The 72,089-nt window shown below is 42.6% G+C and overlaps 1 long non-coding RNA gene across 2 annotated transcripts; it reads left to right on the top strand.

Annotated features, from left to right (window-relative positions):
• The first annotated feature begins 40,319 nt into the window (after window positions 1–40,319).
• LOC140685568 (uncharacterized) lies at window positions 40,320–43,778 on the top strand. 2 transcript variants are annotated; one of them, XR_012058831.1, is made up of 4 exons: window positions 40,320–40,856; window positions 40,949–41,157; window positions 42,306–42,930; window positions 43,697–43,778. It is a non-coding gene; the product is annotated as an uncharacterized lncRNA (long non-coding RNA). The 2 variants fall into 2 exon arrangements; XR_012058832.1 differs by lacking the exon at window positions 43,697–43,778 and having other exon boundaries at window positions 41,064–41,157; window positions 42,306–42,827.
• The last annotated feature ends 28,311 nt before the right edge of the window (window positions 43,779–72,089 follow it).

The raw sequence follows: 72,089 nt of genomic DNA, 5'->3' as shown, positions 1-72,089 counted from the left end.
TCATCACTCTGGGCTGACATTCAAGATCAAAGCTGAGAAGCACCACTGGTAGTGTGAAGATGGAAGACCCTTGATGTTTACTTTGCCCAGGGTCTTTGTAGACAATACACAGAACCACACTATCACGAAATAAAGGGAGAGTAGGGATGTGTGTATATGTGCATGTATGTACAAGGAAGGAACTTGTAAAAGGGTATCTCTGGCAGCAATGAAATCCCATAAGGTGGAGAAGGTAAAAGAGGAAAAGACTGGAATGAAAGCTTATAAGATCGGTACATGTCATTTAGAGAGTGCTTGCAACATGATGCCGATACACGATGAAGCTGATCAAAGTAAATTTAATAAGTAAAAATGATATAATGAAAGGATGAATAAGCTAGCTTTGAAAATTGTACGTAAGACTCTATTAACTTATTCCACAAATATATTGAATAGCTAGACACACCTAGAAGGGAAAAGAGCCACAGACAGGTCGGTAGCAGTGCTACGATCCCCCGGAAGTCCTCTGCCCGCTCTTCACCCCGGCATGTCCTCGGCACATACACACGAGGACACGTGCACAGAAATCGCTGGCCTGTAAGCACCGCAGGAGACTGCCACCTCGGAACAATCAAAATGGCTTTGTGAGAAGCAGATGAGACACGGCGGTGCATTCTCCTGCTCTGACAGAGTGGCAGGGCGCACCAGCAGAGGGAAAACAGCAGACAGGGACAGTCGGCACGGACAAGGCTTTGGAGTCTGACCTTGTCGTGCTGTCATGATCGATAGCACTTGCTGGTTGATGGGAGTGTATGGTCTGGTTTCTATGTACTGAGATAACGTAGTTAAGCACTTTCCTGCAGGGTCCCTTTCTAAAGATAGTCAGCGAGTAGCGCAGTGTGAATTTGGATTGTAATGTAAAAATGGCTTAGAACCCATGCAATCAGACTTCTATAGTAATGGGCTACATGGGGCAACAGAGAATCTGGGCATCACACGTTGAGATCTATTTAGAAGCTCCTGCTAGATTAGTTGACTGCTAGGAAGGGTAATTTCTTACATGCTACATGAGGCAGAATTCCTAAAACTTATTCTCTAAATAGGGATATAAAGTGAAAGATCACCACATCAGTTGGAAATGTGATTTTATAAAACAATGTGAGTAAATTAAACACTGAATGACAAAGGGAAATCAGAAGTAGTATAAGTGAAATGTAAATTTTAAATCAGTTAAACATCAAGGAAATCCAATATCTTGCAGAAGGATCCAGTAATGGTTATGATTGACCTCAAGCTAAATTGGTCATCAGTGAAGTCAGTATTAAAACAAAATCAGAAGTGACACATTCGAGATGGCAGTGCGAAGAGCTCAGTCAACAATTTTCCTAGTAAAACACCAATAACTAGGGGGAATTACTAAGCACACACACATACACATATAATCAGACACTTGGAAAGTGTCCTAAGGACCTGCAGCAAAAAAAAAAAAAAAAGAAACACTTATTCAAGAATATCTACTAAATCAGAGCACCAGGAGTCTGTGGTATGTGAGCCAAGACCCACTGCCTCCCCAAACTTCTGCTCATCTTGATGGAAATGCCACTCCAGGTGGGTATGAAATGCAGACCTCCCTCTGCCCCATGCCCCACCGTAGGGCCATGCACTTTCCTAGAAGGGGCAGGCTGCAAAGATGTATGAACGGCCAATAAACCCATGAAGAGATTTTCAACGTCAATAGCCATTATGGACACACAAATCAAAACCACAAGGAAGTGCCACTTCACACACACCAGATGAGCATAATGAAAATGACAGACAATGGCGCATCCAAGGGCGTGGAGAAAATGGTGAAGCATTCCAGAAGCAGTTTAGTGCTCATCAAAATGTTAAGCTTGGAATTATGTAGTAATAAGCACTCCCACTCCCAGGTATCTATCCAAGAGAAATGAAGACATATCCATGCAAAAATGTGTACGCATGTTCATAGCAGTGTTATTCATAACAGTCAGAAAGTGGAAACAATGTCTGTCAGTTGATGGATGATTCAGTAAATGTGGTAAATCTATTCAGTATAGCATTCTTAGACAATAAAAAGGAATAAAGTACTGATACACGGTACACTGTGGATGAACTGTGAAAACATTATGCTAAATAAAAGAACAAATCATAAAAGACCATCTACTACATGACTAATTTATGTGAAATATTCAGAATTGGAAAATTTCAATAAATTTTTTTTAAAAAGCATGGAAGTGGCATTTATTCGTGGGAGTCAACATAAAGGAGCCCATGAACTACACCACTGAGTGGTTAAGAGGACGGGCTTTATAATCAGAGAGACCTGGGTTCAAGCCTCGTTTCCGTCGTGATTTGCTGAGTGATCTTACCTAAGTGTGTGTGTTTGTTTCATCTATAAATTGGGAATCCAGATGACTGCATGTCAAGACGGCCATAAGGATTATATGTAATAATGGCTATGAAGTGGAAAGCAAGGACGAAATACTATTTCATAAATAGTAGCTGTTAAGGACATTGATTTTCAAATTAGTCAGTGGTTATGGTTTAATATCCCGTAATTTAAAACCTTTCTTCCATTTTTCATTAAAAATAAACAACAACAACATTTTCCCAGACTGCATAAGCTAAGCCTTCTAACGACCCTAACTTAGGGAAAAGCCAGGTATTCTAAATCTCGCTGTGCTGTCCGGGCTCCAGGCACAGCCAGTCCTGTACTGACTGCTTCCCACATCCTCCTCAGCCCCCAGGATCCCCCAGTGTTGTTCCCCATTTCCTTTCTCCTCAACCACCCCAGCAGCAGCTCCTTTCTATGCAGACACAAGGATACCTCTGCAAAACTATCGTTACGTCTAGATCGACATAAGTGTTAGCTGCATCGATAGGCATTCTGTTTTTGTATATTTAGTCTGTCTCCCGCAGCAAAGCACTGGATCCTTGAGAACAGGGCGGATGTTTTCTGACACGGTGAAACTTCTTACAGTCATAGCACAGCCCTTTGTGGGGGAAGGCTTATTGCTGCCCAGCTAGCTGGTCTGGGGGACAAGGCAAGGTCCCCAGTGCTGTTGGGGGACTCTGGCCAGGCTGGTGTTGATGGACAGCTCTGGCCAAAACAAGAGAGTCTCCTGGGATCCACTCCAGAGCAGTGCAATGCCATGTTCCACCCATGTCAGTGTATCTGCATGTTTTCAATTTTTGCCTTTTATCTCATATGATTTTTTACCAAAAAAGCCCTATTGTTTTTTTGTTTGTTTGTTTGTTTGGTTTGGTTTTACCCTTTCCTTATTCCTAAGAGCATGTTAACTTACAAAGATGTGTACAATATAACAACATGAAGTTAATTAAGATGGTAATAAAAATAATCTAAAGGTAACTCAGAAGGTTGAAAAGCAAAATGGGATCAAAAGTGGAGTTAGGTTGCAAAGGGAGGCCCCAAATTCCTCCACACCTTGCTGAAGCCAGATCACAAACCTAGACTGAAGTGTTGCAGGACTCAGAAAGATGGCAGGGAATGACCAGATGCAGGAGCTACCGTGGTCCTCAGTTATAAACAAAGTGGTTGCTAAAAACAAAAAACCAAAAAAACCCCCACAACTCTCCTAATACTAAACATAGAAGACATTTCTCCTGTGGCTTTTATATGATGAACGTAATTCCATGAGTAACGATACATTTAAGGACAGCGCCCTTTGAAAACCGGTCCTCATAACTCATTTGAGAAATACGCCAGCACGTTACAATAAAGGTGATGGTCTAAGAGAGAAAACAGCATTCATATTTATAGTCTTCTGCTTTTCTGGAATATAATAAGTCGTTCATCTCTTCGACAAGGCACGTTACACTCTGTGATATATGAATGAACGGCATCTTAATGTGCAGAAATAAATGCAGTTGACTTATATGTTCCACATGCTACACCCTTGCATTGTCCTTTTCATTATACCAAAAACAGTGATTTTTAAAGCACTCAATCTTAATTTTGGTTTCCCTTAAAAACATCTTATCCACCAATAGATATGATTTTAAAAATATCTTCCCCTGAAAGAAAGACTGCATTGATTTTTGGGGTCTTCTAACATACAGAGATATTTATAATAGACACCAGCAAGTTGACCTTGCGCTTGCCTTTCTGGACCCACGGCAGTACAATAACAAAGGAATCCAGGGAGCAGATTCTAAATTAATTGGCCGTCTGAACTTTGAATGATCATTGCTTTGTGCCTGTTTGGGAAACATGATTGCTGGATTTAGAGATGGATAACAACAAAGACTCCACTCTGACAAACCATTCTTCTGAGAAAATTGAACTGTTCTTTTTCCAACGGCATAATGATACCTAATCCATCGAGATGTAAAAACTCCATAAAAAGGCCTCTTTACCGAGCACTCCGGTCAGCCGGTTAAAGAAAGTGAGCAGTGTTCCTAGTGGAAGATAAACGGTTGCCCTATATGGTTTTATCTGTCATACTAATCTCAGAAGGCATCCCAGATGAGACTGGAGTTACAAAGACCGGCAAGCCGTCAGCGGGTACCTGGAGCTGAGTGTCCGAGCTCCGCGCATGCGAAATTCAAACTACTTGGAAGAAAGCTTTCCCCTCCACATCAGTCCAGGCATACGCAGTGAACCTGACGTGAGATAATCCAAAACAATTCAGGTTCAGCAAAGGTTGGGAAAATATTGCAGGAGACGTAAAGCTTTGATGGAGAGCTTCTTTGATCTAAAGATTATAAAATACACAGTTTCTAATCTGACAAATTTTAAGCTGCAAAGCACAGTATCTAAACATTCCTCTTTTGTCATAACAGTTTAATCCCTTAAGAATGTGATTTAAACCACTGGGGAGCAAAGGTTACTGTGAGATTTGTATGAAAGGGGGAAAATGCCTCAGACACCTTGATAGAAGTATGTGAGGGTCATTAAATTATGTAACAAAATGCTGCATCCGACGCACTCTGCTAGGTCACCGTCAGTTCAGGGCATGCCAGCCACCCATTGCCTTCCTTGCAATTAGGTGCAAAACGAAAGAAGTCTCTCTTTCTCCCTCTTCTTCTCGCCCACCCCACCCTGAACCCTGCCCGCTTTCCCCTTTATCTCTTCCTTTTCCTTTAGTTCAAGATTTAAGTTCCCTTGATGTTACAAAAGTAGTACCTGCAGATTCCCCAGCAGCCACAACTAAACCCTAACAAAAACACTGCCCATTGTCGCGACATGCTTTCCATACGTACAGGTTTAACCAAAAATGTGTATATAGTATTTTCCCAGTAATGCCCAAAGTTAAACACAGCAGGAGCCATCAATACGGACAAAGTGAACACTTTGGTTTTTCACGTGGAGCCAAATGTACCTCCTGGTTCCCTCGATGGACGCTTTCCGCCAGTGAACACACAGAGACAAAAGCACCTGAACCACGGTTGTGCCAGCTTTCCCAAACCACCGAGCAGAGCTGTGGTCCGAGGAGGCCAACTGTCTGACTGTCCAACAGGCTCCTGGGAGAGGGTGGTTTTCTGTCTTTATCCTGCTAGTGATGCCATTTTCCTGCGTCCTCCTGCTTAAAAAACACTTCAAAAGGATAGACTTGTCCACATGCAGAGGACTAACAGCTTACTATGTCAGAGGACTTGGCTGAAATATTCATGGGGCCATCACTTGTACGATCTCACGGGGGACACTGGTGAGGCACTAGGAGGACCTGAAGGGGCAAACTCAGTGTCTGTGCTTAACAATGGGATGAACAACGACCCTGGAACCGCAGGCGTCAGCTTATTTCCCTTACCTGGAAAAACCGGAACAAATCATCCAAAAATCAATTTGCAAGCACGGAGGAGAGCCCGTAGTGCTAGATAATAATTCACAGACCGTCGTGAAGCCAAAGGCTGTTCAAGTTTTATAATTTCTTCCTACGACTGTGATAGCCCGGCAAATCAGAGGGCAGGAATGGCATCGTATTTCTTCACTAATAAAGTTTATTGTCCCTTGTAACATCCCCATATAATCTGAGTCAATACGAACTAGGACTGGAGGTCATGATAAAGTCACATGGGCACACGCGTAACTGCGGTGTTTCACTGAAATCTTAATCAATGAATAATTACATTTCAATTTTACAGCTTAATAAAGTGGATTTTGTAAGAGGTCCATGGGGATCTGGGACTATTGGATATTTTCAACTTTATCACATAGAAAAATAGATGATACGCTTATTAAATGAAACGGCGGTAATCTAAGAAGTGTAATGATCACCTTCAGCAACAGAATTAGAAGTCAGACTAACCCTGAAATAATAAACAGAGTGAAGTTCAGCAGCATAGAGAAAGATACTGGAGTATTTCTCTTGTTGAACAACAAGAAAGGAAATCTATAAAGGAAAGACCATGAAGGAATTCCCAAGTATAAATTATAATGAAAAATAAATCTAGGATTTGAATTGAAATATATGTGGATAATTATTTAATAACAAAAAATTCATTGCAGAAACAGATTTTGAGGGAAAAGTCATTTTAAAATGATCAAATTCATCACTGTACATTTGAAAAGAATGATTTAACAAAAGAGGCTTCCAATAAAATTATGTGGGGCTGAATTAGCTAGTGCCTGATTTACCAGAAATTTAGCATCAGACTGTGAGCCCTTTAGGGATGGGAAGTGGGACTTAACTCTTAAAAACCCCGCCGGAACAGCGTGTTGTTTTATCCCAGCAGGTACTGGGTGGGTGTGACTGGGTTGGACCAAAGGCCTCCTTGCTCAGAGAGTTTATACAGGTACGCATGCTTCTCAGTGTAACAGTGTTGGTCCAAAGCTGCTACCTGTCCTGCTAGACAGGAAGTGAAATACAATAATCATTTAGAAACATCTACAACATTTTGACGTGATTTTATGTCTGTTCAATCCAGTAATAAAAAACAAAATCGAGGCTTGTATTTTTCATACCTTTTCATTTTCCCAGCATTTCATGTCTTTTGTATTTTACAAATATATGGTTTTGCAGTGAGTTGGAAATTTAAAAATCTGGCTTCTTACCACAGACAGTTTGAGAAAAAATGATACAGAGCACATAGAAAAAGGGGAAAAATTTAATTCTCTTATTATCTTAATACTGGTTTGGTTTATTTAAGACCATTTCCAGAAAACAGACTGCAATATTTGGAAAAATGTCAAAAAAAGATTCGAAGTTATGAATATGGTTCAAATGTAAGAAATAGGAACAATTGGTGAGCCACAAATCAATGACCTTAAGATTGTCTCTCTAAGTATCTTTCTGCTTTGTAATACAAGCTTTCTAACTCTTCAGGGTCATTTTAAAGTGACTTCTCTTCCAGAACACATAAAGCAAGCATATCTATTTTCATGTCAGCAGTCATGCTAATAATGCTTTTCAAATTCTCCACTTTAATAGATTATTTATTAAACTACCAGGCAGTTCTTGTCCTGGAATGTTTACTTCTAAGATCAGCGCAGAATCAGTTGCTAGGTGCTATCCGTGATCAAAAGCCCTAAGTCCACACAGACTGTCTCTTTATTCTGCCTTATCTTCATCCTCATCCCTCCATCACAGGACACAGCTATAACAGTCTGACAGAGGAACAGGGGTGACCCTTCACACCTTATTTCTCTAGGATTAGGGCTGATTGGCATCCTCTTTTATCTATTAAGGGAGCACTTTTCATCAAAACCTACATCTACATGGCACTTTACAACGATGCATAATGGAGGATGTTCTACATGCTAATGACAATAAAAAGAATTATGGGGAAAAAAAGAAAGAAAGAAACCCAAAGGTTAATAGCCTGATGGGCAGAAGTTCATCTCATTTCTCCCATCTACCATTTTCATTACACTCTGTCATTTGATGTGCTCAGGGAGTGACAAGGGGCTGCATTAACAATAGGAGTTAACGCGAAAAGTATACTGGTGATGCTGATTGAAATGTACCTATGCTGACAGACCTAAACGAACCACGTGGGTGGCGGGGCATTTGTCAGTCAGACCCTGTTTATAGCACTGTTTTAGATTCTGTGGAGGTGGGTACCTCCTCCTCTGTTAGGACCAGTCTTGAAGAGTTTCTTGGTGACCACCTATAGAGTGGTCATGTAGGTCTGATTATACAAAGAACAGAGCCCTAAGCAAGAAACTAGGACCTCATTAGGTCTTGACTCTTGCCCAATTATTTCATAGGGGATTACTCAGTTCCTCCTCAAAGGTTCAAGAACAGAAGACTGACCCAACTCTGCAGCCAGCATTCAAGGACCCTGCAGCTGTACAATCGTAGCATTCAAGCCACTCCCTCCAGCCCACCCAGAAGGCTGACATCTGCTGTCCCCTCCAACCTCCTGAAATGCCCTGGCTCTTACGTCACCACCAGTCTGCCTCCAGCTGCATCAAACTCCTCTGTCCAGGCTCACCAGCCACACATCTTCTATGAAGCCTTCCCGGTCATGGCCAGGAAAAGTCAAGGTCCCTTCAACACACTCTTCCGTATCCATATGGAGTTTCCACGTGGTCACTTACAATGACCTTCCTGTCCATTATGGTTCATTCATCATCTCATCACCTAGAACTCATTTGCTACATCTCATCACCCAGAACTTCTACTCTCCATCATATTCTCAGTTGTTTCAGTCTCTGACCAACAGGTGTCAGTTTTCACCCCTTGGTAACTGCTCTGTCTTCTCCTAAAACTCCATGTGCTCCACTCCTGCGGTTCCCCTCATCATTTTGATCTTTATGGCTCCACCTCCTCTCCATCTGGTTTAGTCTCTATGTATGATGACCTGAACTACCTTTTACCAGAACCCTCAGTTTCCTTGCACCCTCACTTCTATCCACAGCCTCATCCAACAAAATCCCAACCCTCATTCATTCCAGATTCCTCAAGCAAGGAGCCTAGAGCCAAGCGATCCGTGCATTGACAAACAGAAGCAAGAAGGAGGAGGGTCCTACCAAGATGGCATCAGACGCCCACCAAGTACAGTCCAGCTTTCTTCCTTACAGAATGCTGGGCAGAGCCAGATACACTGCTTCCCACTCACTGGTTAATGCTCTTTTCTAGACCTTTATTTCCTCAGCATTAAAATGAGAGGGTTGAAATAGATGAATCCTTTCTAATCTATTCTTTCCACCTTTCTCTACCTTCCCTTTTTGCAGTAAAACTCTTACTTTCAAATGTAATCTTATTAAGGAGCCCCCAAATAGAAAAAAAAATAGACAAAAGTAATAAAAAGGGCCCTCAGGCAGCATAAATTCTAATTGTTTGGCAAAAATAAATGTTTAACTTTCATTGCCCCAGAAACACCTGTGTGTAGCCCAGGGCTGTATACAGCTCATTTTGAAAACTAGTCCATTATGCCTTTGGGCTACAAGCTTTATTATAAATTAAAAAAGGTAAATTGCACAGGAGTATATTTAGTATAACTCCATTTATACATATAGATACGTGTATATATAATATATATTCTTGAATACACAGAATATTTCAGAAAGAACAAATATAAAAATTAACATTGATCTCTTCCAAAGACCAGAGATCGTGTATGAGAAAAAATTTCCAGTCTTTAATACAGTTGGATATATACTTTTTACCACAAACGTGGTATTTTTTATTATTTTAAATAAAAGGAAATCACCAAAGTTTTCTTAGGTACCCTTCATCTCTAAGGTTCTGTGATTTTGTTTCCCGTAACCCATGAGTTAATCTTTCTTCCTTCCCAGTATTTGCACCTATCAAAAATTGCTTGTGAAAAGTGCTGCTCTAAAAATCAGGAGTTGTCTCTAGAAAGGAATTTTCCATCAAAAGTTCTTATGAGATAAAAAAAGAAAGTTCTTATGAGTTGAAGTTCGTCCCCCTAAAAAGACATGTTGAAGTCCTGCCCCCAGTATCTCAGGGTGTGACCTGATTTGGAAATTGGGTCCTTGCAGATGTAATTAGTTAGGTTAAAACAAGGTCCTCGTGCAGCAAGCAGGGTGGGTCCCTAATCCAGTAGAACCAGCGTCCTTACAAGAGGAGAGACAAGGAGAAGTGTCCACGTGAAGACAGAGACACGCAGGGAGGAGGCCACGTGAGGACGGAGCGGGGACTGGAGAGCTGCGACTACACGTTAAGGAACTCCAGGGACTGACAGCCACCACCAGAAGCTAGGAAGAGGCACGAAAGGAATCTGCTTGGAGTCCCCAGAAGACGCCAACTCTGCCAGCCCTGATTCAGACTGCGAGCCTCTAGAGCTGTAAGAAAATCAGTTCCTGTTGTTTTAATCCACCCAGTGTGTGTTACAGCAGCCCAGGAAACTGACACACAAGCCCACACCCTCAGGAGGGCACACCTCCCTAGCTTTATTGTTTCCCACGTGGCTGCCGCCCTGCCCTCAGGCTGAGCAGTTGTCACAGACCCTGTAAAGAGGACATGTAAGCAGTCTTTTGTGTTCAGCGCCCAACAGATGCACACTCAGAAGGAAGAGCTAAACTCAAGGATCAAATCATTCTACGTCAGGCACTGAACCACGTGATGTATGATAATACGACAACCACCAGTGGGTGATATTCATCACAGTGCTTTATTTGAGATCCAACCGAATATGTAGTGGGTTATCGATTAGATTTCTCCTCGACTGTCAGTGAAGAAATGGAAATGTGACTGAACCACAAATATTTTATATCAAGAAACCAACAATTCGAAAAGAGCCTCCAAATCTGAACATAACAAAAATCTGGAGCTGGTCCAAGACACAGTGCATTAGATGTGTTTCAAACTGTAAAATGCTGTCTATATAATCTTTAGGCAGCATTATTTTTCCACCATAATAAATTTCTGGCATTGGACTACATTACATTCCAGTTTGTCACTGAGAAAAGAATAACACAGTTCATTTGTGAGAGAAGAATTTCAAGGATAACTTCATGTGCAACAGAGACACCCACACCACTGCCCTAGAAACATCCCCAAAGCTGTTATCATAGCTGTCTTTGCATTTAGCCAAAAAAACTCATGATTTGCTGTCAAAAAAAAAATCACAACTTGGCCTCTGGATCCTATAATTAGTCAGTTTTCAGATTTAACCTTTTCTTTTTTGTTTGAAGCTTCTCTTTCTAGGAAAATTTTAATCTTCTGGTAAAAAGTGCTCGATGTGTGACATGGCCTCTGACCCAAACAGAGGTGTTCACAACCCATGCACTGGATGAGTTCCGACTGTGTACAAAGCATTATGGTCATCTGGTTCTAGATACAAAAGTAAAATGAATACGATCTCTAATTTTATCAAAGTTCACCAATTATATAAATATATGTAGTGATAAACACATATCAATAAGTCAAAATAAATAAAAGTCAGCTTTTGCCCCAGCCATAGACCCATCCCTGAGATCCCTTTGAGATGTTCACGCCAGGATTCAGCTCTTCCTCTGGAACCATTGAGTGGTTAGCTATCAGTTGTACCTCAATCACTCAGTGCAGGTGTGCTTTCAGCATGGCCTTACCTGGATGAGAATGACAAGGCACCCATGTTAATCACCAGAAGCACCTCCCACGCTCTCATCCAAAACCTCTGCTGATTGAGTCGCCTCCTCTGCCCCACCCCTCCCTTGGTGACTGGATAGGTTTGTTGAGCCCTAGCTTGAATTAGATTTAAGATGCTCATCCTCCACTATTTCTGCCTGCAAGAGGCTCCTTTGTGTCTGCCTGGGTGGGGAGCTAAAGGGGCAGGAGGAGAGAATAGCAAAGTGCAGTAAAAAGTGCAACTGGGATTGTAAGTGGGAGGCGAGCTGTAAAAGGCATGCGGTGCCACCAGAGAAGGAATAACCTGATGAGCTCCTCCTTTTGAAACGATTGCTCATCTCCAAGCCACTGCTAAACACTGTGACATGTGCCACCATTTCTGTGGCAGACTGTCATATACACATACCAAATTTTGTAGGTTATTTATTTACTATGTAAGTTAAAGTGCCATCAATAGTCTTTCCATAATAATTGTTTCTCAAACTTGAGTAGTATATGAATTCAAAAACAAATGCAAACAAACTTCCAATGACTCTCCAGTGTTGACCAATCATTTTCACTATAAAGTCACTATGGTAGGTTGAAAAATGTCGCATCCTACCTCCCCTTGTCAGCGCCACCACTAAAGACAGTCACCTTCTACTCCCTGGCACCTGTAAATGTGACCATATATGACAAAAAATGGGGGACGGTGGTTTGCAGATGGGGATTAAACTGAGGATTTGAGGTGGGGGGACTGTCCTGGATCATCAGGATACCCACCTGGTGGGCCCTAAACGCAGCCACACGTGTCCTTACAGGAAGGAGGCACAGGGAGATCTGACACACACAGAAGGAGGCAATGTGAAGACAGAAGAAAGAAAGACTTGAAGTTGTGACCACAAGCCAAGGAGCACTGGCCACCACCAGCAGCTGGGAGAGGTAAGGAGTGTTTCCTCCCCTCGAGTACCTGGAGTGAGGGTCGCTCTGGTGATGCCCTGATTGGGGCCTTCAGATCTCTGGAACTGTGAGAGAGAAAATTTCTTTGGTTTTAAGTCACCAAATTTTTGGAAATTTGTTACAGCAGCTTTAGGAAACTAATAAAGTTACAGATCATTTTTATTATAAAATTGATGTACAAACATCAAACAATGGATAAATTCTTTACTCTTACGACTAGGATACATCTGCGAAATCCCAACGAATTTATAAATTAAACAAAAAGAAAACTATAAAACCAACAAAACTCAATGACAACAGGAAAGTAACACAATGATGATTGCAAAAATTAAGCCTCTGTTTGTGTAATAGGGAAGAACAAATCCGACTCCATCCTGTCTCTATTTCTTTTACTGTACCACTTATATACTATTGCTTTGCTAAAAGTTAAGAATGTTGCCTATAGCCTGAAATATACAGGATAGCCGTTCTCAAGGCTCTGCCCTTTAAAGGTATAACATTTTCCATTCATATAGAGATAAAAAGTTGCAGAGCTGAGAATAACATTTGTCTTGTTGGAGGTTTACAGGAACACTATGACAGAACCTACCTAGTGCACAGCTGCAAAGACAAAGGATTCCAGCACGGAGAAGTTTGCAGCAGCCAACCACACCCCTTCCCTTACCACTATAAAAGAAGCCTGAACTCTGACTTGGGGAAGATGGTTCTTCAGGACACTAGTCCGCCATCCTGTTGGTCTGCTAGCTTTCCAAATAAAGTCGCTATTCCTTGTCCCAAGAACTCATCTCTCAATTTACTAGCCTGTCATGTGGTGAGCAGCAGGAGCTTGGACTCAGTAACATTTGCAGTAGGAATACACCTCTTACATTCATGTTCCAAGTCCTACGTTTGAACTGCCTAAACCACCAGGTACCATCTCCCACCACATTTCTCTAGTTGAACTCACTGGGTTAATTGTTTACATTTCAAACACACAGTCTGCTTTGTCCTTTTCTCTTTAGCCTTTGAAATTCAAACAGCTCTACTTGGCAACAATGACAGGGTAAAGCCAGAAGCCAGTCTAGGCCCTGAAGCTGGGAGTCAGTAATATTTGTAAGAAATCATCTAAGTCAGAGCTTGTTAAGGGTGAGTGTGCAGCAACAAATCACCTAGGTATCTTGTTTAAGTGCAGATTCACAGGTCTGGGTGGGGTCCGAGAGCCTAGCAAGTTCCCACCCAGGTGATGCCAGTGCTGCTGGACCACAGTTGGGGGGAAAAAAGGAGCTAGACGACCCATCTGGACTGTGCTTATTTTAGATTTTTTATATCATGATATAAATATTTTTAAAATCTTTTAATAAGTTTATGGAGCTCCCATATCCACCCCAAGGAATACATCAGTCTGAGTAACACTTGCACTTGTGGAATGGGTAAAGGATGCCGTGTTAGCAAACAACACTGGAGTATCAGTGCTTAACACATAAAAACGTATTTCTTTTATGTGCCGAGACAACTGCCTATGAAGTAAAGTGCATTCAGTGGTTTCTCTCCAACAGCAGCTCCCCAAGCTCAGGGGTCCAGGTTTTGCCTTTCATTATGGGGCCCCCTGCAACCCTCACAACCTGTTTATTTTCTAGAACTGGTCACATGGTCTTGCATAACTGCAAGAAGGCTGGGAAGTTAAGGGGAGCTCACGGATATTCAGGGAGCAGTAAATATCTCTGCCAAAATATGACCTTGTAATAATGGCGCTCTCAATTACCTGCATTCAAACCATCTTACATGAGAGAGGGTAAGCAGAAGTTACAGGGAGCCGTCACACAACTGGGCTTGCTCACGGTCAGCTCACGCATAGCTCAGCTGCAGTAAAAAGCTTCACTACTCTGCGAACAGTGCCAACGCTCTTATCTGATAGAACTAACGTTAATATCAATTTATTACATTATCTTCCAATTTTAAACTACAGATACTTTAAGAAGACGAAGGGGTTTAAAATGTCCATTCAGAGGACATTCCCTTCTGCACTGCACCTGGGTTAGATTAATTCTATAAATAGATCACTCCCTCTAACAAAAGCAAAGGTAAACAAAGCCATTATTCATATGAAAGTGGCAATACTGTATTTATATTAAAAATAATATGTTAAATTGTGTAGATTCTATCACATATCTTTAAGTAAGAATTTGTATAGCTATTGTTTAATAGTACACACTTGAGTTTAAAAAATTTATATAAACATGTTATTGAGATCTGGAAAAAGCTCAAAATTATGTTTTAGATATTTTTTACTACAAAATATAAGCACAAAAAAAGCACATAAAGCATAAATGGATATCTTAGAATTAGTTTTTACATAAAATAATTTTGAGAAAAATTTATATTTGATTCAAAGACAGGCCCACGTTTATTAGGAAACATTAGCTGTGATAAAGACACAACATTACGAATCAGTAGACATACGATGGACCCCTCAAAACCACACTGCGGTCACTAACCACACAAACACTAAGGATGAAACTAGGTCTTCATCTCAACCACCTGTGCACGCACACATCACACACTTTCATTTGGATTAAGATTTTTAAGACAAAATACACTAAAAAATGGAAGAAAGTTATAGGATATATGCCACTGCTGCTGAGCAACTTTTTGTAAGTAAATCTCATTCACACACAAAATGAAACACTACTGATAAAGTCAGCCCAATTAAAATTAAAATTTCAAACAAACTACTGTCAATAAATAACATGAATAAAGTAAAAATAAACTGCAGACTAGAAGAGAATATTTGTAATCTATATAACACACATCATCTATTGAGATGAAAATGTAGGATATATTGCAAGTTAATGAAACAAACAAAAAGCCCAACAAAAGAGTCCGTAAAAATTGTGACTATTCTGCCATGCAGAGAAAAGAAGATGAGAATTGCCAATAAACATATGAATATATTCTTGCAACATTGTTAGGAATCAGGGAAAGGCCAAGTAAAGCTGATGATGAAATTCTATCTCAATTCATCAGGCTGGAGAAAGCTATTAATCACTCTGCATGTGACAGTGAGGAGGGACGGGCTCATAATTCTGCTATTGGGTGATTTGATACCATCGCCTGGAGAGCAATGTTACCTGGAGAGCCAGAGGTGTGTTCCCTAAATGTAGGGGTTCCTCTGGATTGCAGACTTTCTCTACTCTAGACTAGAAATGTCCACTGCACATGCACGAGGCCATTCAAAAGGATTTCTGTTGCAGCAGTATTTGTAGCAGTGAAATAATGAGAGAATTGGAACAAAGTTACTATCCCTCACTAGAGGAATATATAAATAAACGCGTTTATTCAGATCTTGGAATCCCAAAAGATGACTGATTAAATGAACTGTATCAACATGTACCAACATACACTGACGACAAAAATTAGGGTGTAAAAGGCCAAATATAGTGTGATACGATTTAAGTAACAATTTAAGCAAAATAATAATATAAATTTCTCTTAATATAAACATAACAGGAGTACAAACATGCACAATAATGACACACAAAACCTCAGCCTCTAGAGAGGAAGAGCTGAGTATGGAAGAAAGCCCAGTTTCAGCTGTGTCTCTTTTTTTTTTTTTCCTCTTTAAAACAAAGAAGAGCACTCTGAAGCCAGTGTAACAAAACGTTAACATCTGTTAAATCTGGGTGGTCGATACATGGATCTCTTGTTATATTATTTTCATTCCTTTCTGGTATGTTTGACTTATCTCCTATAAAAATTTTTAAAATCAAAATTGCCAATTTATTTATTTTTCCCAGTTAAATGACTTTTTTTATATCTTCAAATGGCTGATTTCATTACTTTCATGCTTTTAAAACACTTTAACGACTATCACACCAAAAAATTGAGGCAGTATTTGCTTTATTCCTGCATACAATTGTAGGGAGGGAGGGCGACTGTTTGGCGATGTCCATGTGAGTGTGTTGCTTTCATGAAAGTCACAGCACAGGAAAGACTGAGAACTTTTGGCACAGAACAGTAACTCTGACAAGAGGCTCCAGTTTGGAAAGAAATAGAGACAGGAAGCAAAAACACCAGTTGCAATAGACCGAGCGAAGTTGCAGAGTTCTAGCAGGGGAACGCAAAATTGAAGACAAAAAAAGAAAAACAATTTTAATGGCAAGTTCAACAAGATTCGACAAATCAACGTAGGAGGAAGTGTGAAACATCACTCTGAGATTTTCTCTGCAAGGAGGTGACATTAAGATACAGGACATACAGCCTTGCAAATAGAGAAGATGGTGGGTCCTGTTCGGGACATGCTAGATTTCTTGTGACTTATTTGAAAGCACAACATGACTTTCTAATGTGACTAAATGTCACCAGAATGACCTGGAATTTAGGTTGTTAGTGGGTCATGAAAACGCTGCCTCCCGTAGGGAGCTAGAGATGCCAGTTCACAAGCACGAGGAGGTCGGCAATAGTTGGGGGTCGGGGGGGGGAGCTTGAGCCTCTTTTGCTTGATTTCCACTCCCTTCTACCCATCTGCTTCCCTCTTAGCCCAGGCTCCTTCCTCCCCAATATTGCTGAATATATATATATATATATATTTCATAAGAATGCAAATGTCATTATCACATTTTAATAAAAAGTGAATCAGGCTGTATTCCTTACTTTAAAATACACTCTACACTTTAAAATGACATTTCTATGGTTTGTTTTGCTTGCTTGGGGGTCTTAGTTGATCTCTTTTCTGGGGTTCATAGACTGAACCCAAACTTTACTGTTTCTCTGCCATCACCACCAGCAAAATGTGCTCACCCCTGAGTCTGAAGCATCAGCCTACACAGCCCAGCCAGCTTTAACTGCACCCTCCCCACCCCCAAGCACCCATATTCCCCAAGAGAAATTCTCTGAGCCTGGTTTGGGATGCACTCCAATCTGCAGAATTTCAGTAGCTTCATGGCAGCTTGAAGTTTTTGTCAGGAATGTTCAGAACAGCCCTATAAATCTCCTTCACATCATGCATGCTAAAACGGAGGTAATTATTTTTTATTTCTTCTGTCATTCCAGCTTGAAGTTTCCCCTACCTTACATATGAATCTTAAAGACAGGAATACGGAAACAAGAAAAGAGAATAGGAATTCAGGAGGGTTTACTGTTTTACATGGAGTTTATCTGCGAAGAACTCCCGTAGAGCTGAGCAAAGATCTGGGATGTAAGAGAGTTTACACACACCTAATTAGGAGATGAGAGTTCCAAGCAGAAGGTACAGCATTGCCAAGGCCCTGAGGTAGGGCTTCCTGGGGGTTAGAGGTACAGCAGTGAGGAAGAAGCATCTAGAAATAGATTTAAGGTCAGGGAGAATCTTGTTCAACATGCTATTAGAGGGGAGTGTAGACCTACAGAGGCATTAAGACCGGAAGACAGACTTTTCTTACTCAGAGTGAAATGGGAAGACACTGAAGGATTTGGACTAGAGTGGCACAAGGTCGTCTGCTGTGTTGTAAACACACTGTAGGGACGATGACAGAAGCAGGAGACCTACCCGAAAGTCTTTGAAGCAATGCCCCCAAGAGATGATAGTAAATTAGCCTTGAAATTTGAGATGGAGGAGCAGAGTTTTGAAGGTAGGTTCAGATTTTACTGATGGATTGAATGCAGACTGTAGATGAAAGAAAAAAATTAAAGATGAATCCAAGGTTCCTGTGACCTGAGTAGCCCAGAGGATGATGAATTTGCCTTTTGCTGTGATGTGGAAGAAAGCAGGGGCAGCGGGCTGGAAGATAGTCAGGTCCTTACATTGAAGATCAGTCACCCAAGTGAACATGTGAGTGACTGTTCATCCAGCTCTGGTGCTCGGGGAGGACTTGTCGAGGGTGAGTTACACGGTGCAGAGCCCGGCCACGCAGGTCTGCAGCAGGTTGGTGGGGCGGCCCCTGGTACTGTCTGTCTCCTGTGTGGCTGGAAGTAAAGAATGTCCTTCTCAACCTTTCCAGCTGTTGTTCAGAAACTCTCTTGCTCTCCCGTGATTATCTCCTGGACACGAAATCCACGTGCACCTGCATGCATGTTTGTATACACACACACACACAAATAAGCACACAACACACACATCCCTCCCTGGGAAGGTCATTTTCCAAAGACAGTACAGCCCAACTCCATTTGTAAGAAAAATAACATTCCTTTAAGTACAGAAGGTGAGAGCCGCCATGCCAGTCAATGTATATTTTAGGAAAGAGAACACTTACATTAATGGTGTAAAAGCAAGTTTTCTGGGTAGACCCCTGTTTCATACCTGTTAGATGCCAAAGCTCACAAAGCATCTCCTCCCAGAGTAAAGGGCGAGTACCTCCAACCCAAATTCTGGCTCACACCTCAGAATGCAGAAAGCGTTCACTCTTACACCCACTAAGAAGTCAGTGTTCTGCTTTAACCAATTGCAAGCTTTATTCTGCATGAAGCACTCTATTTACAATTGTGAAAAAAAACTCTTAAAAATCGCAATTATTTTATTCAGTAAAATAATTTAAAGCTGATACTAGCTGAGTCTCAAAATAGGAGGCGGAGAATGTGTTTGGACACTGAAAGAGAGCTATCCTGGGATTCAAACACGGAGGTGGACTTGAAGTGTATTATTCCAAACGTCGTCTGTAAGAGAGACTTAAAGAGAGTTTCAGACTTAAGGATCCGCCTCCTTGAAATTCTCTTCACCTTCTCACTGTTGGTCATGACTGGGTGGTTCTTCATGGGGCCTCCCGCTTCCCTATTTCTTCTGCTTTCTTTCTTTTGGAGATCGGATAAGGTCAGGCCTGCACGCCGCTCCACTCCTCATGGTACTTCCTCTCAGCCCTGATTTCTTAATCACTTTTCTAATGCTACTTCTAACTCCTCCCTTTCTCTTTCTTTCTTTCTTTCTTTTTTTGCTATTCTGATGAAAAGTCTTCCATTTTCCTCATGTGGATGGGAGAGATTTAAAAGTACTAAAAGGACAACTTCTTAATACTATTATCAAGCTAAGGCTGTCAGAGCTGTGTCCACGTTCCTTCTGTTTTTCAATAGAGCACTGAATTCCTGTCAGCCATTGCTGTGTGAAGATATATAAGGAATGGTCACTTCCTTGAAACGGTTCTGAATCCAGTGGTGGAGAGAAACATGTATAGGTAAACGAATATACCTTTGTCTACAATATTTTGATATTTAGAGAAAAATTGAATACAGCTTTCAGAGAAAGTCTACAGTCAGACGAAATGTCTGTGCTGAGATTTCCCAGGTAAGTAGGCAACTCTAGAGGGGAAAGTTCATCAAGGCAGAGGGAAGGGCCAAAGCACAGGCAGGAGTGTGGCCCAACATGACCTTCTGGGGAAGTTCAGTGACCTGGAAGGGGCTGAAATAGAGGAGACTGGGAAGGAAGAGGCAGATGAAACTGGCCTCCTATCCAGATGGTGAAAACCTTTGCAGGCTCATTTAAGTGCCGGAGTTTTTCAAACTAACAAAGGGGGCCCATGAAGAATTCTTAAATTAGCAGGTATTACAAGGGTCATTCTGGATGGGTGTGGGAAGAGAAGGGGCTGTCAGGGGGTGACACTGTTCCTGGCCATACCAGATGTCCAGCAAAGCTTTCCAACCCTTTCTTCAGGCCATAGAGCTCTGAAAGTTGACCCTGGTTTTTTTTTTATTCTATTATCTCCTCAGTGATATAGTTTTCAGAGAACTACCTATTACTAAAATAAGACAAAATAAAATGAAGCCCACATTCTATTCTATTTAAATATACTTTGACTCTGAATAGCCAAAACAATCTTGAGAAAGAAGAAGAGAGCTGGAAGAATCAGGTTCCCTAAATTCAGACTATACTACAAAGCTACAGTAATCAAAACAGTATGGTTCTGGCACAAAAAACAGACACACAGATCAATGGAACAGGACAGAAAGTCCAGAAATGAACCCACCTGCTTATGGTCAATTAATCTATGACAAAGGAAGCAAGACTATACCATGGAGAAAAGACAATCTCTTCAATAAGTAGTGCTGGAAAAACCGGACAGCTATGTGTAAAAAAATGAAAGTAGAACATTCTCTAACACCATATACAAAAAAAAATGGATTAAAGACCTAAATTTAAGACCAGATACTATAAAACTAGAGGAAAACATAGGCAGAACACTCTTTGACATAAATCACAGCAATAGTTTTGGATCCATCTTCCAGAGTAATGGAAATAAAAACAAAAATAAACAAATGGGGCCTAATTAAACTTAAAAGCTTTTGCATAGCAAAGGAAATTATAAACAAAATGTAAAGACAACATATGTAATGGGAGAAAGTATTTGCAAATGATGCAACCAACCAGGGCTTAATTTCCAAAATATACAAGCAGCTCACACAGCTCAATATCAAAAAAAAAAAAATGGGGAGAAGATCTAAGTAGACATTTCTCCAAAGAAGATATACAGATGGCCAACAGGTACATAAAAAGATGCTCAACTTCACTAATTATTTGAGAAATGCAAATCAAAACTACAGTGAGATATCACTTCACTCTGGTCAGAATGGCCATCATCAAAAAGTCTACAAATAATAAATGCTGGAGAGGGTGGGGAGAAAAAGGAACCCTCCTACGCTGTTGGTGGGAATGCAAATTGGTGCAGCCACTATGAAGAACAATATGGAGATTCCTTAAAGAACTAAAAATAGAGTTACTGTATGATCCAGCAATCCCAATCCTGGGCATATATCCAGAGAATAATTTGAAAAGATACGTGCACTCCAGTAGCATAGCAGAACTTTTTTACAATAGCCAAGATATGGAAGCAACCTAAATGCCCATTGACAAATGACTGGGCAAGGAAGTTGTGGTATATATATACAATGGAATACTACTCAGCCATAAAAGGAATAAAAAAAATGTCATTTGCCACAACATGGATAGATGGACCTAGAGATTATCATACTAAGTGAAGTCAGTCAGTCAGAGAAAGACAAATATCAAATGATACAAATAGCACTTAAATGTGGAATCTAAAAAAAAGATACGAAACAAACTTATTTATAAAACGGAAAGATACATACAAAGAAAACAAACTCAAGTTTAGGGGGAGAAGGCAGGTAGAGAGAGAAACTGGGAGTTTGGGATCGCCAGACACAAACTACTATGTACAGAATACATACACAACAAAGTCCTACTGTGTAGCACAGGGAATTATATTCAGTGAATTATGACAACTCATAATGAAAAAAATATGAAAAAGAATACATATGTATATATGTGTGTGTATAGCTGAATCCCTATGCTATGCACCAGAAACCAATACAACATTGTAAATCAACTATACTTTAATTTAAAAATGGGAAAAAAACATATCCTTTGGAAATGAATTGATAACAATTGGCATATAAGTTGTCAATATCTTGATGAGATTTAATTTTGTGTCGACTGATTTTACACAAGATTTTAGTGTCAACTGGGGACACATGCCAGTTTTGTGTTTGGTTCTGGGTTTTCCCTCTTTCTTGTGAGGCTAGAAAATGTTTGGCCTGAGAGATTCTCACATCACCATAACCGAGGTCAATGGAAAGCATTTTCTGGAGGCAACATGAGTTGGGGAAAAGAGGGAAGGAGAAAAGGAGTGCGTTTGTCAGATTTCTCCAGGGAAACTGAATAGGCTATGCATCTGCACAGAGAGAGACTTATTTTAAGGAACTGGCTCACAGGACAGTGAGGGCTGCTGTGTCCAAATTCTGCAGGATTGCCTGCAGGCTGGAGACCCAGGATGATCCAATGTTGCAGTCCAATCCAAAGTCCATCAGGCTGGAGAACTTCCCTCTGGCTCAGGAAAGGCCAGTCTTCCGTTCATTCAGGCCTTCAGCTGATTGGATGAGGCCCACCCACACGATGGAGAATGATTTGCTCGACTCAAAGTCCGCTGTCTGAAAAGCTAATCTCATCCAAAGACACCCTGACAGAAGCATCAAGAACAAGGTTTGTTTATACAGCCGGGCACAGTGACCAGCCAAGCTGACACATAGAACTACCCATCATGAAGATGAATGTGAAAGACAGAGAAGAGGGGCGAACATGTCTGTGAATCTGTGTCCCATTGTATCCAGCCTGGCAATGCTGGAGACACACACAAAGCAGGGTCGATACGTGAACAGAGGTTATGCATCAATAAAGCATAATATTATTTTAGTCTTTGAGTTTGCTTGAAGGTTGAGCTGTAAGTAAACTCTCTTCCCACCTGACTCTTAGACGTAGTAGAAATCAGCTCCTGCTAGACTGACCTCCCACAGCACGTGGAAAAGTACTTTTATGGTGGCTTTTCAGCTCACACACACATTCTATGCCATGTCTATGAAGAACGAAATATTTGTGCTATCTTAACGGGTCATGAAAATTGCTACGGGAAGGATTCAGCTATGCTATCCAGTCAGGCCTCGCTCCAGTACCCTGTCACGTACTGGCATGGCCCATGCGGCTTTAAAACACATTTGAAACTATATTTAGAGCTTCTCAGAATATAAAAATTTGGTCATACATTCCTTTATTTTTATGCTCAAGTTTCCACTGCATCCCTTCTCTTACTTTCCGCTTCAAGAAGTACCTCCTGCCAGGAGTCTGTCGTACCCAGAGCTTCCCGCCCGCACCCTCCGAGGCAGTGAGGGATCGCCCACTTAAAATCCACCTTCAGCTGCTCTCCTCTCTCCACATCAGACTGGCTGCCTCATGAGAGCACACGTCCCTACAGCGAGGAGGAACGTCCAGCCCCAGTGCGGGGATCCTGACACTGCCCGGACCTCCTGGAATCAAGGCGATGACTAAAGATGACGCTGATACCCACACTTCCACAGCCAAGCGGGCCGTCTGGAAATACTTCCAAAGAAAATGGGGAAAGCTTCCTCTACCCAGACTGACACTTTACTAGGATGGGATGGCTTAAAGCAGCACATGTGGGAGGTAACAGAGTCTCTGGGAAACAGGAAGTTATTTAAGGTAAGAAGTCAAAGGAGGGCACTTCCCGTAGGTCCCATGTGCCCGTCAACATGATGAGGATGCCGTTCAGTCTTCGGAAAGATCAACAGTCCAGTGTCCCGTAACTCACTTCATTTTTTTTTTTTGACTCAGGAGCAGATTTCATCTTCCTTGATTCAAGACCGTGTGATGGCCACCTAGCAGGAAACGTGAAGGTGAAACTGCCTCAAGAGGTGTACGCAGTGGACTAAGGAACAGGGGCCCGTGAGAACACAGCTGAGTCTTAGATGAGGAATGAGCCAAACTCAGTTACTTAAAAAGCATCTTCACGAGCTGACGAGAAAGGGCATTCTGCCAATTTCTACTTGAGACTTCAGAGAAAAATGATCTTTCTTATTCAATAGGATCATTTTCAAGATTTCTTAACTCTGAGGAAACGTTTCTGAAAGATCAAAAAAAGGAGACATTTTCAAAATATATAAAAGGTGAGTTGATAGCTGAACTGTTCTTAGTCTCTCCTTTTTTCTGGAAAGCAGGGCTAAGCATGTGAATATGAATGAGTATATCTATCTTTGGGGAAAAAACGCTATCAAAATCATGGAATTTTAATTTAAAAATTTTTTAATCAAAAAACTTTAATTTATAGTCATAAATTGTCTTGGTCTTCCTGTCTTTGATGTCTTCTCATATTTAAGCTTGACTTCTTTAAGTGGAATTATGTGTATATCACTGAGATTGAGAACATTTTTGATAAATTCACAAACATCAGATAAGATCATTAAAACTCATGACCTCTGACCCCACGATGGAACCAGTATCAAACGACTGTCAGGTAAAGACGTTTAGGAAATGAGCGCCCGTGAATGATAACCTGCCTGCAGATACATGTGCAGGGCCCCCCCCCACCCCCCAGCGCTGCAAGGTGAGCAGCTTTCAGGATGGGCCCTGTTTAGAGGAATGGGTGGGCGTTTCGCCATCACTCGATTTGTCCAGCCAAGGCCAGTCATCGTTCCCTTCGCATTTATTCTGTGGCTTCTTTCGTGGATGGTCTGCGATTGACTGTTATAGCATCGTTATCTTCATTTACCTCTGAACTGTTCAACTGAAGGAAATAAATTATCTCTTTTGCATCAAAAGTAGCACCAGTCCTACCGGCAAAAAGCGACATAAAGTGATGAAGAAATCATCATTGCCAATTTCAACAGATCCCTGATGCTAATGATCAGACCAACACAATATAATCTCTTCTTTTTCCTCTCTCCCTTTCTCTCTCTCTCCTCTGTCTCTGTCTCTGTCTCTCCCCCTCCCTACCTTACTCCTGTTTCTGAGTGAAGAGCTGGCTCAGTCTTTGACCTTAACCAAGAAGGAAGTCACTAGTCAGCTAATAAATGGCTATTGGTAGCAATTTCCCTTCACGAGAGGGAAAGCTCTCTTAAACCACTAGCAAAGGGGAAAACGTAACTTAGCATTGCAATTACCTGACCTCCTCTGATGATCTCTTTTTGGCGTATCTCCACGTATCACAAATTCTTTTCTAAATTCATAGCTCAGCTCCCATTTTCTCATTTTATGTAGCTAATATCCTCACAGCATCTCAAGGACTCTTCACTCCCTCAATCACTTCCAGGAAGAAAAGGAAATTATGGTTAAAAAAAAAAAAGAGTCCTCTTTGAGGAAGCTAATCAGTTAGATAGTGAAGAGATTCAAAAGCAAATTTAAAGACTAAGAAAGTAATAAAAAAGGAAGAAATCTTTAGAAATAGGTACTGCATCCATAATGTTTTAAAGTGCTAAAATCGAGTTAAGGGAATGGATTAATCAGGAGGGTGCATTAAACACAACCAACTAACATGATTTCTAGCCTGAGGATAAATTAAAAAGAAAAAAGCTGCAAGGCCAATTTTTATTTGTTTGGAGAATTTCAAACTAAGGAGGGACAACTGTAAAAACACCTGCAGTCAGCTGGAACTGCACTTCCATCACCACGGGGCAGCTGAGACTCATCCAGCCATCTCCTCTAGGACATCAAAATAGAAAATGAAAAAAAGACGAGCCTAATCGCTTTAGCCTTGGCTGGTTAAATAGTTAAGTGCACGGCTGCGTCTCACTGTGTGCGATGGAAAAGAAATGATCTCGTGATGGACTGAAGAGCAGCATCTTGAGAGGTCGCCCCTTTCCAACCTTCCCTGCGTGTGCAACATGAAACAGACCGGCAAGACATCCCAACTTGCAGTCCTCAGCCACACAAGAGATGCTTCTATGGATGAAGCACAAGAAACTTACTTCTCTAAGTGAGAAGCCTGACCCCTTGGGGCAGAAATGAAGCTTCCAGACGGAAGCTGTATTGCTTACTCTTGAATTAAAGCTGAACCAAGTACTATCTCATGAGACACGTTAGCCCTGTCATAAACGTAAATTTTCCTGAACTTTCTTACTTGGCTGGAAATTACTCACTGCCCCCTCATGGACCTTCGCTGTTCCATTTTTAATCCTTGATGCTTTCACATTTGTAAGTATTACTGCAGCCGTGTGGTATGCAGGGTGTGCCTTCTTATGGTTTATTCCTCTTCATTTCCTATATGATGTCCCTCCGCCACTCCTGTCCTGACACAATGGCCAATTTTGAACAGGTAACCGTGTGAATATATGTTAGAAATTGGGAGTAGCCATCACCATTGAAGTGCCAGGAAAGAAAACCCTTTACCTCGTACCGTTCATTGCCCCAAATCTGTTCCCTTTGGGCACAAAGGTAAAGTTCATTGTGAAGAATTCTGAATGAATCCAGAGAGAGACAGAAGAAAAAATGTTCCATTTTTTCAACAACAGAAGTGTAGTGTGAAAAACAGCCCCAGAGCTGCCGACCCCCTGACGGCGTGTGACACACTGACCCCCCAAGCGCTCACCCTGCTGACTCTGCTTTATCCCCCCGCTCACAGTGTCTCGTTTGAACACCAGATAGTGGAGGAAAAATCTTAACATTTTGAGGTGAGGGAAATGAGGCAGCAATGTGTGAATATTTGGGTGGAAATAAATGACAGATCAGCCAGTTAAGAGGCAACAGGTAGTGATGCGTCTACAGTGCAAGTTACTATAAATCAGTATGAGGGTCTGGCTGCCGCAGCCTCTCCCAGTTACACACCGAGAGGTGGAAACTTCTGCCTATAACCTTAATTATTAAATGTTCTATACACACACCAGACACAGCCATTTTCAAGATGAGACACTTCCACTTTATGGAAGTTAAATGAAGACTCAATCTTGGACCTCTCTGATTCCAGTTTTTTTTTTTTCTCTTATCAGCTATGTTACTGGTCTTTAGAATTCACTGTTTTGTTTTGGTTCCACCAAAAGGTCTATATTCTGCTTTCAGCATAGAGGCCTTGCAGACGGTTTCCCTAGTTTAGTCTGTGGCCGATTTGTCCAGTGAACACTGTATCCGGAGCACAGATACGTCACCGTGGAAGGATACTGCTTGTGTTCTATTCAGTTTAATGAGACGGTAACGTTCTCATAAAGGGCTGGAAGTACAACGGTGAATACTACCTGAGCTTGCTCTGTTTTGTAAGGTGCTGGAGGGCTTTATGGCGCTGGGGCTCCCAGGAAAACAGGAGAGAACAAGGAGGAAAAGGAGAGCGCAGCAGGCTGACGGCTTGCCGACAGCTGGGAAAGTCTGACAGAGGAGGTAACAGCTGGAAGTATCATAGAAAAGAGGGCGATTTTACCTCGGAAGTAATGGGGGGGGGACACCAGGCAGAGGGAAAACGGCTACTAAGAAAGGACTGAAGAAGTGTAACAATAAGAGCTACAATTTGAATACTTATTCTGAACTGGACTCGGTTCTCACGGCTTGAAAGTACTGCCTTTTCAGCCCTCCCAACAGCCCAACAAGGTGGGCACTATTTGCCCTGTCTTACAGAAGCAGAAACTTGGAGAAATGAAACAGTAACTTGCCCAAGTTTGCAAAACTTGTAGGTGGCGAGTGAGAAATCTGACCCAAGCCGACACTCCCCAGGGCCCACCCAGCACGTTTGATGAGCTACAGGTCGGCAGGACTGGAAAGCGGGTACCTGTGGTGAGAGGGTGAGACCGGACTCACAGAGACTCGCATGACACGCCTTCTCTTCCAAGCTAAGGGGCTTGGCGTTTAGCCAAATGCAGTGGATGGAGAACTGTTAAAGCAATTAAACCGAAAGAATTAAATGGGCTTTAGGAAAATTGTTCCGGCAACACATGTATTTGGCTCAAAAGAGGGTGAAATTAGAAATTACAACAGAGAAGTCAAGAGGACACGGGTCCAAGCAGTCCCCTAAAATTCATAAGCCCAATTATCTTCGTTTCATAGTTACCGAGGACCTAGGAGCGCTAGCTTCAGGTGGGGACGCCTGAATCTCAGATGAGAGACCCGGGCTGGAAATCGCACAGTCATGCGGGGCTGGTGGCTGTGGCTGCTGAGCTGGCTTGGTGAGGCCTGGGAAGAGAGCGGGCTCATCTTTGCCCCCGTGTGTACACTATGCTATTCTCTCTCTTTTCTCAACTGCTAAGCGTCCCCATGTACTTCCCAAATTGAAATAAATAAACAAAAATCACTCTGTGTATCGCTTTCTAGTTCCCACCCTTTGAGCTTTTTTTCTCTTCTCAGCCAAGCTGCTTGTAAGTGATGAAGGTGACACATTCCTTCCCTTCCTTCCCTTCCTCACCTCCCATGCATCTTACTAGCAACTGCCATCTGCTCTCTGCCTCCAGGACTCCGCAGAACCGACTCCAGCGAAGGGTGGCAAGGATGTCCCCGCCGTGGAGCGCTGGACACTGTTCAGCCTCCATCCTCCCGATCTCTGTAACCACTCAGTGCTGTAGAACTTTCCTTGGCCAAATACCAAGGGGACTCCCTTCTCCTTTTCCAAAGTATTAATTAGTATTTATTTTTTAATTAAAGCAGTGATGGATGGATTCTAAAGCTTCAATGAGAAACGCCAATCAGAAGAGCTTTTGTTTGTTAGTGTTGTTTTTTTTTTTAACAAATTCTATTTATTTCCTGGAAATTTAAACAGCTTCCATTTTCCCCGCCCTTTGCTAATGACATCCATTTTCTTAAACTATTTCATAATTTAAGCAGAGAAAAAGCTACCTAAGGAAAGAAAATTATCGAAAGTCAATCTCCACGAACATAGCCTAATAAACGCTCTCCCCTGATGAGGTTACCTGCCTCCTTCTTTCATTTTTGAGATGATTCACGCTGCTGTGATGATGTTGCAACCGTTCTGTGCTGGGATGGGGGTTCTTCTATATGTTATAGAAAATAGTATGAAGAAGCAAGCATGTAAAAAATTCTTAAGGCCAGACCAATAGGCACAGAGTGAAGAACACGCCTGTGTTTATAGATCCTTCTTACCATACAGTTTATATGAATTATCTACGGACAATGTAACGGATCAAGTCTCGTAACCGCATGCTCCCCTCACCAGGGTTTATCAACTCCTGATGAAGTTTCCAGAAGAACAGACATTGTTCCACAGCAAGTGGGTCCCTGCGTAAAGGCTGTCCGAGGGCTCGCTGACAGTTTCCATGACACTGCTTCTTTGTGTTTCCCCTTCCATGTCTTTTTCCCCATCTCACTTATAACTGGTGTTTCCTGGGGCTTTTTCATTAGCCTACTGGTCTCCTTTCTCTCATCTCCCTGGGTGCTCTTGTGCTTCCAAGGTTTTGATGACGTCCGCAGATGGGAGAGCCACAGCCCTGCCTGGCCCCCGTCTCCGCTCCCAGCTCAGAGCCGTCCCCTCTGAACATAGACGTCTGGATGCACCGCAGGTTTGTCATCCCACACTCAGCACATCCTTAGCTGAGCTTGGAACTGCTCATCTTCTCAGCCAAGTTTGGTGCCTCTTCACACTTTCCCAATCTTAGACATTAGTACCATCAAAAAGCCAATCACTCAAGTGGGAAATTTTAGAGCATTCCTAGATCATTTCCCCAAAATAAACATTCAGTTGCCTGTGTTTGTATCTCTTGCCCCTGCTCCCCAGTGGCCTTCCTCCCTCACAAATTTAAATCCCCCACTCTTTCTTGTATCAATCTTTAATTATAAAGTCAGAGGGTCAGGATACCACCTAAGACCATTTTCCTATTCACTTCCCCAGGAGAACAATGAGAATTTTCTTAACCCCTTATATAGGGGGTTTCTCAATCACTGTGTAAGGAAATCTGTGAACAAAAATCCTTGGACTCAATACACATAGTCTGTTGATATTGGCCAAGACTTATTAAAGATGAAAACTATGGTCTAAGAAGAAAGCAAATGAGAAATATGACCACAGGAATGTCCATTAGAGAATGGATACTGAAATCCATCATTAAAATAGTAGCTTGCCTTTCACATGGCTCTACTATTAACCTGATCACTACAAATCTGTAAACTACAGTGTCAATCACTTTACTAGGGGGAAAAAATTCTCCCAGTATGTATTCCATTTACCAACATGTCACCCTGAAGCAGAACCTACCTGGGACATTTCCCAGTATCTGTACATGTCAAATTAAACCTCATTTTGATGCCTCATATGTATCCACTAAAAAAGACCCCCTCCCCCCAAAGAAATGAGAACAATACAGTGGAATGAGATTTTGGAGGGTGAAGTCACCACAAGGCGACTTGCTCCAGGGATACAGAGTTCAGCTGCACACATAGTGCCTGTGACTCTCAGTTCCCAGATCAGTAAAACAGAAACTGTCTGAGAATCTACTTGTGATTTGGCTTATTCAGCTAACTCTAATCTTTGGCAGTGATTTAACGAAACCCAGTCAAACTCTGTGAGCACTGCCCATCACCGATGCAAACGAACAAGATGTAGTTTGCAACTGATCGAAGTCATTAATTCACTTTCAGATCTATAAATTGGCCACTGATTTGCACAGGGGGAAATGATTCACCCTGCAAAATCACAGCTCTGAGACAGGAACTGAGCCTCCTCCCCTCAGATCCATCTGTTTGACAGCTCTGACTGAGTTCCCTTCGCGAAGTCTCCATGGAATTTACATCTTTCTCTACAACGTCTGAAATCTTCTATGCTTGAAGAAAGAACCCCCAGATCCCAGAGCGTCTCCTGCATGTGGGGCGCCTTCATGGAACTGCGGCTGTAGTTGTGGTTCATCCGCCAACTGCTTCCTGCCAGAGGTTTTCTGGTTGATAGTGAGCCCCGTGCGGAACATGATTTCAGAGAATAAATTAATAATCACTTGCAAAGGATGGCACTTGAGTTTTAATGTTATCTACTACCTGGTGTGTTATCTTTTGTAATAAACCAGTCCTAAAAGGGCAAATTTACAAAAAGAAAAAAAAAATTGAGTTTGAGGTACCCACGTAAGTAAGCAAACCAACAATGGTGGCCACGGACTTTTAACAAATACAAAACAGCATATGGGTGGTCTAAGACAACTTGTTGAGTTTTAAAGTATTTCAAACTAAGATCTGAGTGTATGTAGGGCAGGTGTCTCTTAAGCCCCACCTCGCTGGGCTAGATGCTGACTTTGCCTAGAAAAGCTTAAGGAAGTGTTTAGTGAAACCCAAAATAGTAACACAAATGTTGACTTATTTAAAAAAAAAAAAAGAGCACTTTAGGTTTTCTGGTTCATCCCCAATAGTTCTGTGCTTTTTATGACCTGCAGTTAGGATGGTGGGTCAGGCACTGGTGATAAAGCTTCTTATTAATAAATAATTCAGTAGCCAGAGTGTAAAAACATGGCTTGCATTGTCCCTGAGTGTTTTGTTTCCTAATTATGAAGCAACTGGCAGGCCTGCCGCCCCAGGGCTGAGTGATTTCACCAGGTTTGTTCTGTGGTTCCCCATTGTCGCCCTTGAAAAGAACATTCCCACAGAGCGGGCTCTAAAGACAATAAACACCGCATGTGAAAAGAAATGACATAATATTCGGCGCTGATAAGGGAGCTTTTCCCAGGGGCTGCGTGGGACGGAGCCCAGGAGGCTGTCTGCGCTGGGTGCCTGGAAGGAAGTGTCCCCAGGGCAGTTTACGGGGCCATGCGGCCCCGCACAAAAGGCCCAGAAGTGGGCAGGTCCCTCCCTGCCTCTGTGAAAGTCAATCCAAGGAAGTCTGATGCCGTGGAGAAGTTTCCTGTCCGCTGTGTGGGAAATCTGACTGAGTGCAAGCGGCCGGCAACAATGGGACAATACATTATAATAAACAGGAAAAATAGCATTGGCCACGGAAATCAATGGCTGGAGTTCATGAGGCATTCATGAGATTGACAAGTGAATAAATTAAAACCAGAAGGTTAGGACACTGAAAGAGAAGTTAATTTTATGTCTGCCCTGAAGCTCCCCTTTTCAGACTCAAATTAAGACTGGGTATAATAAAATGAACATAGAGTCTTGGATGTACAAAAAAGGCTTCGTTAAGACCTACATCGTCAGAAACCAGGGATTCTTTTATGAACGGCCACATGCATGCATAGCCGTTGCTCACGGGGCATTAACCACCCCCTCGACAGCGTGACCAAAGGCTTATTTAAACGAGGTTCTTACTTTAAATAAACCTGCTCTCAGCAACCAACTGTTCATCCAGGAAGTGAGGTGACACCCCAGTACACTGAAGACGTTTACTCAACCAGAACCGGGTAGAGATGTGCGCCCCCGCGCTGTTTAACTTAAATAGAAAGACACATGAGACTCTTCCAAACCCCCAAAGAGTTAGAAACAACAGAACATAGCTAACTCGAAAACAGACTTCGGTTGCATACACAGTGATCGATCCATCTCCACGCCATAGTGACTTCTCTTTTTAAAGACATTTTTAAACTTTGGTTGGCTTTCTTTTAATAATAAAATGACTTTAATTAGAACTCACCACTGAACCTTGGTTTTGCGATAAAGTGTTTGACACACCAAATTCTTTCTCCTAATTACTATTAAAGACAGAGCTTTGTTCAGGAGACAAAGCAACAGGCTGACAACTCTGAGACAATGAATTCTAACCCAGGCTGCACTGTAACTCTCGCTCTGTCTCAGTTCCTTTGACAATTAAGCATGAGTCTGCTCCACAGTTTATGAACTTTTGTTTTAAGTTATTACAAAGCATGAAATGATCTGGCAACTGTTGCCAGGGAGCAGTTCCACACAACCTGATATTTAGAAGCCAGACCTCAAGTGTGCCTTACAAAATTTGGTCTGTGCTGCAAAAATATTTCTCCACATTATTCCTTTTACTCTTTGACTTTGGACTGAGATGGTTTCTTTACATATCAAGGATTGCTAAGAGGGTGTAATACCTTGGAAAGTTATATGATTTAGTCTTTAATAAATAAAAATTAACTCAAGAATTTCTAGTCTTATAAGAATATACTTAAGCACATTAAAGCAGAAAGATAATATCAGAGAGCCTTTAAAACTCTGGTTTCACCTTAAAATTTCCACTATGATTTTAGGAAGATGTAGAAGGAGCAAGAAATAACATCCTTCAACATGTCTATTATTTTAAACGTGGTAACAACCTAGTTTTTTTCTTTGGTTTTTTTTTTTTTTTTCAGGTTTGCCCAGAAGGAGGAGAAAAAGAAAAATTTAGCTATTTGTTTAAATTAAGCCAATCTCATTCTTCAACACTCACTTCAGCAGCGGTCAAACACACGAGGTGGCCAGCAGAGGGCAGTACATAACAGCAGAACTGTTTTATTTGAAAGGTAAATCCTATTAGTTCCACTAGACGGAAAAAAGAAAATAAAAATACAGTTTTACATGAAGTAGTTTCTGACCAAAGAAACAAATATTCTGGCATCAAAATATATATTAAAATGCAGTCGGAAGACTTGCAGGCCTCTGGAAAATCCACTGAATTTTGGTGACAGGCACACTCCTGACTCCATCTTGGCTTTTAGGCAAGAAATAGTTAATTGCCTTCTTCATCTCTGCGTTTTGTTTCGTTTCGTTCAATCCCACTGAGCAGCAAAGATGTTCACGACTGTGCTGGGAAGAGGGCCCAGGGCGCCTTCGGTAGCGCTAAGGAGCCTGGGCAGAGGCCTGGCGGCAGCCGGCCACCCCGCCCCACGTGGAGCGTGGGCCGGTCTCCGTGTGGTCCCCGCGGGAGGGGCCCAGCTCCCCGCTGGCGGGCCTTCTCCTCCCCTCTCCACCTTCCTCCTGCTCCAGTCTCGGGTGTCACAGCTCCATGGCCCCAGAGCCCAGGACATTCTGAGGGGTGGGCGAAGATTCCAAGGCAGATTCCAAGTTTCCCCTTCCTCAGACAAAGCTGCATCTCCAGTTTGGTCCTTCTCCATCTTTCAATAGAGTCATTGAAATTAAAAATAGCAGGCTTTCATTTACAGCCCAGGCCTTGGCCCTCCAGCCTCCTCCTTCCCTGGGGCCAAGGCCAGGTTTTCTGGGTTCCCCTCCAGCTGGAGCCCCACCCTTCCTTGACCTCTCCTTACCCCCACCCCACCCCCTCCCCCTCCACTCTCTTTCCCTTCACCGGCTTGCACCGTGGAATTATGTGAATAATCACAGTAGCCTCCTGGGGCACGCACGGTCCCTCCGTTCCCCTGTGACCTACCCACACTCACTCCCCCAGCGCCTTATTCCCCTATTCCTGTGTCTCCCGTTTCTTATTGCTCAACTTTTTTTTTTTTTTTTGGTCTTTTCCTTAGGAAAGCAAAGTACAGGACAAAGACAAAGGATGACTATTAATACCAGTAAGATAAGAAGGATGGACACGCTGCTCAGGGTCGGGACCACGGTCAGCACAGGCGGCACCTAAGCCAGAGTGCCAGTCAGCCGGCCTCACCCTGGCTGAGCAAGACCCTGCTGTCCTGAGGAATGAGTGGGCTCCCTTTTAAGATTCACTGTCTTATGAGGGGAAAAAAAAAACTTGGTATCTAAGCAGCTGTATCTCCCGCTGAAATCGATGTGAGCTCAGAGCATTTAGCACAAAGGTGTTTCCTTCCCTCTCAGATGATTTAACACATTTTGCTTCAAATATTTGCTGGGTGGCATGAAATAGGCCCAATGCTTTGAAATATTTCAAATTATGTAAGAAAACATGCACGATTTCATGGTTTTGAAAGAAATGTGTGTTGCCTTCCGGGTTATCCACATTTAATTTGAAAGGAAAGAACATTGTTAAAAGCTGAAGTAGGGTCATTTGATTTTCAAGGGTCAAAGGGGAACTCTGCATTTCCTGGCACCCCACTGTCCACTTCACACCCCAGCCGAACTTGACTCGGTCTTAGCAGAAAGATTCTGCTCTGGGAAAGGAGCTCCCACAGTTTGCCCCATGAAGGAGGGAAAACCCTCTGTGGACAATGGCATTAAATTCACAATGACCCAAGTCCAACATGATTTTGAAAATCACTGCATCACCATCAACAGTTTCCACTCTGGTGAAACATCAGAGGGCTGGTTATTTTAATTTTTTAAGAAATTTCGGCCCTTTAATTTTTTTCATCCATCTCAGTGAATATACTCAGTGATTCTGAGTATTGAGGCTGAGACTCGTGGGCAGGGGCCTTGAGAAGCGTCTGGCACTCACTCAGAGAACTGACCCTAAGGCCAGACTCCGAGGGGATCCCATCAACAGGATCTCTGGCAAGCCTCCATCCTTCATTTTCAAAACACCCAGCGATGGAGAAGCACCATCTTGAAAGGAGGTTCATTCCATGTTTAGGTAGTAAGTGGCGAGACAGTTCATCCTTACGTTAAGCCCAACTTTGCTCATAATTTCTATTCACTGAACTTCATCCTAACTTCTGGGCACACACTGGGAAGACATCTCAGTACTCTTCTGCAGTCATACTTGAGTGAAGCTCTCGTGCTTCTTGACAACTCTCTAGGTTAAACAGCGCTGGCGCCTCCTGGTGAGGGGTACGGAGCATCCCGGCAAATCCTCCGGCGCCCCAGTCCCGCTTCAGGATGTGTGTTTGTGACACGCAGCTCTGGAAACTGGCCACAGTCTGCTGGGTGTAGCCTGACCAGCACCTGATGAGAAGTCTCCTTTTTCTTTATCAGTAATTCTCAAACTCGTATGTGTCCAGGCATTATCTGGGGAACTTGTTAAAAACGAACATTTCCAAACCTTCTTCCTGAGCTGCATTTGATGAACAGACATTCCTGAGCTCATACACTGAGAGACATTTCCTTAGGGACTATACTGTTTAAAAACTCTGGCTTCAGATCTGACTCTTTCTTACGACAGTATAGACTCATACTGATGTTACAGTCAACCCTGACAGTGTCTTCTCACAGAAACCCGTTTCAGAGTCCCCCAGCCGACAGTTGTGGAAGTTTTAAGGCTGAAATTCATGAAAATGCATTTACCCCTGTGTAGTGTCGCCAGAGAAAACACAGGAAGCCCTGAGACTTGAACTTCAGATAAACAACACGTCGTTTCTTATTGAGACGCACATACTGAAAAATCACTCGTTGTCTATCTGAAATTCAAATTTGACCGGGTGCTCTGTGTTTTTGTTTACTAAACCCAGTAGCCCTATTCCTGTGAAACTCACTCTGGTTAGATTTGTTTTTTTCTAGTCACGCCTTTGTGACCATTTTAGAACCTAATTCTGTCCTCAAAAGTTTTTAGTTCAGAAATGTTCTCCTGTTTCTGACTGGCAAGTTGCTCTCCCTGTTTACGTGAATTCCCAGGGACAGGCTCAGGGTCAACGTTTGCTCACTGTTGTTTAAAAAAAAAAAACACCTCACACAAGTGATTGAGCACAAATATCCATTTTTCTTCATTATCGCCAACTGTCCCCGATGTCCGAGATGACCAGTTTATTTTCTGCCATAGTGCGAGCAAGAGCACGGCCAGCCTGGCAGCAGCAGGCCTGAGCTCTGGTGCGTTAGCCCAGTGCAGCTTCAGGGAGCTAACAGACTTCTCTGAACCTGAGTACAGACTAAAGACTCCAGCCTTGTGCTTAATAATTAATAGTTCTTCAAAAAATTCTTCATTCATGAATATTTTAACTAGTTATGAGAGCTTCAAGTTCAAATTGGCAGAAATAAGTGCACGGATTACTTCCCGTCTGTCTTAAGGCCCATCAGAAGCATAAGAATAAATAAATCCGTGGCCATAAAGGAAAAAAGAGGGGTCACATCAGACATCGTTATCAATGCGTTATCAGAGAACAGGAAGCCGAGCCAACCAGCAGATAAACCCAAATGACGGAAGGCGGCCCGGAATACATCCCTCTGTGAAGGGGCAATTCCGAGCATCCACACGTAATATTCAAACAACACGTCTCATAAACTGAGAAAGGAAGAAAAAGTGGAGAAGAGATTAGGAAGCATAATAGAAACAGAATTCCAATCCTAGAAGAAGTCATCTGTCTTCAGATGAAAAGAATCCAATGAATATAAAGCAAAATGGATGCAAAAACGGCCTCATGCATTTTCACCAGGCAAAGTTAAAGTCTTCACCGCTCTGGAAGGGGTAGGCATGGGAACCTATCAAAGCACAAGAATGGGAGTGCTATCAGATACCTTATCAGCAACACTGGTAAAAGGAGACAATGGAGAAAGGCCCTTCAAACCTGATGGAAAATGATCTGGGACTCAAATTCTAAATCAAATGTGCGATGTTAACCACCTTCCCAAACATGTCAGAGATCCATCAATTGTTACAGTTTGAGTAACTTGCCAAGTCCCAGAGCTAAAGAGTGGCAGGGCTGGGCATTGGGCCAGGCAATATGGTGTGGATTTTATGTCCTAAACCAGAAATTTCTACTGCCTTTCTAAAATGGATGAGCCTATGTAGGTTTTTCAACTAAAAGATCATTTCTGTAGAATGCAAATATGTTAAAGAGCCATTGAAAATGATTCTGGAGGAAAAGAAATTAAAGGAATTTCAAAGAGATGGAATAAGACGGCAGAGGGTAAAGTGGAGAGCGTAAATGGATGGGTTTGCCTTATGATGTCAGGACGGCGGGAAGACAGTGGGCAGAATTGACGGGTGCTTTGCTGGTATTTTTCAGAAGATGATGGGCTCTCCAACTGATGTCTAGGTTTTCCTTTGTAAAATAAGAAAAGAGGTTACCAACCGGGAGTGGGGGACCAGGAAAGTGCTTGAGATTTATGGAAACTGGGAAGAGATTGAAATCATTCTTGTGCAGAATGGAGTGATGCTGACCAAAGAACCCAGTAAGACTTCCATGCAGCACTGCAGGTAGGTGGCCATGGAGTTACAGTAGACCCACTTTCCTCTGATACATGCTTTCTCCAGGCAGAGGAGCAGCAGGCGGAGAAGAAAGAGGTCGTTGGGTCCTTCCAAGGTGGGGAAACATGAGCTGGGAAAACATCAACAAGAATCACAACAGACAGGCCAGAGGGCTCGGGCGGCAACAAGAACCACTGACCAGACGGAGTGCTCGCTGCAAACTGGGAGGCCGAGGAGGTGGAGGGAGGAGGCTGACGGAGAGAAAACAGAAAGACCAGTGGGTAGGAGGCTCAGCCAGGGGCAAGAAATGTCCTGCTGGGAATCACGTAACAAATGGACAGAAGATGGAGAAAATCTGTCCTCCCAAATCACCGCTCTAATAATGGCTCTGGAAGTGTTCACGGTTGTGCTTCCTTACACGCTTGCCAGTGTGCCTGTGGGAGTGACAGGCTGAGGTGGGCAGAGGTCTGCAGAGGTGAGAGAGTCAAGGATGGAGAGGTGCCCACAGGTACGGATGAGATCTGCACTGATGTCAGGCCCTGGGGGAAAGAAAAAGACTAAATTCATGTGCAAAAGCCATGATTTTTTGAGTTTAGAAGATAATCTCAGCAGGAGAAAGAGATGGTGATTAGTGTGAAATGTCTTGAACCTAAAAAGTCCAGGGTTTGTTGCTGTGGCCTCATTTTTGTTTTATAGATGGAGAGGCGGAGGAGTTGTGACCTGAAGGCAGCAATGGGGTGCCAGGAGGAAGCCAGTGCTGTGCTCTGTCCCTGACGCACAGGAAGTGCAGGGAAAGATACAGCTGGATATAAAGCACAGGTAAGCTGCAGGCCAGACTGAGGTCCCACATGGGAGGCAGGTAATACAATGCAAGAAGCTGGAGGGAACATGAAAAGAGGAGTCTGAGGACACAGGGCGTTTGCTTTAAAGAAGACTTGGGAGGTGACAGGCGGAAAGCTGGATGCCAAGGAAGTGGCGATTATTAGGGAAGGAGAGTGGCCCAGACCTCCCCTTAGGGACTGATGACCTCACACAAGAGAAGTGCCGTGGTTTGGTCTCAACAGACTCTGATTTACGTGGATTCTGGGTTTGGTGTGTCTTTAAGTCACAGGAAAAAAGAAAAAAAAGGACATACTTCCCCATATAATGTTGTGATTCAGCACAACTCACAACTTCCAAATCTGTGGAGTGCTCATGAATGAGGTTGTATAATTAAACAGGATTAGGTAAAATAATCGTGGAGAAAAAGGACATAGAAAAGGCTCAAATGGGGGGGGAGGCAATTGAAGAAATCAGTAATACAAATTGTCCAAGCAAGAGGAAGGGATAACATCAAAATACTGTATTCAAGAGAAGAATAGAACTGTCTGTTAAACTGAGCGCAGGAAGTATGTTATTACTTTAAGTGATGACCAAAAAACTATACAGAAAGTCAAAGGTAATGATCAGTGTATCAGCCCACCTTTTGATTTGGGGGAGTGAGAGGTGGTAACGTGTGCCTGTGGTGTTTGTTTCATTAGAATTCTCCTCCAATGGTGTCAGTGATTTAAATTTAAGACACTGACAGAAAGATCATCATGGAAACAATGATTTGCTTCAAATATGTCCTACAAGGAAACTCAAAGTCAAAGGTGATTCAAAGATTAGAAAGTCTTGGGGGAAAAAAAAAAGACTCAAGAAACCATGCAGGATGAAATTGCCAATAGGCATCTCTGTGGAGAGGACTTTTCTATAATAGCACTATTTTATCAGCATTATGCTTAAGAAAATTAGCCAACATCCAAACATTAGTATCAGAGAAACAATCCGCAGAGGCAGAGCAGACATTGTGGTCGCTGTAAAGCCCCATAAATATCTCCCAGTGCTATTAGGGTGACAGTCTAGGTGATGAGCACAGGTTATTCTGACGAATAGGCGCGTATTCCAGACACGCTGAATTGGTTCCAGAATATATCATCGAGGGACGCCAGATGACATTGGAGACAGGGGACCTCAAAGCAATATAGAGTAAATCATAAGAAAGAGGGAGTGTAATTAAAGCGAATGGTCAAAGGTGTCAGAGGTCACAGGGGGCTTCAACTGGACCAGGGAAGAGAGTAATGACCACAGGGCTCCGGAGACGCGCGGAGGTCACCGCGGACAGCGCAAGGACACGGGGAGGGTAGAGGAGAGGAGAGGCGCGGGCTCAAACTCTGGGCACAGCACATCAATTCTGAGTTATGCAGTGACCGAGACAACGCTGCCCGAAACAAGATTTGTAACTATCGGCAAAGCTAACCACAAACTGGAGAGATCGCCAGGACTTTATCTTAAGGGAAACAAGAACCTGTAAATAGACAGTAAACCAAATCAGCAAAAAAATTACACACACATAGAGAGAGAGACAGAGACAGGGCCAGGGTCAGAGCGCGCGCACTACAGTTAAGTCTCCTTCAATGAACATCGCTGAAGCCAGGGTGCGCCAGGCTCAGGGCTGGCGACCGGGGGCTCAAAGGCAAAGAGGAGACCTCGAGGCATTTGTGACGCAGACGGAGAGAGGAAAGCGGGGCCACGCCGAGTTACTTCATCACAGGCGAGCACCCGTGCGTGCGCGGTGGAGGGTTTCCGGGCACGCGCGGGACCCCGCAGAACGCTGGCCGAGAGACGCGGCGCCAGGGCGGAGCGGCGGCAGGGGGCGCGGGCCAAGGGAGAGGCTGCGGGGGCACCTGCCGGGCGGCAGGCCTGGGCGCAGGAGAAAGGCCAGCGAGGGCGCAGCGAGGCGCGGCCGCGGCCTCCCTGTGGTCAGGCAGGGACAGGAGGCTGTGTTTCGGGCAGCGGTGTCGTGCAGGTTGCAGTGGGCGGGGGGCTCTGGGTCTGGGGGGATGGCTCCGGTGATGCCACGGTGGGCGGACTGGGCGGAAGCAAGACGGAAGCCGGGGAGGTTCCTGTCACCCCACGGGCAGGTCGAAGGCCGGGAGCGGGAAGGACGCCGGAGCCCCTCCCCTGACACTGTACGGAGAACAGCCACAAACTGCCCTCACTTCCCGCACCTGCTGCCCTGCCGAGTCCCCGCGGTTACTCGTGGCCACCCCGCCGGCTGCAGGTGCGGCTTTCTCCCCAGGCTCAGCAAGAGTCAGCCCCCTGCCAGACCCCGCCGTCTCACCCCCGAGCGGCCCTGAAACTCGCCCTCTTCCCACCTTGTGTGCGCAAGAGAATTCTTCTCCTAAAAATCTGTCAAACTATAAATCTGAACATTTGTAAATAAATTGACTTCGGGGAGGGAAGCAGCCCTGCCTCCTTCCACAGCTCCCACCTGGTGTCCCCGACCCACCAGACCGCAGCGCCCTTCTTCCTGAAATCGTGTCTTGAGGTGCCCTTTCCGCAGCACGTGGTGAGTGAGTTTACACACACTTCCCTCTAGACCGGAGGGTCCCAGGGCAGGGCGTCCTGGGTCTGCTGATCCCCAGTTCTCCCCACACTCAGTAGACTCAGTTATCGGCGGCAGAAGTGAAGGAATCTTCTCTGAGTGGCTTTTCGGCCCCGGAAGAGGATGCCCGTCACAGCCGAGTTATAGCTGAGGTGGGGTTTTAACTCTCAGGAGTTAACGTGCCCTCATCGAAGGACAGGCTTTCCCCAGAGGATCACAGGGTGCATCCTTCGTTGGACTGGCCTGACTACCACACTTTTAACTGGTGAGTGAGAGAAACTAGCGCAGATCTTTAGCCATTCATCTTTCATGCATAGTACAATCATCCAGGAGGCTGTAAATCAAAGACTACTACGTAAGATGCACTGAAAGATGAAGATACTCTCTAACGCTTAAGAAAAAGGCTAGTTGTTCAGCCTCTGCTCACTCGTACAGCTCAGTGGAATCGCTGCCACTTCCCCCCACCCCCTCTTACAAAGTGTCTCCCAGACGGCTGTGCGGTTGAATTTTAGGGTCATATCCCTTCCAGGGCTCACAGGCGTCTTAGGAGCCTCAGCTATGGGACGTTAGGCCAGCCTGTCACCTCAGGCCCCTCCAGCTTCTTATACCTGCTGGGGTTTTTCCTCACATCACCCGCCGCCATCCACTCAGCTGCTGAGGCCACTTGTGCTAATAAAATGTCGATCTCAGTGTGCCCGCCCTTATCCTCTAGAAAGTGTTTTTTCTTCCCTCTGATCTCTTGGCTCCACCCTGTACTGAGGACCCAAGCAGGCGGGAAGCATTAAGGTAATGAGAAACCAGGCTGCTCTTTATCCCCGAGTCTAGAAGACCCTCCACACCTGACTGCCTCCAGGGATTTGCTTTACTGCCGCTTTTTTTTTTCTTTTTTTGAAACAACTCTCTCCAAGTTTTATTTTTTCCTGATTCAATCCTTATTTTCCAAACAACGACTTTTCTTATTAGCTCCCTTACAATCTTCAGGTTTTTACATACTCTGTGAAAGGAACGGTATCATTTCACACAGAACGTAAGGTTTTAAAAACAAAACTAAAAAGAAAATGGGAAGCACATATTTGACATGTCTTTGCTCCTAATCGTCTGACCTACCTCTTAGGTAAATAAGATTCCCATCTTTCACCCAGTAAAGGAGATGTATTTCAAATCTGTTCAACTGCATTCCGAAATACATTTCCCAATGGATAGAGGGAAGTCAGTATCACCCAAACGAAAAGGCTAGAGCCATGAAATAGGAGGGTTGCTTTTACTAGGCTGTCGCTCGCTCATCACGGGGACAATGGTTTCCAGTCCTCCCTAAGACTCTGCATCGTAAATAACGCAGCAAGATCGTAGCAAGAAATCACAGCTTGTCTTTTTTTCCTTCTTGTCCCTCCCCATGTACGAAATGCCTGCTAGTGGAACAGCAGGTGTTGGAAGTAATGAGTGACGATGACAAAGAAGCCTAACAGCAGAGAGGACGCGGGCAGACGAACATCCCTCGTCTCCCTCGTAGAGCCCTCTGGACGGTTCCTCCGTGGAAGAGCTGCTGCTTCCAGTCTTCTGTCCTGATCCAGGACCCATTCCCAACACTGGGATTCAGGGAGCAATGCTTATGCCCCATGGACTCAGAGTTCCCGAGACTTAATGATATCACAGCATTTAGGAGTGCTAACTCCATGCAACCCACCAAAAGAAAAAGGGTCTGCGGGACTTCCAGGAGCTTCTGGTACTGGTCCCACCTGCTCCCTGAGGCCACACTATTTCCTGCAGATCCTCTCCCTGGATGGCTGAGTGTTCCTGGAAATAACCAATGAGACCACATCCCCTCCACCCCACAGAGCAAGCGAGACTTAACATCCTCAATGTCTATTCAGATGATTACTCTGATATAACATGGAAAACATGGCATTTGAAATCAGAAAAAAAAATTTAAATTCAGTTCTAGTATTCCTTCCTGCTTGCATGTTAGTATCCTTTGGAAACCTAAAAAGAAATCTCAGTGCCAGGCCACCTCCAGAGACGTTGATTTCATTCATCCAAGGTGAGTCCTGGGCACAGGCATTATTTAATGCCTTCTCTGATTATCCTAATGTGTAACCACCACCGAGAACACACACACACGCACACACGCACACACACACACATCTGTGAGACTTGAAGACAAGCACTTAATTTCTTTGAGTCTCAGGTTTTGCAAAAGAGGGATTGCAGCTTCTTACTTGACTTGACAAGGTGTTAGGAAGATTAAACATGGGTTATATATGAAGGCACTTTGTAAAACATACGTCACTAAATTTAAAGTCTTTTATAACAATCATTAATAATTCAAGGTAATTTGCTGACTTATTAACTCCTGCTCATTCTTTATTCTATTGCTGGTTTTCTGCCCATTTCAACAAGTTAGCAAGGATGTCGTGCCTCCTTGTATGTGTGCGTGTACATGTGCATGTGTGTGTATGATTTTTAGGGACAGAACAGCAGTTTCCAGGAATTAGAAGCTTTTCCGCCCAGGCTGTTTGGGAAAGCCTAGACTCCTGGGGGATCTGGAGGTCAGGAGCAGGGATACGCCAACATGACTTCCTTTGGCCCTTCATGCTCGACTCCCCTAGCAGATCTAGCACAGAGCCTTTCATTAAGTAGATTTCAATAAATATATGTTAAATGTCAAAAAATTTATATGTATATATAAATATATATAAAACATAGGAGGAGGGAGGCTTGGAACCAGGTGCCCAGACTTAGGAGGAAGGGATTTAAGATTGGAGGGAGGGCGGTATAGTGGCACAGTTCCTCCCAAATCTGTCTAGAAGCAGCACTGATAACGTCACACCTCAACCTGGCAAGGAAGAAGCCTAACCACGAGGATGGAGGCCACAGGATGTGACCCCGAGCGTCAGGGCCTGGGGTGCCTGTCGGGCAGGCCACTGGGGCAGCGGAACTCGCCACCTCAAGGCCCACACCCCACCTCATATTCTCCCAGCTCAGAGGGATCCTGGAGAGATTTTTTTTTTTGTTATAGAAATAAAGAAATTAAGCTATTTATTATATAATTCTGATACGGGATAATTAAAAATTCAGAGTTAATAGTTCTTTACTTGACAGAAGTTTAAAAAGCCCCACCATATACCTCCCAGCGACTCCGTTAGTTTGTAAGGATACCTTTTAAAGTCAACAAAATGGGGTAGGGATAGTCATGATAGAAATGGTAATGACATTAATACATTTGTTCCCCGCCTCCCAGCCGAAAGGCTCAGATGAGATGTGTACTTGAAAGTAAACATCTGCACTGTTACCAGAACAGATTAAGACGCTTTGGCGGTGCCACACTCAGATACATGCACAAGGGCTGCGCAGAATCCTACTCAGTAGCTTTTTCAGTAGCTCTGAGATGAGTATAGAAAAACTGAGAACGATGCCAAACAGTAAATGCTGTTTAGTATTAGTCATTAACTGATTCCCAACCGGGGGTGATGGGGCCTAGGCAGAGTTTGCAAGTTCAAATCAGAGGAGTCGCAGATTCAAAGCAAAGTGTAACCCATCCCACTTGCAGGGTTTGGATTTGAAGCGCAGTTTGACCAGGAGACTGTAAAGGAAAGTTCGGTCTGCCTCTCATAGCTTTAAGAGAACTTGCCCTAGATGTCTACCACTCCAGATCTGATACTGCAGCCAGAATCTCTGAATCCGCAAACTCAGCCTGTTAATGATGTAACCCAGCTTACTTGGGATAGGAACTTGTTCTCATAAAGGATAAATAGGTGACTATAAGTAACCCACAAAGGTTTAGAATCAAGTACATTGGTGACATAAGTCAAATTCACTGTATGAAGACTTTTGCATTGTTTAGAAATAACAATTTATATATTTGATGCTTATCATATTTAAGAGAATTAAGCATCCTTTAAGAGAACCCAAAATATTAGCCTTGCTATTATAATTTTTAGTATAATTAAGTAATTGATTTAGGCTTGTAATTTTAAGTTGAAAGTTAAATGATAATTTGACCAAGTTTTAAAATAATATTAGAACATGTAAAAGCAACTAAAGTCACCTATTTTCTATAATAAATATTAAATTTGTCAATGTGTATTGTATTACACTCTGTCTTTGCACCCATAAGGTATAGAAAATAATTGATATTTAAGGATAAAAATTGAAGCATTTCTGATATCAAATAGGATTATCTGTATCCTTTCTCCAGGTAATTTTTGCTGCACCCAACATGTTCAATCCCTTTTTTTTAGAATTTTAGATACAAAAGGGTTGAGAGATGTCATTTAAACCAATTCTCTAGCTGTATCAATGAAGAAATAGGGACAGAGAAGTGATTTGCTCAGACAACAAAGCCATTTAGGTACAAAACCAGCAAGAGATTTCATGACCCCACTCCCTCCCCGGCTGAGTGTTTTCTCTGCAGTATCTGTGGCTTGGTGACATTGCCCCCTGGGACACATCACTGATAGTATCTTAATCTGAGCAGTAGATGGTTCTTTTTTTTTCCAGACAAAGAGGAAGTATTTAAGTTACCCCAGTCTCTCCAATTGCGAACATTCCTCTTTCTGGTTATGAAAATTCTCTCCTTTGTACATGGTAAGAAGGTTAATGCCATGACCAATCTCCACCTGCCTCTTCCCTAAAACCACTGGAAAATCCTATCGACTCAAACAATGTATTGTTCTGGCCACAACTTGTCCATTATTCAAAAATACTGACTTTCTCAATATCCATTATTCTATGTTCAATTTCACAACTGTAACGAATAATTTATTCCATGTGAGATTTTGTGAAGTGCTTAAAACATGGAACATTCCTCCTAGGACCCACTGGAGAAGATCTTATGCTGTAAGAACACTGATTGTTTTATTTCTGTTGCAAGCAGAAATTGAGGTCCTGTTCTAAAGTGTTAACATTTCTCCAGGGGTGGATGGAGAACAGCTTATGCAGGGGAAGAAATCTGGCTTGCTGTCGACAAAGCACTCATAGCCCTTGGAAGAGTGGTATTGTGCAAATGCAAAGCTATTATTATATAAAAGCATTCTGAGGATAATATTAGCCATAATTGTATTAAATATTAATATTAATGCAAATGGTGGCTAAGAGCTTTAAAGAAGAACCGTAGAAGTCAATAATAAGTGGAGTAAAGGTATGCAACGTTTGTGTATTTCTAACTATGCATACCATGCAAACCCGACAAATTGAGGACTAATCATGAATTGTCAGAAGTCATGCTGTTCATCTTTAACTCTTTAGCTCAAAAAAAGTTTTAAAAAGGTTGTGAAACATTTTTCAGTCAGCATTGGTTGGATTTAAACCCAATTTGATTTATTTCCATAGGCGACTTTTTTTTTGATGTGGCAACTTGGCTAGGCCGAAATACAGTTCTCAGTTTTTCAGTCAAACAGGAATCTAGTTGTGGATGTGATCAGAATCCCTAATCAGTTGACTTTAAATTAATCAAAGGGAGATTATCCTAGGTGGGCCTGACCATATCAGGTGAGCCCCTTAAAGGTGGCCTTGGGGCTTCACTGGGCCTGAAGACTCCATGCCTTTTAGCTCATACTTGTGGGGTAACAGTCCGCTCACCATCCTCCCTTTCTGACTCCTGATTTAGGGACTTCAGGCTTCCTTAGACAGCTCCCACAATGGGGCAGGCCAGTTCTTTGCAATGAATGGAAATATCTGTCTATTCCACATTCCCTCTCTCTCTCCTGTTGGCTCTGCTTCCCTGATTGAACCCTAACTAATACACTATATTTTTCAGGAAACATGTATGTGGGTTGTTAGATTTTCAAGGTTAGAAGAATGTATTCTAAAAAATATACTTTGACTTTGCAGCCATAACACATCAAGGAAAATAGCCATTTGATTTCGCTACCGTTGCAGATGACATAATCTGCCAATGATTCTGAAGGACATCACTACTTAAGATGGACGAGCTTTTCAAATGTTTTTCGATTGGATTTAAAATGAAATTCCAAGCATAATGAATTATTGGATCCTAAAAATAAAAGCTTCAATGCTTTGGTTTAAAGCAAAGTTTTGGAAATAACCCAACTAGTATGGATAAAAAAAATGACTCCCAACACCTTGGATTCATAATGCCTTATTTCCTCCATTCATTACGTGATCATCACACGTGAGCACATGCACATAAACACACAGCCCAGCAGAGCAAAGCAAAATGTAAGATTGGGGCCACCTCTCAGCAAGCCTGAGGAATACTGAAATTTTCAAAATAAATTATAATTTAGTTCAAAGATGAATAAAATACTTAAAGTCATTTCACTGGGTTGTAATGGTTACCTTCTCCATTTCTCCTGAGCAGCTCTTGGTATGTTGGTAGACATCATAGATGTGTTATTAGCTCCCTTTTAAGAAGTGAAAAACCCAAATATTTTAAGTGATATGTCAAAAAGCAGTTAAATTCATTATGCCTTCTAACTTCATTCTTAGTTAAAACTCCCCAAACAATAATATCTTGAAATTAAAAGGCATTGGGAAAGGCAAATTATAACAAAATGGAATATTATACAGCCATTGAAAATTATGTTATGAAATAATTAGAACAATGGGAAAAAGTGATATATAATCAATAAAAGTAGGATAGAGAATTCCATATATATATATTCCATGTATATATATATATGTGTGTGTGTGTGTGTGTGTGTGTGTGTGTGTGTGTGTGTGTGTGTGCGCGTGTGGCCTAATTTATAAAACATATAGGAAAAAATATTTTGGAATATGTCAACAAATCCAAAACAATATTTATCTCTAGGTTGTGGAGTTATTAGGGATTTTCTTCTAAATTTCTACAGCTGTTATGTATTATTTGTACACTTAAAATTACTGGTGAAGAATGAAATCCATTGCTTTAATAATTTCTCGTCTGTTAAACACCAGCAATGTTTTGATACTGAAGTAGCGGGGTGCTCCCCGGGGACGCGCACTGCACCGACCATGGGAACCGGAACCACACACATTCTGTAAGAAGCCCCCGGGGACCCACATGCACGAGGCTCCTGCTGCGGGTCAGAACAGGCCGGTGCTTGACTCTAGATTGTGTGCTGACCGTGCAGGTTGCCTCCGGATTGGCTTCTGATGCCCTCAGTCTTTTTGTGATTTAGGTGTATCAATACACCCTGATTTCATAAGAAGAGCCAAGACTACATAAAGTCTTGGTAATGTGCACACCCCCCCCCAAGATAAAAAGGTGCGAAGATTTCACAGACTCAAGAACTTTGCTTTATGTTTGCAGACCCAGTTTAAATTCATCATTTTAGACTGCCTGCCTGCTCCCACACACCCCTGTTCTCACAGTTGGATTATCTGCACGTTCTCAAACAGGTCCCAGCATTCTCCTCCATATATTTACTTTTCCCCCTTGGGGACCGTGGTTCCCTCCATAAGGGGCCTCAGTCTCTCCTCTGAAGCTCTCATTTGCCAAAATTGTCTTTCTAATTCGAGATGAACAGATGGACAGAAAGTATAAGAAAGTTCAAAATGAGAAATATGTAAACCAAATTTTCAAAAACTGGCAAATGACCCCCATAATTTATGTATAAGAACAGTCTCCCTCCTTTGCTCCCACGTTTATGTTCCCGACATGTAGAGAGGTGGGGAGAAGGCCAGTGACTTCCAACATTCTCTGCTCCGGGCTGTATTTCAGACCAGATTCTCTCTTTAGGTCCTCAGCTTATGAAACATGTAGCTCTGTCAGCACTTAAAAAAAAAAATCATAGAGACTAATGTTCCAGCCCACTGGCTCACCTGGAGAAAATATTTGGGAGTGCATGCATGGCTCCGTGGAGAATCATTCAGATCTGGATGAAGAGGAAATAAATTCTCCTTTCACCAAAACCTCTGAAAGGCTTTCCTCTGCTTATTGAGAACAAATCAAGGTGATATATCCAGATCAGATGACCGAAGGTATAACTTCTTCAAAGTTAGATTTATCATATTGAGTGTAGCTTGAAATCTAGCATAATGAAAGAGAGAACGGCCCAACTGATGAGGATTAGTTTTAATAATAACAAAGGCCTGATCATCTATGTTATAAACATATAATTATCATGTATCAAGGAAATAGAAGGTTTGAAGGAATATTGAAAGAAATCAAACGATGGTGTTAACAACAACAAGAAGAAATAACTTGGAAGTTATGTAACTCAGGTTTAAAGCCACATGCACAAACTGGACTATTTCTTAAGTTTTAAATGAAACTGGGGCTGTTCCAGTTCCCATCAGGATGACAAATCCATGGGGAGCTGCCAGCTCTCTCTCCAGGGCTTCACCCTGGAGATCCACACACAGGAGAAGCAGCTAATGGATGAGAGAAACTGACATGAAAGCCACGACATCCCTGGGAAGAGAAAAGGTGGTGTTTCCTGGGGAATGTGGGACAATGACGGCCCAGAACACAAGGTGCCAGGAGTGTGAACTGGGATAGGGTGAGAGAGAGCGTTTTCTTTGCAATCTTTTCTTTTCTAGTCATAATCCAGGGCAGATGGCTGCTGCCCGTCGAGCTAAAGCTTCCCCAGGGAAGAGCAGTCACCACCACCGCAGACTAAGAGTAAGGAGTAAGGCAGGCATCAGACTTCTCATCAGCAAGGCAGCGTGCCGGGACACAGTGGGGTCATCATCCCCAGTGCTGGTAATAACACTGAAGCATCAGTTTTCCCACTTAATTATACCCTTGGTCTTACACATCCACAGAAGTTCTGGTAGACAAGACTCTCTTAAAAGAAACAGCTCAGAGATAAGAAAAAGAAATATAGGTTCGATGAAATGTATATACTCATAAGTGAGTAAAAGTAAATAACTTACTGTTGTTTGTTGTTTTGGAAAAATGCAAAAACTGACATTTTGAAATTGAAGAAAACACCTGGCTTGGTTTGTGTTTTGAATGTGTTCAGTTCTGTTCTGTTTTGTTTTGTTTTATTTAGCGATGAAGATACAGATATTTATAAGCATAAAAAATTCAATGGAAAAAATATAAACATGGGCCAATTAAAATTATTTTAATATTTAAAATTAGGGGTACTCACCATAAGCATAAAATAAAATGTATGATTTTTCATGTAAAAGAAGTAGCTATTGATCTATTTTAAAAAAAACAGAAAAGAAGAAAAGTTAAAATATGTAGTTCAAAAGACACATAAAATAATGTCACAATAAATCTGACTACAGAAATATGTAAATTCAATGATCAAGGCATTCTCAGACTTGTAACCTTCAAATGAAACAGATTAAGCCAAATGCTATTTCCAAGAGACACTGTTAAAACCACAGGATCCAAGAAGTTTGTAAATTAAGGGACTGAGAAAGATACAGCAGAGAAATGTAAGCCATAAGAAAGCCACGTTACTGATTTTAATATCACACAAAATAAAAATTCAAGGTAAAAATTCTGTAACTGACATTATGCCAATAAAATAACAGTAGGTCTTAGAATTTTTTATCATAAACGTTTACTGATCTAACAATACTGCTCACAATATATAAAGGGCCAACTAACAAAACCACAAGAAGAATGAAAGAATTTGAAAAATTAGTCAGTCCTGCTCATAGGGAAAGGAAGGTATATTAAAGTTCTTCGGCATACTGACATTATTTATAAACCCAGTAAAAACCCATATATTTGACAACATATTCTGTTGGTGAGGCCGTGGGGAGATATGGTCTCATGTACTGTTGGTGGCAATGCAAAGTCAGTCAATACTTTAGGAGAGGAATTTGGCTATATTTAGAAAAGTTCTATCTGAATTAACTCTTTGACCCAGCAGTCCTACCTCTTAAAATCTATCTCAAAGATATAGGGACAAAGATACAAAATGAAATTTACACGAGGTACTTTTTTCAGCATTTATTTCTAAAAGCAAGAGATGAGAAGCAACCCAGACGACCATCCGGAGGAGACTGGCCGGAAGACCGATGCACCGGGAAGCTGGGTTGCACGCCGCCGGCGGTAAAGGCTACAGGGAAATCTGCAGCCCGACTTGGAGCTCTAGGCTATTTTGTTAAAAAATAAAAATAAAAATAAAAAAGAAGCAGCAGCAGCAAAGAGATAACAGTGGTTACTTTACTCAAACTCTTGAGTAAAGAAAGGGGAGGGAAATTTTTTTTTGAAAGAAACAGTATAAAGATAAAAATAAATTAGTTACTCAAAGGAGAAGGAGAGAAGTACATTTTCTGAGCAAATGAACAGGTAAGTTAAAAGTCTTATGATATTAAATTTGAATTGGCATTATAAGGACAGTTTTGTGCTGCATTTTGCTTTTAAAAACCATCCTTATTTTGCAGACTAGAAGCAATGAGCTTAGAGGCACTTACAGCACCTAATCTGTGGTCTCCAAAAACAATTTCCATTAAAGCCTGGGCACACAGAGACATAGCTGATGCCAGGTCTGAAGTAGGAAGTTCATGAAGTCTTTCTGGCATAAACTTCTTGTTCTACCAGCAAGTAAGGAAGTTAGCAAAGACTAACAGCATCCTATTAAAAGGACACAGGAACTCACCTAAAGGTGTACCCATTGGCCTCATTGGGGGGAGGGAGTAGATTTAAGCATAAAAAAGAATAACTATATCAAATAAAATAAATGGAAACACTTCAAGCATACAAAAGCTCATGGGGTTCTTGATATTAAAATACACACACTGGTCACCACTGGAGGTTGCTAAGACACCAACCCAGGACTGTGGAAACTGATAAAGGCAAGAAAATCAAACACTCATCCTGAATTTCTTTTATCAACCCTATTTCAGGGTAAGAAAGTGGTTGCTGAGGAATAGTTCTTCTTTAGGGAAGAACTGCATCTAACACATGCAGAAAGAATAAAAGATTATAAAATCACTGTTTTGCCATTTCTAATGAAATAATAAATTTAGGCAACAGTGACCCAAGACCTCTGACTTTAAACTTAGTAAATTAGACGTCAATAACAAAAGAAGAACTAACCAAAATCCCAGATATCCAGAAAACAGATACATGATTACTAACTGAGTGTGGGGTTAAAGAGTAAAATTACCTGGGGGAATTATGGAATATTTAAACTGAACAATAAAATACTAAATGCCAAAATGTGTTCAACACAGCTAAAACAGCATGTACTTATGATGAATTATTTGGTGAACAAGAAAGTTGGTGAATAAATGAAGTGAGCGTTTAACTTAAAAAGTTGAAAAAAGACCAGGAGGATAAACTCAAAGAAACAAGATGAAAAGAAATAGTGTAGATATGAAGATAAATCAATGAAATAGAGAATTACAACAAAATCAAGAATGATAATGAATTAAGGAACATAAATCACTCAACTTTCTGCACTTGAAGTCTAAATAAAAAACAAATGCACACGCCAAGTAGACAAACTATGTAAAGAAATAAAGTTTAGACCTGGAGATGACCTCCAGATATAATATAGCTAGGAAGTACCCTTCCAATTCTTGTTTTTAACAGTTTCCAGCTCCTTTCAAATCCAGGCATACCTCAGAGATATTGCAGGTTTGGTTTCAAACCACTGCAATAATAAAGCACATTTTGCAATAAAGCAAGTCACATGAATGTGTTGGCTTCCCAGTGCAAATGAAGTTATATTTATTCTATCCTGTAGTCTATCAAGTGTGCAATGGCATGATGTCTATAAAACAGTGTGAATACCTTAATTAAAAATACTTTATTGTTAAAAAAAATACTAACCATCACCTGAGACTTCAACAAGTCATAAGCTTTTTGCTGGTGGAGGGTTTGAAATATTGCAAGAATTACCAAAATGTGATACAGAGACACGACGTGAGCAAATGCCGTTGGCAAAGTGAGCCTGGTAGACTTGCTAGAGGCAGGGCTGCCATGAACCTTCAACTTGTAAAAACGTCAATATCCACAAGCACAATAAAGCGACTTGCAGCAAAACGTGGTGTGACTGTGTAGTGAATGCTGTGAGTGAGAGGAACTGAAAAGTTGGAAGAAACTGTCCCACAGACTGCCCTCACTTCAGGTATCAGCTGCAGGTTCTCGGACCACGTCCACTTGACCAGCTGACTACGAACTGAAGGGTCTTCGTATCCACTCTGAGGTTCAGCGCTTCATTGGAAGGACTCACAGACCTCAATGAAGGCTCTTATACTCACGGTCACATTTGTAACAGGCAGACACAAATGAGAACCAGGCAAAGAAAAGGATGCCTAAGGTGGGGTCAGGATGCATCGACATCCCGGCGTCCACGTGGATGAGGCACAAGTGCCACCACCCGGGGAAGCTCACCCAGAGCTGTGGTGTCCAGGGGTTCCACCAGGGTGCAACCACATCCTGCCTGTGCCGCTGACCTATATTCTCCAGCCTGTCCTGGAGGTTTGAACTTAATATCTTTTTTCTCTGACGTCTCCAGAGGTTGAAATTAACACTGACTACACCCCACCAAACCCCCACCGTAAGTCAAATTGTTAGACTATCCAATGGTCAAAATCCCAGGCCAACAAAGACACTCCATCAAGGCAGGGCATTCCAGGAGGCTGGAGATCACCTCCCAGCAGCCAGGGGCAAAGGCCAGACCCCTCTTTAGGGATAGTTCATTCTTCACTACACACTGAATACAAATTTGGGGGAGTCAGACAGAGAATCCATTTTTTAAAAGCCTTCTGGGTAATCCTGATAAACCAGATTTGGAAACTGCTGATGTAGCTTAAAATTGTAGGGTGAAAAAAACTCTATTTGTAGATGAAAAATCTGAAGACCCAAGAAATGAAATGCCTCATTGTGGTGATAACCACACAGACAGTAAAAAGGGAGCCACGTCTAGAACTTGGGGAACGTGACTGAGCTGTCTGTCGGGGCCTGGGTTACTACAGGCACCCTCTCACCAGCCCTCAGGCGTTGTCTGCCGAATGAGCCCGCTTTGCCTACGTACCTATAAACATGTTCTCATGTTGTTGCCATTAACAAACTGAATTCCTGGGAAAGCACTGTGGAGCTCTTCACAGCCTTGTAATTCAGAAAGTGGTAAAGGAGATTTCAAGCCACGCTCTGCAGAGAGGACTCAGGAATGACTCACTCAGTACCATCTAGCCATTACACAGACAAACTCAACCCTGTCCTTACCAATCCCCCGGTGCCAAATTTAATTTCCCCAAAGTCAAGTCTTAGCAAATGTGGCAGGGCTACTGCCAATTTGATAAAACAAAATGGAAGGAAATTCCTGTGGTCCAACTGCTTTTTAAATAATTAATCATTCACTCAACTTCACCTGTGTTTCACGTGTGCACGAATCCCATACACTCATCTGCAACGCAGAGAGATTATCGTCTCTACTCAACCACCCGCTACCTATCCTTGCTGTTTTCAGTTGTGCCTCACAGTAGTACTCGGTGTCGCTGAAATATGAGAATCAGGTAAGAACCTATTTCTTATTCTTGCTTTTTCATGTTACTTAGCCTTGCTGCATAAATGTTATTTTTCCCTTTAATAATTTAAGTAAGTCATTCTACTCAGAATTGATTACTAATTGATGACATTTCTGTGATTGCTGACATGGAATTAATGATATGGATATAACCTATGCCAAAACAATTGTTACCCAAAAAGTAGGTAAACAGAATCTAAATGACACTCAACTGATAAACAGTCGCTGTGGAAGGATGAGTTGAATTCCGATCTTAGTAAATCTAACCCCTGTCCCATTCACCAAGCTGGTATTGCTCCTCATTATCCGTGCTCTCTGCTCTCAGTCACGAGACATTCCAAGGGCTTGTACAGTCCAAACATTCTGGGAGGGTCCTCTGGTCATCCGCTGAGCCTGGTCACTACTGAGGGGCTCATTGTCCAGTGCAGCAGGATTCCTTGGTGGTTGCTTGGGGCCAATCCTGAGCTCTGGGTGTTTGGCCAAGGCTCGGTGGTAGGGGCATCCTCTTGAGATGCCCAAGACATCGATTCTCTTCCAGATCTTCCCCCTTCCCTACATCCTATGTGGGTGGGGAGCGGTGGTCCAAGGGAGCTCACCCTTCCGGTCCTGCACCTCTCTCATCTGCCTTTGTGTTCATTGTCCTTCATGCGAGGACAGGATCTCCTTCCCCAACCTGTCTGGCAGAGACCCACATCATCCTCTCCACACACTTAAGTTTTAAAATATAAACCTAGGATCAAGGCGTCCTCAGGTGACTTCTGCTTCAGCTTCCATGACAGAAACACTGGATGAGGCTTGTTCATTGGAGGTGGGAAAATCACAGAGAAACGGTGCAAATTAATATCTTATTAAGTCACCATGTGACACATCAGTGCACAAGAAAAGGATGGTTTGCTGTGGTCTTGTGAAGTGACAGTAGCAGAAAGAATCTGGAAACAAAATGAGGGGAAAGCTTCTGGTTGGTGTGTCTACCTGGAGAAGGGATCGATCCAGGTCCTCAGTCCACAGATCACTTTGCATCACTTTCTTTTATTCTTTGATAGAGAAAGGTTGAAGATGTGCCTACAGCCACTGATTTCAATGTGCTTGGTGTACAGGTTGAGAGAATATTCACAATAGCTACAGGGATTGAACAAGTACAAATTATTAGTTGAGGTTATGAAACTTCCGCTAAAAATGTAGCATGGCTACATAAAAAGAACCAGTGTGCTCTTCTCTTTGAAGTCATAGGAAACCGTAACGATCCTGTGTGCTGGGCCGATATTTATAAATGCCTGTCATTTAGGTCATTTGTCATCATGCTGGCTAAACTGTCCTCAAACTTTGAAGGGTCAACACATTGTACCTCAGGGAACAAATCTGGCCCGTCACCAGGGCTAAGGGTTTTTACAGTTTTTAATTGTTTAAAAAAAAATTAAAGCAAGAAAAATATTTCGTGATGTGAACATTTATGGAATTCAAATTCTGACGTACATGAATAAATTTTTGTAGGAGTGCAGCCGTGCACAGTGATTTATATAGTGTCTATAACCTTTTTCCTGTTACAATGACAGAGTTGAGTAATTGCAGCAGAGAAAGTGTAATTCACAAAGCCTAAAATACTCACTGTCTCGTCCTTTACAGAAAAGGATCGCCTGCTCCTGCATTAGCACGTGCTCGTGCATGGGGGCAGGAAGGGAGGTTTTTTTAAAAAAATGCATGTTCCCTGGTTCCATTGCAGGGGTTCTGGCTGTGTAAATCTGTGTTGAAGACCAGGAATCTGAATTTTTAATAAGCATCCTGGTGATACTGTAGTAATAAGCCCTATACACTGTGAGAAACATTTTAAAATCCGCATGTGAATATATATCATATATACATACATACATATGTATATTTGCCTCCTGGGCAAATAAATATTCCTTATCTCTCTAGGCTGTTAAGAGGAATAAGTAAATAATAAACTATAAATAGATGTTAAAAATAGGTAAATATTCCTATTTGCTAAGCCTCGGGACGCCTTTGAACCTCTTTAAAAAATAAATTTACTTCCTACATACACTTGGGGAGAAAAGAAATCATTCTTTTCAAATAACATTTGTCAGAAATAATAATCCTCTCCTTCCCCAATCTAGCTCAAATTTAAATGTTTGAACAAAAAGAACATACCTAAGAATAAGATACGAGGGGAGAGAAATATTTCCATAACAACGTGTGTAGGGACTAACCCTGCCCAGGAGACAGGCAAGGCAGGAAATGCTGTCTGTAAGGATACAAGATGCTTTCTGTTTCAAGTCTCAATTTTAAGATACTTCTAGGTTTTCACAATTTTTCTTCTAGGATAAAATTTCTGAGATTATGCCTGTGAATGTGGAGGAGATATATAGTTACCAGGAAATGGTTCTTTATCTGTTTCTGAACAGATAATGGGTGATGTGTGTAGAGTACGTATTCACCAACGGAAAGGAAAAAGGACTTGAAATGTCAGATCTGAAACTCCTAAATTCAACCTGCAAGTAGGTCTCAGTACCTTTACGCTACGTTTGGAGAAAGTTCTAATGAAACAAACATGATAAACTTAAAGGACAGTGATGGATCGTGATCCAATCAGTTGGGTTGCGTTTGCCCACTGACGGCCCGTCGCGGTTATTAAGGGCTTCCATCCTAACCCCCTCAGAATGTTTTCATTGCTTGGTTCTCGGTGCAGAGATCGAGTCGTTATGGAGCGTGGTCTAGTCCAGTTCCTCTCAGGAACCAGCCCTCCCCAGGCTCAGCGTCTGTACAGTGGGAACGTCTGGCCACGCGAAAATGTGTCTGAAGGCTGCTTGCCGGCCTCTCACTCGGCTTCCCTGACCACCGCACTTGCTGCCTGCTTACCCCTTCACCTCCACGTGGATCGGCCTCCTCTGGCCCTGTCCTTCCCGTCCCCCCTTGGCTCTGTTCTACTCCCCCCTGAAGTCCGACTATTCAGAAGAAGTTCTCGTGACACCATCCATCTTGGCTGCGCCAGAGCTCCCGATGCCCTTCTCACCAGACACGCCCATGGCGCTTCTCAGCCTCCCAACTCATGCACTTGGTTTTGGGTTTTTTAACTGAAGTATAGTTGATTTACGTTGTTGTGTTATTTCTGGCGTGTGGCACAGGATTCATTTACACACGTGTATGTGTATATATGACTAGTCAGATTCTTTTTCATTACAGCCCATTACAAGATATTGAATATAGCTCCCTGTGCTGTACAGTGGGACCTTGTTTATCTATTTCATATATCTGCAAATCCCAAACTCCCAATTTATCCCTCCCTACCCCCACTCCCCCTGGTAACCATAAGTTTTTTCTGTGTCTTTGAGCCTGTCTCTGTTTTGTAAATAAATTCATTTGTGTCCTTTTTTTTTAGATTCCACATATAAGTGATATCATGTGGTAATTTTTCTTTCTCCTTCTGGCTTACTTAGTCCATCCATGTTGCTGCAAATGGCATTATTTTATTCCTTTTATGGTTGAATAGTATTCCATTCCATTATATATATATATTCACACACATACGTACATATACCACAATTTCTTTATCCAGTCGTCTGTTGACGTACATTTAGGATGCTTAGCTCATGTACTAGCAAAGGCAGAGAAGCATGAGCGCACACCCTCAGGAGGTACAGGGCAAGCCCCAGCCAGCCTGCAAGTGCCTTCACACTCCCATTCAGGCTCGTGGAGACTGACTATCTGACTGGGACCTGTGGAGGTCGGGTACCATTCTGCATTCGTACCTGAAGGCTCTGGGGCAGCCTGACATCCAATCCAATGCAATAATGGAAACAGTGCCTCTCATATGTCTAAGCCCCTTAGTTTTCTCCACAGCATCTGGGTAGATAAGAAGGAGGAAGCTAAACACTGATGAGCTCTTGGTGAAGGAGAAGAGCCAGGGTCCTTGGGCTGGAGTCCTTGCCTCCTCTGGCCTCAAAGCATGTCCATGTCCACCTGGCTGAGCTGCAGTCGTTTAGCATGAGATCTGGTCTCTCGCAGAGTAACTAAATCTTCACCTTGTCTGAGTAACTAAATCTTACCGTGGCTCTCCCTGACGTCACGATGCCCTGCCTCGGCCCCCTCTTGTCAAGAAGTCCTCCCAGTCTTGGCTGAGGGGTGAGCTCATCTCTTCACGCCGGTGCCTCTGGCAGGGTCCAGTTGTCTTCTGGGTCCTCCATGAGGGAATCGTGGCCACATAATTTCCCATCTTTGCCACACAGAAACCAAAACTGACACAGCAAATCTCAATTTCAAAGATATCTTCATAGGTTGAATTGTACACCACCCGCCCCAAAAAAAGATATGTTGGAGTCTGAACTCCCATGCCTCGGGGCCTATTGGCAATAGGGTTGCTGCAGATAGAATTAGCTGAGCTAAGACGAGGTCATATTCTAGAGTAGGGCGGGCCTTAATCAAATATGGCTGGTGTTCTTATAAAAAGAGGACAGAGACACAGAGAGAAGGCTATGTGACAGTGGAGGCATCTATAAGCCAAAGACCTCCAAGGATTGTTGGCAAACACCAGAAGCTAGAAGAGGCAAGGGAAGGTTAACTCTTACAGGTTCCAGAGGGAGCGCGTCCCCGCAAGTGCCTTTATTTCAGACTTCTAGACTGCAGAACTGTGAGACCATCAATTCCTATTGTTTTAAGCCGCCCCGTTTGTGGCACGTGGTTATGCCAGCCCTGTCCAACTCATGGCAGTCTTTCTGCAGTAATGGTTATTCTGATGGGGGTGATCCTCACATTGGTGCCCCGAAGACCTACAAGAACCTGAGCCCCAAACCAGGAAGGGAGCAGCAGTCCCTTTCCTTTTAAGCTCCTTCTTACCCAGCTGACCTGAGTTCTCTCTCTGATCTGAAATCTTAAAGGAGGAGGCCAGGGCACGTGATCTGGTCCCTTCACCCTCCTCCCTGACCCCTCCTTCCACAAATCGCGGGTCCCAGGAGGGCGGGCTGCCTGGCCCCCCCCCGGGCCGGGGCTTCTCTCCCACAGCAACACCTGACGTTGTCAAAACTCGTTTGTCCTGACTAGAGAGGACTCTTCTTCACACCACAGGGCACCTTAAACATCCAGTTTTCAAGCCTAACACTTGATAAGCTAGTTGGGATCTTAAGAATTTCAGAGATAAGGGACAGTCCCCGGAAGAAAAGTGTCCCCAGAAATAGATTGCTATTCTATGAGCAGGAGAGCATTTGGCCTCTATGACAATGCCCACACACGGCTATGACCCACGGGGGTCGTGGCCAGTGACGCTGGACTGAAGAGGGGTATGCGGTTTCTGTTTCAGCTCTGACGTTACCCCGACACTTTCAGTCGTCTGTTACACGGCAGCCCCTGTGGGCTTTGGAGGACAGGACAGTGGGGTCTCTGCTCTTGGCACACGTGAGTGGGACAAACTGCCTTGAGAGGTTTGCAAAAGCCCGGAGAAGCAGTGGTGGGTGGCAGAGGGCCAATGCAGAGAATCGTGGGAGGAAAGCTTGGGTAAAGCCAACTGAGGAGGCCGGAGGCACGCTCTGCGACCCTCGGAGTCCTGGGCCGGGGTGGGGGGTGCGGAGATTGACGTCTCCACCCCTACTGGGGCTCTGGGTTTTCATTTTGCATTGAGATCCCACAAACGATGGAGCTGGCCTTGCTCAGACTGGAGTTAAAGCTTATTGTATTCACTCTCCATTTCCAAAAAACCAGGAGGTGGATGGTGAGAGCAACGTAGGATTGAGGACTGCTGTTGGGGGAGTGAGGAGACCTGGGAGTCTGTCTGGCGGAGCAGGGCCCAGGCCGAGGGTGATGACGCAGTGGGCGGAGGGGCCAGGAGACGGCGCTGCGGAAATTTTCCTGAACACGTCAGATTTGGAATCAGCTTTCGGGAGATAACAGTAGCGTTTTCTGTTTTCAGATGTGAAAGTTATTATCTCTGTTACTGATTAGGTACTCAGATCCCTTAACGCACTACAGGTGAGTAAACAGGTAAAGACGCCATCCACTTTTCATCAACGACGTCTCAGGAATAAATGTTTACATACTTAGAGAGGACCTAAGAAATGGGTGGGCGGTCTCCATTGCCTTGAACAAAAACCCACTGTCCTTTCCCCTAGCTTTTCTAAACATACAAGACTTCTATTACTGGAGAACCTAAGGGCAAAATCAGAAAATGCCAAAATGAGACTTCTTGTTTCAGTGTTGAGAACCAACATGCGTATACTGATTGTTCTAACCACGGGTGTGTGCGTGTGCGTGTGCGTGTGTGTGTGTGACAGAGACAGTCACCGCCTCAAACTGAGCCTAATTCCCTGACGTTGGACAGAGAACACATTTGAAAGCATGATGTGGCTTTGCCTGAGGTGGTGAAGCAGTTCAAATAGGAGGTGCAAGGACCCAAGAGAAAGAGCTTGCTTTCCCCTGCTGTCTCTCTGGCCACAGGGAACTTGGGGCTCTTTCTTATGAAACTACAATTTAAAAAAAAAAAAGGAATTCAGAGAGAAAATGATCTTCCCTTGGGTCCTAATTTTGGGACCTTCTTGTCCTTAAGGACGTCATTTCTAAATGATTTACTGGGCATTTATTTGGACAACTACTGAGTATGCCCAATTTCGTAAGAAAATAAAATGATCCCTGTAAAACTAGAAAGCAGGAGAAAACACTTTTACGATGTTCCTTGGATAGAAACTAACATCCTTCACTAAACCGTTTTGCTTTACTGGTTTCAGCTATTGCTATGGGCCTGGCATTTGTGACGGTGGCATCCATTCAGCGGCAATCAAATGTGAGCCTCCGGGATACTGGGCAAGACTCAAAAACAGATCTGGCTCATGTCATGATAATGCTGCCCCGTGTCTCTTATATACTTGCTCTATGCTGTGCAGTAGCATTACTGAATTATTTGCTCTTCTTACCAATAATAAAAAGTGTATTGCATGCTTATTATGTGCTAACCTCCTTAAATAGATCATCCATTGAATTCTCGTGCCAACCCTGCAAGGTAGGTGCTATTGTGAGATGCGTTTCATGCGGGGGGGGGGGGTAGGGAATTTAAGAGCTGAGTGGAAGAGTCAGGGTTTAAACACAAATTTATTTTTCCTCAAAGTGCATACTCTTAACCAGGTTTATGATATAACCTAGGTGCTCCCAAAGAATGTTGCAGTGTTTAAGGAGACAATAAAAGTTGGAGGGCGGGGAATACATCCCAACAACTATTAAGCTATAGTCTGATTCTTTCTATAGTAGTGAAAAAGGAAAAACAGAACTTAAAAAGCTCAGTGTTCTCCATGGTTTCTTATCACAAACTCCCTTTTCTCCTGCATTCACTTCTGCTTTGCTATAAAGTGTATTATAACAAAGTGCTTTTGACCAGTTTTTCCTCCCAGGGGCCCCAGATACTACACATTTATTAGTGGAAAAAATATCTTAATCTGGACATTTAAAATATGGGTAAAAATTATACTACATTTAAAAAATGGAATGAATCTTATACGGAAATTTTTAAAGAAACAAAACCAGTTTTTTAAGTTTAAAATGGATTTGTTTTTAATGGAAGTAACACCTACAATGGCTTTAATAATAAAAAAACAAACAAAAAGCAGGTACTTTGGGGCTTACAAATTAAAGTGCCAGTTCCTGATCCGTCCTGCCTCCAGAAATCCTGCTCCCAAGGGCCAGCTACTTTTTTTTCCACTAGGGCCAGCCACTTTTATACAACTTATGTCTTCAATTTTTCTGCTGATTATCTTCCTATTACTAAATAATATGACCCCATTCTGCCTTGAGTCATCAGTTTTAAGCACTATCAGCTGACTTCCACCTGGTGCGGGAGGGCTACCACAGCCAGATTTAAGCCAAGCCCAGCCCTGCAGACCCAGCTCAATAACTGCAAACCAGTTGAAAATAAAAGCCAGTTTTGAACCCAAAGGGAAGGACATGTCTTCGGTAGCCAACTGTTATTTGTGTTGTCTTAAAAAAAAACTAAGAATGTGACCTTTGGCCTCTTGCAATAATGGAGTCCCTCTCGCAGTCCTTCAGGGACTTGGAGGCACAGACAACCAAAGGATCCTCGTTGAAATCCTTTTTCTTTTTACTTTGTTTTCACTCGTACCCTTTTGCTTGGCTGACTGACTAATCCCGGACTCTTTAAATTCCAGGGTGCTGTGTGTGCTGGCTAAGAAACCCAACACCAGCGCAAAGGCTCCAGGAAGTCGTCTTAAGGAATAAGTATGTTTTGTAAACAGACAACCAGCCTTGGATGAAATACACGTACTCATAAGCTACCCCTTGTTTGTGCTCGCTAATGGTCTTCAGGATTGGAGCCAAGGTTTTAGCTTAAACTTCAGTGTAGCCAACCTTAGGACAGGCTAGCAACAACCTCGGTTCTCACGTCGCATTCTTTTCTCCATTTACAAAGTCGTAAACTTCTTAAAATAAAAGGCACAGCCTTTTTTCCTACGGGAACCTACTAAAGACTAATCCTAGCTATCTTTAATAAGAGAGGAAATAAAAAGAGCTCGGTTTTGGAAATGGAAATAGACAAAGAGATGTGTGGATGGATGAGAACGAAAATATCTGCGCTTGCTGAGTAGTTCCCAGTGTTTATTCTTGGAAACCTTGGGATTATTTATAGGATCTTAAAATATTCTCAACAATCTCGAGATATGGCAGAGCCTAAATAGTTTTGATTTGAAAACTAACATAATTAGAGTCTTCTTCCTGGCATATTTTGCCATACAGTTTATATGGGAATAACAACGGTGAATGTATGAAATGACCAATCCGCACACATCCAGCAGACGTGGACTCAGGGCCCTGGTTCTCATGAGATGTATGTATCATGTATATATGCTAACGATCCCCTAAATTGTTTTATGACAATGAACCTTTGGGTCTCTTTCCACGAACATTGTGTTTCATATTACGAGAACCTGGATCTCCTGGCATTTCAGATAAGTCAGGGCATGAGAGTCTTGAAGGAGACCTGGCTTCTGGTCTTCATTTCCCCGACCCCGTCTGCAACAAAATCTACATTGTCTATTCCAAATGCTATGCAAAAATGTCTTCATCACAGAATCAGGAAAATCAGGCTTTTAAAAAAATTTCCTGAGTGCTGATTCATTTCTGCGTTTTCCCACTCAAGAAGAGACATTGACAAGCATCACTCTGTCCAAAGTTGTAACAGCATGCGCACAAATCTGTGATAGACTAGCCCACGTGACAGACTAGCCTAGAGACAAGAACCCGTGGAGAAAGGAATTAAAAAAGAAGAAAGACAAGAGATCACAGTTCAGGCGACAACAGCGTTGTTAAGCAGAAATAGAATAATTTTCAATTAATTAATTGAATATTGAAGACAGTCTGTTTTTCTCAGTCAGAACAAAGTCATCAACCATAACTTGGACATTATCACCAGATACGTTCAAATTTTTTCCTTCCATGATTATCAGCACATGTCAGAGTGTGGAGGAAATGGTATAGTCATCATCAAAATGAGCCATGAGTTGATTTCTACACACCTGACAATGAATTCGTTGTTAGAAAGATTTCTGTGCATATTATCTGTAGAGCAACTCTCACTGGCGCCATCCCATGATACCAATTGTAAACTCAAACTGAGCTTGGGGTAAGGCTGAGTTTGCTTAGCTGAAATACATATTTTTTTTTAGATACTCTTTCAGTGGGAGGAGTAAAAGGAAAATCAACGGGAAGTACCAACCCAGATTTTACCCTTGTGGACAGCTGTTGTAGACGATAGCCAAACAGACTTCAAGGACTGGGTCCTCCCGGGATAAGGGTTTATACACCAAGGAGCTTGTGAGAAGTCCTGAAGGCTGGTCCTCACTCTGCCACAGAAGTGGTGCATCGCCTGAGGTGTGTGATCATCCTAGGAATCTCTGTTTTCTAAATAGCAGTAGCCTACTTCAGAAAAGGATTCGTGAGTTCTCTGGTATAAATAATAGATCAAAAAAAAAAAAAAAGGTTTTCCTCTTCTGTTAAAGACTTCCCACCACAGCCTGAGACGGAGCAGCTCCTTATCAGTCAGGGTGGTGCTTGTTTTCTGAAGCACTGCGTGCTCCCTGGGTGTGAACACACAACATTTATCTTTGTAGTTAACAAATGCCATCAGTTAACAAATTTCCCCCTTGTGCTACTAAATCACCAACTATGAAAAGTAGAAAACATATTATCAGATGTGAGCTATGATTTAGAAAGTGTTTACCTAGAAGCATCTGATACAGAAAAGAAAGTTGGATTTCTTATGGAAGACTTAGCTTAAAATCTTGTCTGTGCCCTAAGTGATGCATGACCTCAAGAAAGTCACTTCAACACCCAGGGTTCTGGTATCTCTTCTTCATAGTGAGAGTAACATCTATCCCACCCAGTGGCTATAAACACTGTATGAGTTTTAAACAAATAAATGAAAGGCTTAGGAGGACTGTTTTAAAATATCATGGAAACCCTACATCAAAATTTGAGATTATCACTTTCATTTAGACTGTTTCTACACAGTAAAAACAATTTAAATGATTCCACAAGACAAAGAAAACAGAATGGGATTCAGCTGATTTACCAGATTCAATTTCCCACAAATGAAACAACTTTTTCACTAGATGCACAACAGCCCAACTAATTATTCTGGCATTGTTTACACCCAATCGCAGAAGACCAAAAGCATAGCAAATGTTTACCTTTAAACATCAGAAACATCCTCTAACAGTATTTGTGTTATTTTCAACATATTCTTGAATGCTCCCTTCTGAGAAAAAGACTGACTTCTGGAAAGAATTTGCATGGATTCCATTTCCACTGTAGCATGCACATTTCAGCAGGCGGTTCAGTCCTGGTCCTAACAGCCGTATTCCTGATAAGGCACAGTCACACGGACTGGAGAACTGAGACAGCCTGACAGATGATTCCATGTGGAAAGTGACTGCTCCTCCCTTCACTCTTGTACTGTCTCAAATAATATTCTTTCTCTTAATTATGTAATTAATAGCCTCAGTTTTTCATTTCACTCTGAAACACTGTGAAATGCCACAGCCTCATAAAGTAAAACAAGGTGATTTCTCCATCCACCAGAACATAAAATCGGCAACACAATAAATGCATTGCCAACGCTGCCAATTATAAGCTGGTTTTGCACGTAAACAGTCATGTGTATGAGATGAATACATCAGTGGTGACAGTGGCAACTCCGCCGCGAAGTGCAGGGGTTGGCAGGGCTCTGCACTGTGGAACAGGTATTTAAGTAGTGCTCCGCCAGCCAGCGAGGATTTGAGGAGCCCATCATCTCAGATGTGATCATCCCATCAGTACAATATGTGCAGCTCCCGGTGGTCTGTGGGTGGTCTCACACGCTTCCAAGATTTTGAATTTCATCTACAAGGCAAGGACCCCCAAACCTATGTCACCAGACCAGATCACTATTCTGAGTTCCAACCAATAAACTTAACTCTCTAAAGGACCTTGCTCTTTGGATATGGGCGGTTACCTTGTACCACATCTGCAAAGTTCCAGCACAGTAAATAGTCCATTGGTATCAGTGGAGGGACTGGTTCCAGGAGCCCCCTCCACAGATACCAACATTTGTAGATGCTCAGGTTCTTTGTATAAAATGGTGTGGTATTTGCATGTAACTGACCAGCTACTTTAAGTCATCTTCAGACTACTTGTAATACCTCATACAGTACAAATGCTATGTCAACAGTTGCTAAAGCATGGCAAATTCAAGGTTGGCTTTTTAGAAACTCCTGGGATTTTTTAAAAAATGTATTTTTGATCTATGGTGGTTGAATTCGTGGATGTGAAACCCACAGATACCAAGGGCCGGCTGGATAATAAAGTCTTTAAAAGCATGGACTCCAGAGCCAGACTGCCTGGGTTCCAATCCTGACTCTTCTACTGTACAAGCTGTGTGACCTTGGTTAAAGTACCTATCCTCTCTGGGCCTTAGTTTCTCCATCTATAAAATAGGGGCAGTAATAGCAAATCATTAGAAAGTTATTTAAAAATTAAGTCAATTTCTGAAAATGACCTGGAACCCTGCTGACACATAGTAAGTCCTCAACAGCTGTCATGTTCTCTTGTTGTGACTCTCCTTCTTCTCTGTTTCAGTGAATGGCACCGGGATTCACCCAGGGATTAAGCATTAACCTGGATTCAACTCTTGGACCAAGTACGTACAAACTCTGTGACCTCGGGCAAGTGACATAACCTCTTTGAAAGCCTCAATTTCCTCATTTGGGAAAGGGGCACCATAGAGATTTCTAATACGGATGTAGCGAAAACCCATGTCGAAGCTTTGGGCAGGGCCCGCCATGGAGCCAGCACTCAGTCAAGACGAGCAACTGCCATTATTACCGTGGACCCTTCCTTCCCTTTCATCCCAACTTCTAACTACTTTACCAAGCGTTGTCACTTTTAACCCTCACAGAACTCTGAATACCCCCCCCTTACGCTCTGTCTCACCTCCCGTCAATTTCCACTTCCTGACTGCTCCTCTCCCCCCAGCTCTGGCCCTCAGAGCCGGCTTCATCTCTCCAGGGATTCAGGCAGAAGCAGGTCACACCCCTGCCTGGGCCTCCCGCCCCTCACTCACACTGTTAGCGCAGCTCAGGAGGGACTCCACGCCCAGCTCTGGCCCATCCTTACCGGTCCCTTGGGGGGCCCAGCTCGGCCCCAGCCCTCCCAAACAACCACAGCTCCCGGTGGGGGGTCGGTCGTGTGCCTCCCCCAGGACTGCAGTGACACAGGGTAACAGCAGGGGAAGACACAAAAAGCAAATCATGCAGCACAGGCTTCTCAGATGTCCTCACTCTGGGAAATGAGCACTATTTAAAAGTTTTTGACCTACAGAAGTAGCAGCTTTGTTTGCTGCGATCTAATATGATCGAAGAGAATACACACTTCCCGTTAATTTCATAGGTTGAGCTACGAAAATTCACAGGTCCTTTTAAACCTGCAAGTGTTCCCGTGGGCGGAGACTGGGGAGCTTTGGGCGGCATCCCGCCTCGCTGTCACCGAGGCTACTGCAGGCAGACAAGCCATTCTCCCCAGCGTTTCACATCCTCTTCTCTGAGCAGCTTGACAGACGGACAGACCAAGCCCGTGCCCTCCCCGGGAACCAGCGGACCGAGTGACTCCCTGTGTGCATGCATAGCACTCGCTCTGTGTCCCTTCCCTGCATTTCTGCGACGGTGTCTCCCTGGCCACCCCACTGACCTGTCTCTCCTCTGTAGTCTCGTAGGGCAGTGGCTGTGTCCCATTCGTTTTTGTGTTGTCACAGCCCAGCGCTGTTCCCGACACCCGGCAAAATACGAAATTGACATTACACAAAGGTGATGCACCTGAAAAATGAACCAAAAACTATCTGGAAATATGCCTAAGTTTTTCCTCAAATCTATTTCAGAGTCTATACGATCCACCTTGATCTGGAACAGAGACTACAAGATCTGGTCATACGTGCTGCATGTGCTGTAAGTCTGTGTGCCCTAACGTCACTTGGCGACACGTTGGTTGAAGGCTAAGAAACACAACTGAAAATATTTGAAGTAAAAGTTTTAAACAGTTGTGAGTAAATAACTCACTCTTCCAAGATTTAAGGACCTCAGGGCATAGCAGTCCCTTTGAAAATATTTTGAGTTATCTTCAAATTATTTATTTCCCAAAAGATGAAAGTCACTCCTTCCATTTATACTCCTGAGACTTACTGCAGTCTTTGGTACCCGGAACTGCATCCTTTGAAGGCAGCATGCCAAAAAAATCTTTTTTTACTTGTTTTTGTGGTTTTGTTTTGGAGAAGTTTGAGGGCATTTTTTTTTAGGTGGTGTTTTCTTTTTTTTTTTTTACCCTTTGTCAACATCTGAGTTATAAAAGCTGCAACAGTGGCCAAGCTGATAAGAAGGGAAAACTGTGTAAAAGTACCAACCTTGAGCAAGAAAGGAAATTACCAAATAGAGGCTTTTCATTCTCCTAAAATTAAGCACAGCCTGAAGTTAAAGCAGCACGACTGAAGCCTCCTCTGTCTGTTTCTAGCTGGCTTTCAAAGACAGTAAAGAGATGATCCTGTAAACAGAGCAGAGCAATCACCCGTCCTCCCCCATTCCTCCACCGAAGGAGCACGTTGGTCCTGAGAATGCCGTAGACCAGAAGTAGGCTCAAGGACTGTTCTCGCAGGTGCACGTGCTCCTTCCACAGTTCTCTGGTCATTTAAGAGATTAGCCTGCAAAGTCAGGCTTAAAATTGCAGTACTTGAAAAAAAGTTCAGACTAAGGTTTGATAAGGAATTTTGGCATCTCTTGAATGGAAGGTCTACAGACTGACTTGTTCTTATCTGGAGTTGGTGGGGTGAGGGCAGGGGCCACAGAGGGAGGTGGAGGCGAGGGCCGGACGGATGTGGAAACTTGAATCAATTAGCTGTGTCTTTCTGGGACTCACACTTTGAGAGTTGAGGAGAAAAAGATTCCAGAGGCATCAGTCCAAGGTCACTTTCCTTTGGATGAGGAGCGTAGTATCCGGCTGGCCCGTCAGGGTTCCCTTAACTGCAAGACTCTTGCCTTTGCTCCTTTTGACCTTCCATTCCCTTCTTAGATCAGTTATTTGACAATAAAATCAAAATGCAAGGAAATTAAGACTATTTCTGCAAAGATCAATTGACCTGAGGAATTCAGAGGATGTACATATCAGATTTCACCTTCTCATCTCCACTCCCTCACTTCCTTCAAACCCAGAGGATGTTGAAGTCATTGCCAAAGACATCAGCTGAGCTGTGATGGTGATATAGTCTCATTGCTCCTCAAACTGTCTCAACTTTTCATAAAAAGATGCATGGTTGATTTTCAGTAACCGTAGTTGTGTGATGCTTATTCAGTGCAGGAATAAACTATATCACAACAGAAGAAGGGACTAGAGGGCAGATCCCATCTCAGCATCATCACTAGGGGCTAGTTTAGTAACCAGCTCTGGATTTCTGAAGTCTCTTCTCAAGACTTGTCTTAGTCAGCTTACACTGCTGTAACAAAATAACATGGTCTTGGGGGCTTAAAACCACAGACACCAATTTCTCACAGTTCTGGAGGCTGGACATCCAAGATCAAGGTGCTGGCAGATGTGGTCCTTGGTGAGGAAACCACCACTGCCTGGTTTGTAGATGGCGGTCCTCTCTCTGTGTGCCCATGTGGTGAAAAGAGAGAGCTCTGTTGAAAAGGTGCTCTCTTTCAACAGATGACTGGATAAAGAAGATGTGGTAGATATATACAATAGAATATTACTCAGCCATAAAAGAGAATGAAATAATGCCATTTGCAGCAACAGGAATGAACCTGGAGATGATCAGACTAAGTGAAGTAAGTCAGACAGAGAAAGACAAATATCAGATAGCACTTAAAAGTGGAGTCCAAATATATATACATACATAGAAATCTTACTTACAAACCAAAAACAGACTCACAAACATAGAAAACAAACGATGGTTACCAAAAGGGAAAGGGTAGGGAGGGATAAATTAGGGACTGGGGATTAACAGGAACACATTACTATATATAAAGTAGATAAACAATAAGGACCTACTGTATAGCACAGAGAACTATATTCAGTTTCTTGTAATAACATGTAATGGACAAAAATCTGAAAAGAAAATGTCCACATATATATGTATATGTATGTATAACTGAATCACTTTGCTGTACACCTGCAACTAACACTGGAAATCAACTACACTTCAACAAAAATTTTCAAAAAACCAGGAAGAGAGAGAGAGAGGGAGAGAGCTCTGGTGTCTCTTTCTCTTCTTACAAGGACACTAATCTCATCATTGAGGCTTCATCATCAAGACATCATCTAAACCAGTTACTTCCCCAAATCCCCACCTCCAAATGCCATTGCACTGATTCAGCATATGAACTTTGAGGAGACACGTTCAGTCCATAACCAAAATCATAATCGATTTACTGACCTCTCTTTTAAAGTAGCTATTAGTAAAAATATGGTTAAGCTGATCCTTGTCCGCCAGGACAAGAATTCAAGAGGGCTATTTTAGTAAATGAGCCTCCCAACTCCGTTTCCTGCCAAACCCTAAAGACAATGTGTTTAGAGCTTGTGGTCCGTTCAATGGGAGTTTGTTGGATTTTTTTCCCCTAGGAGAGTTCTTTAAAAGTAGACTTAATTACGTCTTTGCAGATCATTCCCCCACACAAGAGACAGGATTGTCTAGAAGCTAGAACTCCTTACGTTCCACCTCATTTGTAATCACAAACTACAGCCTTGCAAGAGGAAAACAGTTATATCTTGTCAGGCAAATAAACTGGCCAGGAATATGCCTCCAGTGAATAGGCTGCACTCTCTCAATCGTGGCGATAAAGGAAAGCATTATCTTCTATGCTTTCTTATGTAGAACATTGTTTGTAATACTTTTATATACTAAAACTGAAAGTTTGCCAGAAAAATAGTCCAAATGTTATAGCCTTTTCCTTTCTGATGGCCATTCTCTAACGCTATTTGGCAAAAGTCTAACTCCTCAACTACCTGCAGAAAACTTGCAGGGTGGAATCTTAGCAGAGCAACGATTTAAAATCTTGCTGATTAGGGGGAAAGTCCTCTTTGGAGGATGAGGGTGTGCTGTGGCTCCGTGCTGTCCCCCACTGTGTTACTGAGTGACAGATAAGACGGAACAGGAAGCAAGAGCTTTTAGAAGGATTTTGCTGGGCCCTCGGAGGGGCTTAAGGCCCCTAAAACTAGCAAGACTCTGTTAAGTTCTATTTGGGGTAATGGGGTAAACATCCAATTAAAGGATTTCTGGCCAGAAGTAAGGGAGTTAACTCATTTCAGAGCATGTTTCCTAGTTCCAATGTACAACCAACACACTTCCAGTACCAAGAAGGTGGTCCCAGGAGAAGGCGGACTGCGTGCTTGTGAAAGCTAAACAAACACCAGCCCCAAAGCCCTGACCATAAAGGTTGAATTTAGAGCAGGAAGATCTTTTCATCTTTTGAGGTATTTTTTTGTTTTAAACATTTACCTTTATACAGTACAAAAAAAAAAAAATCACCGTGTCAAGAAATTGATTCTGCCCAAATAGTACTAATTAGTAAAGATTTTAAAATGGTTTTAAACATTATAAATGAAAATGTAATATTAGATGAATCAGCTATTAAGTGCTGTAAACTCTCCATGATGGGTGAGTTAGCTTAACCGAAAGTAGGGGTTATTTTAATAGATACAACTAATGTGGCAGGTATTGAAATTACCAGCATAGTGCCCAGAGTAAATAAATAAATACACAAACACCTTCTAGAGGACATGCCTTGCAAATAAAATCTTATTATGTTAAACGTCAAAATCACAAGTAATAAATAGAGCAAAATAAAATAAATGTTGAATAGTTACATTCGTATAAGAACTTAAGGCCCTCACAATCCAGTATTTATGCAAGAGAACGTGATAATAAAGAAAGTATGTTTCTGTAATTAAATTGTTATCTTTTCAACATGTTATTTAGAAGATTTAAGCATAAAGTTGTATTTTAAATATACTTTTTAAGTGAGCTATAATTACACGGGAGAACAAAGCATTGCAGCCAACTACCATCCTGTCCTAGAAACAAAATGTCTGCTACGTCCCTGCTTAGGACATGGAGTAATTAATACCTATGACCTCAATTTTGCGAAGTATTATTATTTCTATTTTGCCAATAGGGGAGTGTTTTGTGAAAACTCGTTTATAACACTGCAAGTAGCTATGTATTACTGAAACTAAGAAAGAAGTAGCTTGCCTAAGGCCACTCATAATAACAGTTCCAGAAAGAAAAATCCAGGAGTGCTAGGCTATTAATTTT

This window comes from Vicugna pacos, chromosome 14, assembly GCF_048564905.1.
Source record: "Vicugna pacos chromosome 14, VicPac4, whole genome shotgun sequence".
Lineage (NCBI taxonomy): Eukaryota > Metazoa > Chordata > Mammalia > Artiodactyla > Camelidae > Vicugna > Vicugna pacos.
The sequence above is the reverse complement of the archived record's forward strand: the minus strand, read 5'-3'. Positions and strand labels throughout refer to the sequence as shown.